A 60,972-nucleotide genomic window follows, 5' to 3' on the forward strand; every position below is an offset into this window, starting at 1 on the left:
AAGCCCATGGCACCACTGGGCTGTATCCACTATCTCCAGGCTGCTGCACCAAGAGCAGCTGTTATCAGCAACAGCAAAAACAAGGAGCTGTGATAGAGTGTGGGAAGGGGAATAGCTTGCCATTACTGATGTCAGGTTTAGAGAGTAAGAACTGCGTTTGTGTTATTACTGATTATCCTCTGGAGAGCTGTAAGCATCTCCCTGGATAGGGATGCAGTTTCTGCCCTTACCCTGGATAACCTCATCAGTTTCAAAACGAGACTTAATGTCATTAGAGCAAATTGGCATTAAGGCAAGGGATTTTGTCCAAGAAATTCAGGTTGTCTTTACTTATTTTTTCTAAGCATATGGCATCTGAAGGATCATTGAGAACTTTACCCAAACCAACCTTTCTTCCCAGCTGTCTCAGGTCCAGCTTGTGTGACCAACCTTTTTGCCTGTGCTGCTTTCCATTCTGCTAAGTGGTAAACACATGCTGAAACTTCTTAGAATCCTTCAGGATATTTTATACTCCCTTTGCTCAATCTCATCCAGGCACAAGGGACAATTGGGTGGTCTGGTTGTTAACTGGAAACTTGGTCAGCTCTCCTCATATTTTCAAGATTGGTTATAGATTAATAATTCTTTCTGGTATTACTGTGAATAAATTATAACTCAACAATGGACAAGTGTATATGGCTAGCATTTCGTTTTATGCATTTTCCTTCCTTTTCTACAACATTTTTCTTTTCTGCAGTTTAGTATGGGTACCTACTTGCATGGTAGATTGTGTCTGGAATTCCTGGAGGAGTGATTTATGCTATTCTACTCCCGTTGTCTTTGCTTGCACTTTAGCACTTGGAAATTTCTGCATTTCAAGAAAAGGAAGAAAATTCCCTCCAGTATGGAACTGCTTAGATTTCACTGGCAGTCTTTCAGTGTTTCTGTCAGTGCTTTGTCTCCTGGTAGGTACAACTCCTCTGTAAATGTCTCTCTCTAAAGTCCTTCAGGATACCCCCTAAAAGAATGTGGAGTTAATATGACTTGCAAATTGTTTTAACTGATTTGTTTATTGGGTAGCCAGGGCTTAGTTCATTCTCCTTGACAAAATGCAATCAGTTGCTTTGCATCATTCCTCATAAGCTACAGTTAGAATCTTCTTTTGTTTTTCCAGAGAAGGATCTGAACCCTGACCCCAGCAGCGCTTTGAAGTCTTCCCTGGCAGACAAAGATGAAGCTTGAGGTATCAAAATGTCCTGGGAGGGACGTGACCCTTCAGTGAACAGGGACCTGATGGGGTGGGCTTGTTGCACAGGGCTGGAGATGGGGAGGAGGGTGACTGCATGGGAGTGTGGCTGCTCTGCAGCCCCTGTAATTGCAAATTGCAGCTGAAAGCAGGGAGAAGCCAGGAGGATGTGTGGGGCAGTGTATAATTTTCTGGTGTCATTGCAGAAAATTAAGAAATGTGCTTTAATGGGGAAAAAGGTTTTATATTTGCATAAATACATGTGGATGCCCATGTGTTTCCTGAATCTAAAAGAGAAGGAGTTGAAGATTTCCACTATGGTATTTTGATTCCAAGAGAGACAGTGGCCTTGAAAAGAAGTAAAGAAACAAGGCTTACTGTGATTCTTTCTTCCTGTGAAACTTTCAGCAGAAGAAATAGAAAGTATGGAAAGGCAAATTAGAGGTTGTGATATAGGAGAAGATTAATTCAGATCACATAGCACATAAGGATGTTCCCAAAGTTCAGAACACTCTTTTAGGAACATCCCCACATAAAAAGGAAGCATCAAATGCCTTAACCAAACAAAATCAATCTTCATGACATGGCACGTCTGTGGGCATTTAACATCCTTGCTGCAGCATTGTAACTGCACTCTCCTGTTGCATGGATGTGTCCCAGATAAACATTTAATCTTTATTGAAGTGTAGGCTGTATGAAAGATGTTAAAAAAGACCCTGGGACTTTTTTTTTTTCTCAGAGAGCCAGTATACATGAGATAATGTCAGGTGTAAAGAAAAATTCTTATATTTGCAGTGAGAATATTTCAAGTGAAATGTTTCCATCTGAACCCAGGAAAAAGACAGAGGAATGATAACAGCAGATTTCTTGTCAGAGATCAGCTGTCAGAATGAACAGATAATACTTACTTAATGGCATCCAAAATAGAAATCCTCCAGATCAATCTGCACAGTCCCTATAAAAATAACAAAACCAGAAAAAATGAGTAATTAAATAGTTGAGAGGTTTACAGTAACAAAATGCAAGATGAAATAAGGCTCTGAGAGATTAACTAACACAGAACAGTCATTTTGCCTTTTCTCTCTTTATTTTCCTTCCACTCTTCTGCTTCTTCTTTTCATTTTTTTCCCTAAGGCAAATGCTAAGAATATTTCCCGTGAGTCATTTCAGACAGGTTAAGCAGATATCTAAGGAAACAGCCTTTGGTAAATCAAGTGGGATCATACAGGTAGAACTGGAATTCAGTGGCCTAGGCTGAATATCCCTTTGTAACTGAAAGGCTTTTCTTGTTCAGTCCCACAGATGCAGCATGGCAACAGGGATGTGACATATTGCTTATTTAGGGGCATGTGCCAGAAATTGTGAAGGGCAGATCAAGCCTTCTGAAAGAAAATCAAGCCAATTAGAATCTTGTCTCATGTTTAATTAACTTCAAACTCAGTCTCTTATTTCTAGGAAGGAGTGCTTGTGGGAATGGAGGTACTTGAATACCAAATCATCTTCCAAACCATTTGGAATTCAGTCTGATAAGAGTGGTTTTTGGCTGAGCTTTATTTTCAGCTAAATTCTAATGCAAGGTGCCAAGCAATACAAACCTGTACAAGCTGAAAAGAAAGAGGGAAACCCTACTGCTTTCTGATATTGAGCCAGTCAGTCCAGCTCCTATAATATCTGAACATCTCAATCTTTAATGTGTGTCACTTCCAAACTTCTATATAACTAAAATTTATTTTAAAGGTCAAAATCAACTTCTTAGAAGCCACTCAGAATGTGAGAATCCATTTCTAAGAAGAGTTTGCATGCATATAACAGGTGAAGATATATTGTAATATGCTAGGGTTTTTGTGATTTTTTTTAATTTATAAAATGTGTTTTTCCCAGGCTTACAACCAGCACAAAATCAAATATAATAAGTTGATAAAAAGCAGAACATCATCCATGACACTTCAGTCTGCCAGTTCTTATATTTTTCACCCACTTATGCTGTTCTCAAGACATCTTTTTGCCTAGGGAAAAACACAAGATTTATAACACACCAGGAAAGAAAAAAATCTAGTTCTTACCACACTAAGGTGAAAGCTCCAAGTAAAAGGATCATCTCCCAACATATCCTTATCCATGTTTATTTTAGTCTAATCTAAACTAGATTAGATTTTGTATATTTTTAGAGCATCTTCATCATAGTATTTGATCATTACCTCCTACAGACCACATATGGAAAGAAATACTCTGGTATATGGCTGGTAGATATTGAGGAACAAAATGGGAGTCCAAGAGGAATAAGCCTGGGTGGCTAATGCCATCTTTAACACTTAGAAGTAAATATTAAGTTCTGATCTTGCTTCAGGAAGATGCACACCTGAAGCCTGAGTGCTGCTGGCTAATAAATGAGGAGCAGAATGCACCCACATTTTTTAGTTGCCCTAAAGCTGTAGTGGAAACTTGTAGCTGATCTTCTGGGCTGTCGTGGGGTAGGTGGGTGGGGCAGAGCCAGAGAGGGGGATGAGTAGCTCAGGTGATACAAACCCCTCTGCTGTGTGTGTTTAATAAAGGGAGCACAAGGAGCATCTGCCTTGGCTGTGGGAGTGCCTGAGGAGCAGCTCTGAGGAGGCTCAGTCCCACTCACAGAATGAGCTGCATGGAGCACTTGTGCCCAGTTAGGATCTGGGGAGAGAGGTGCAGTGCAAATCCATAGGAATATCTTGGAATAATTTTTGGGCCTTTCACATTGTTGGCATGCAACAACTGAGTGAATGTGTCCTGCCTTTTCAATAGGCTGTGCAGGGCTGGGAAAGAAGCAGCCCTATCTAGTAATTTCCTTAATGAAACCTGAAAAAAAGATGAAGTTGGACTCTATAATGCCATGCTGACAAGTGATATAATATTCTTATTCATCTTTTAATCCTGTTCTTTCAGGTGTCTAATTTGGTGCTTCCCCTATTAACTTTCTCATTTCTTCCTGTGCAGTACATCAGAGGTCACTGTGCCTCTTGTTATAATATTTCCAGTTTATAAGAGGGCAGAGGGAGCAGAAAGTAACTACAAGGTAGTTCTGAATCTTTCATCTTCATTTCTAAATCCTGTAATTTCTTTAAAGTACATACTCTCCTTCTTTCTTACCACCAGAAACAAGAACTTATTTGAATGTCAAACAGGGCTTTAATGAATCTCATAAGATAATCATAACAGCAGCTGTCCAAATTAGTTTCTTTAAAAAATTCTGTATGATTTCACTTACATTTTTAAGTGCTAACTTGAGAGTTTGCCGTTTTCTTCCTCTCACACATCCCTTTGAAAACAGGGATGTTAATTTACTAGTTAATGCCTTTTAAGGGCTCCTGCACCCAAGATACTGAACACAGCTCCTCAAATGTGCCAGCTGAAATGGAGCACGTACCATTGAGGAGAGAGGCACTCAAGCAGCTCATATTGCAGTCATGACATTGTTGATATAAATATTTAGAAATGTCTTGAAATAATGTTAGTTACTGTTCAGCAAAGGTTGGCACCCCTAGAATGGTGATTACTAAATATTTTCATTCTTTTTTGGTTCAAGAAGGCCTAAAGGGTTTATTTACCCTCCTCTGAGGAAGCAATGAGCACATTCAGGGGCTTTTCCTGTACTATGCCCTTTAGAAGTCTCTCCTACGAAGAAGGGCAGGTGACAGTGAGTTGCAGTTTTCTTCTAACATCTGGGTGTCTTGTGCCTAGCAGATGCTTATGCCTTCCTTTGGGTATAGGAGAAGTCTGAGGGAGTTCTAAATTTGAGTCACTTAAGTCACACATACATCCCAGTCCTGAACTGAGGATGTACAGCCAACATCTGAGGCAGTTCCTTCATGTAGGAGTCCTAGCCCAACATCTCTGTCTGGTTCCCAAGTGACAACTCCTAACAGCAGAATTACTTTAGTGAGAAGCAAGGCAGACAGCCAGATTCCAGGCTGTTCACATTGCCTCCTCTTCTCCTGAGCCTGCCAAGGTACAAAGTCCTTGCATAACCCAAACACTGAACAGCAAGAGAGCAGGTCTCTCTAAGAGATGGAAACCTGCTTGCACACTGTAAAGGTAACATTAGGAGGCTTTGTAGTGATGCTACATGGGGATGCTTCCCATGACAATGTCCCTGCTTATCTGTTAACAGAAAAGGTAGCTGCAAAGCTTTAGCACTTCACTTCTGGCCAGCATTTCTGCAGTTGAGCTCTTAGCCTATTTATTTGTGTCTCCAAAACAAGTAGGAAGCAGCTTTCTCATAGTGCACTGATACTGTTACAATTTATCTTTAAAATTTTTTAAATGTATTTTGTGACAGGTTTGTCCTCACAATTTTCATTCCCAGTGTGATCATTTACACAAATGGGGACGTTTTTACTTCATGGGGACATTTTGTACTTCATTTTGTTTCCACCAGCTACTGAGGCTTCATCCTGATGTCTTGTGGGGCATCCCTCAAGTGTGCTGTGTTTCACACATGCTTTTCTCAGAAAAAAAAGAAGAATTTAGGGTTTTGTATTATCTCAAAGCTGGCTGTCTCTAGTCCTACTTCACCTTTTCCCTTCAATTGTTTCAGATTTGCAAGTAAGATGCCACTAGTAGCATAGGAAGGCTGCAGTCACTTCCAGCCTGTTCTCAGCACTGCCTACAGGCTGATGCAAATTGGCACATTTAAAGCCCAGGCAGACAGCAGCTGTGTAATCCAGTGGCATTTCCTTCTAAAATTTTCTGCACAGAAGAGGAGCTTGAAAGGAAGTAACAGTTTGGGGAGAAATCCAATTCCAGCCCCAGAGGCAATGCTACCCTGAGCAGTAAATCTTCTTGTCTGTGTCTACAGAACAAATCAGGAACTCCTGGCTTGCTGGCTCTGTCTCTGCAGCCAGGGAGGAGCCTGCAGACTTGCTGCCCCACTCCTCTGTATCAGAAACCTATTTGACCATGCTGCAATTCCTGCAATTGCCTGTCAGTGCACGCTCCAGGTTTTCTTTTCCACAGAAACCGGGACGCTGCCAATGAAGGAGGATGGGAGAGATGCTGTGTACCTTATTTCAACCTGACATGGCTTTAGGACATGAGCAGAAAACAATACCAGAGCCAGACACAGCTCTTTTTTTCTTTTTTTTTTTTCTTTCCCCGGATTGCTAGGTATCCAATAGTTTCAGGCAATCAGACAGTGTCTGATGTGAAAAACAAGCTCAAAAAAATCTGGAAGCATCTAATTCATGCAGAAAAGTACCTACTAAACTGGGGGGAAATAGAGACTTAAAGCTAGTCAGTGCTATAAAGTTACAGACACAGCTTCAAGGTAGCAATGCCTCCCATCTAATTCCAGCACAATCTGTCACTCAGCTTGGGAAAAGGCAGCATGAGCAACAGTCATTCAGAAGAAGAAAACACCAGCATCTATTGTGCCTGCACATCAGTATTGGAAGGATGATTTCTGCATGATTTCTTTCCTGAGATCCCTCTGGGGTTTTTTGCTATTCCTTTTTAGTAAGAATGGATCTGCTTCTAAATTTCCCATTAAAACCTTGTTTTTGATCAAAAATGCACTTTCTGCCACATGAGAAACTCTAAGGCACTAACAACTCTTTCACCAGGCCATGTAAAAAAAAGTCTTGTGTTTAGGGCTGCCCACCCTGAGCTTACTGTCCTTCAGCCTGTTGAGCTAGAAGGTTGAAGGCTGAATTTCTCCCCTGCCATCCTCCAGTCTCCCCATTCCCAATGACTGCTCCAACAGCAAAACAGGCTGTTCTGGCTTGGCTGAGTCAAGGAGATTGCTGTAGGTGGTGCGTGGCAGTGACATTTTGGGAGAAAGAGTCCAATGTGGGAGGCCAGACCAGAGAGGAGACACAGAAAGGCAGGCTGCAGCTCTCAGGAGATGTGGTTTCCCTGCGCAGCAAGATGTAATTTAACTTTGACTCAAAATAAAAGGCTGAAGGATTTTTCTCTCCCACCTCGCTTTTACATCACATGGGTATTTTTCTCTTTAGCAATATCTTCAGGCTTTCAGTTCCTCTACCCAGCTACAGCCTGTTCTGCTTCTGGGAAAATTTGGGGAAAGGAACTGCAAATAGAAAATACGTCTCCTTGTTTCTATCCACCTCTTCCCTCACATGCTTTGGTAAAAGAAAAAAGTGTAGCTCTTATATCTCTTTTTTTTTTTCCAAGTCCAGATTGCTTCCCTTAATGCTTTCTCTAGTGGTTTCAGCTACACTTTTTCCTTCAAGAAGAAATAAACCACTTCACATTTAAAAGTCACAAATTGTGGCTTCCATTTTGTCAAAAAGGCTGAGCTCCTTCCAGGTTTAGAAATACACTTAAATCTGCCAAGTTTTGTCAAACATTACCTTCCTTTAACAAGAAATAGTCATGCTTTTTGGATTGAAGAGAAAGAGGAGAAGCAGCCATTCAAGTGCCTTTTATAAGAGGGAACGTTCTGTATTTTCTTGGGTGCAGACATGGGGGAGGAGGAATATGGAGAGAAAAAAAATAAAAAAGAAAAGAGCAGACAGAAATACCCAGCTGAGGGCCAATCTGAGTTTATAACTGGTATCAGATTCTGCCAGTCTTACTCGTGTAGTGCAATTCCTATTGATTTCTGGAGGTTCCTCACAGGGTAAGCTAATGTTTAACATAAATAAGGGTTACTGAATCTCACCCTTGAGAAGTAGGGGTCAGGAAGCTCTTATCAATTGAACTGCTCTATTCCTGACTGGCAAGCCTGTTCAATTCAGGGTTAATTAACTGATTCCTTAAAGTGGAAGTGTTGTGGAGGAGCATGATCATTGCCATTTATATTCATTCTAATATGGTGTATTCCAACTCCCTGTCCATCAGGTCTTACTGAGAGTGATCTGGTGAAGGAGATTGAAAAGTCTTTGCAAAATGATCTTGAATTCTGCCAGATACTCTTAGTTTAAGTTGTCTGGTAGTGCCAGATCAGATGAAGTGTAAAAGGCAATAATGCACATATTTTTTATTCTAGCTTATTATTAAGCTTGTGTGATACAAACCCCCATCACTGCTGCTTGCTCACTTTTTTACGTCAACCTTTGCTACTTATCCCACTCCAATGTGCAGGAAAGAAGCTTTGATTTGAATTTCACTAAGATGCCATGCATCTTAATAATGCTCTGGAGTGATTGGCATGGAGTCTGGATGCCAGGGCTGGATGCAGCAATGCTGCCAGGAGGCAGTGCTGCAGACAGGGACCCAGCCACTCTGTCCACGTGTCCTTTCCCTGTGTCTTGCAGTGCTTGAATGTACTCATTTGTTCACATTTTCCTCTGTTCGTTAATGCATTCTGTCCTTAAAATTCAGTTTTTTAAGATAGTCATGTGTATTGTCTAGTTGAAAGATTAATCACAAGGAGGTGCTTGAGGTGGGAAGGCTTTACCGGAGTGGGGCTACATGCTGTCAGCTAGTCACTCTTAATGGCAATTTCCAGTAGGTCCCCTAGCTTTTGGAAGTGACATCCCCTGGCTTTTGGAAGTGACATTTGGAAGTGACATCCTCTAGCTTTTGAAAGTGACATCCCCTGGCTTTTGGAAGTGACATTCAGCCAGACACGTGCAAGCCTCGCAATCTACCAAACGCTGCAAAGTGCAAATATCAACATAAATGCATATTAAGTTGCTGTGTGTTAGCTCTTAACTGAAATAGAGAGTGGGGCTTCCAGCAGAGGCAGACAAATAGCATTGATTTACACTGCCTTGAGGATTTGGCCCATCACCATCTCCTTATACCCTTCTTGGAGGAACTGCAAACTGGATGGAGGCTTTTCCTGTAACATGGCAAGTTGTAACATGCTGACTAGTAGTAAATCTGGAGAATCTTTCTCAAAAAATCATTCTTCTGGATAGCTGATTCCTCAGGTGAGAGCTACTTATTTAGTTAAATCCTCCATCCTAGTCCTACCTCTCAGGTACATCTTCCTTCTCAGCTATTTTACTTTGAAATCAAAGTGGATTTGGAAGAACAGCTTTGGTGATGCAGGATATCTGTGTGTCTGATCAGTCTGTCTTTTGGAGGATTTCCTGGACCAGCTGCACCCTCACTGTGCTGAGCAGAGCAAGGCCCTCCCTGGCAGCACCTCCCTCCCAGCCTGCCCATGTGGAGAAGGGGCAAAAGCCACTCCCAGCACTTTCTGAGGAGCTCTAGTGTTACTGCACAAGTGCAAAACAAAGCAAAGCATGTGAAATAACACGAATGCTTCCAGAATATGTCAGCCTTCCTGTCAAAGGGGGAGTACCTGCTCTGTGCCCACAGTGTGCCGGGGTAAGGGCCATGTGCTGAGCACCCTGTGTGCTGTGGCCACCCCAGCAGCTCCCAAGTGCCTCCTGAAGTACTGCTGGTGGTTTTATCTGCTTGAGAAGCTGATTTTGTTTGTAGCATAATTTGATGGCAGTTTTCTTGGGCGTTTTTGCTGCTCTAATAAGTATGCTGTGAGTACATCTGCAAGCATTCATATGTTAAGATAAAATTACTGGTGGTGCTCATCTCCCCCTGTGCTACTGCTTCTACCTCCAGTAAATGCTTGTGTGCTTGCATGCCCATGTACAGCATGTGCACAGCACCTGATCCTGCTTCTTAATTATTTTTAGCCCAATTCCCAGAGTTGTTCTGCTTCCTGCTGATGAATGGGAAATTCTAGTAGTGCTGTTTCATTTCACCAGCCTCTCAAGTGTAGAAATTATGGTAAATTTGAGAACAAGTGAGATTAGATTGATAGTTACACCTCCTTCTTTAATTAGCCAACCATGGGATCTGTGGAGATAAGGGAGGGGAGTAAGAATTTACCATGGTGAGAGAGCTGGAGGTTCTTTCTTTTCTGTCCTTTCTTGTCCGTCTGTTCTCACTGACAGTAGCCCCTTTGGTGGTGTGGGGTTTATTTACAGCTGCCCTGCCTGTGCTACATCAATGGTTTCCCTGACCTTGGCTCACTGATTATGCAACAGAGCGTTGTAAATTATCTTGTCACCAGAATCTCTATTTAGGCAAGTATAATCACTTCCTTGTAAGATCCCAGGCCTGGTGTACAGAAACAAAAAAAATTCTACTGCATAATAATGAGTGCAGCGCCCTGTTAGGGATGAAAAAGCCCTTCTGCCGTATGGAAAACTACCACGTACTGGCTCTGGGAACGTCAGGAATCAGTGCAGAGAGCTTGGCAATCCTTGGCAAAAAGGTGTAAATTACAGTCTGTGGTAAATGCAGCTTGCCCATCCTTTCTTTGGTGCAGCGCTGAGCCTCTCCGTGCCTGGCTGCAGTGACACTTGGCAGCGCCGCTGCAGGCTCCACACCACGGGCTGCCTTCTTCTCTCATCAATGGCACTTGCAGCCTGGTTTTTCCACAGGCATGGCACTGAAACGTGGGGTGCTGGCTCTTGGCGATGCATCGGAGGGGCGGGGCGGAGCGCTCTGCTTGCTCCCAGCAAATGCCATTATGGAGATGAGGGATCGAGTGGCCGCAGGTGCACACATGTGCATACTGATTCCTGCAAGGATATCTGTCCTCGCCTGGCTTTGCCAGCTGGGCTGCAGGAGATGTCAGAGGGACGGACTGGGGTTTTGTGTTGCTGAAATGGCTCCCGAGGTATTAAAGAGTCTTTTTCCCAGCCCCGCGGCCGAAGAAGAAGCTGAGATGTGCTGCTTTTCAAGGTTGTTTATTTTTCCTTATCTATAACATTCTTTTACTGACCCACAGAGGTCTGCCTGGCAGGTTGGTTCATGGCACACTGACCGACCTTGGAGGTGGTGTTAATATTTTATACTAAAAACTACGTGTACTTTATTTACCATTATTTTCCAATACCTATCACCTATGTTAGACTGTCTGTCTCTACTCTAAACCAATCCAAAAGTGCCACCATCACAGCAAAAGATGGAGGCTAAGAAGAAGCAGGAGGAAGGACAGGACATGCCCAAATCCCTCCATCTTGCCTCCTGAACCCCCGTTCTAAAACCCCAAAATTCTACTTTTCACCCTGTGACAAATTAACCAGCATTCTACTTAAACTCTCGTGGCTTGTACATCTTCATACAAAGCTGGTAATTTTTTCCATGGGTTAAAATCGAAGGCACAGGTGTCTTTGACTCCATGCCAAAGTCTCTCTGAGCCCCCTGCCAGGGTCTCGAGTCCTCCAGGGCAGTCAGAGGAATGTCCTGGGTTCCGACAGGGTGGGTTCTGAGCGGGGTGGCTGTGTCTGGTGAGCTCTGGATCCATTTCAGATGCAGCACAGCTGCTCATGGCAGACCTGTTCCTGTGTTTGTTTCACTTCAGCTGAGGATTACGCCTTCCCTTCTTGTATCTCAGGATGATGGGAATTGTCCCTCCCACGAAACACCTCTTCGGTACCTCGCCAGACCAACTCATCAGCAGCTCCCTCCAAACCCTTGAATGTAAAACCTTGGGCTGCTGAATTGTTATTACTCTATTTGAGGGGACCACACTGTCTTGTTCTTACTCCAAACATTTTACAATTAGTCCTCCAGCACAATACCTTCTCCTCTCCCTCTCCATAGTAACAGGGGATTTTTTGTATATTTCTTAGGAATGTAGTTAGCATTCGCTGAATAAACCCAGAAAGCAATATTTCACATAGAATAATTATGAATATGTATTTACTTGAATAAGCTGTTGATTTTGCATGAATTCTGCACACTGTTTCTTAGGCAAATATGCTAATGATTGATGTGTGAAAATTTACTTTATTTTGGGCTTGTCAGACTAACTAACACAGTGATCCAAATCCAGAAAATTGTTTCCTTACGCCTAAGGAACCATAACAATTACAGGAATATTCCAGGGAAGTTGATTACTAATACATCAAACCCTTCTCTGTGGATATGATGATTTTGCAGCAATATTTCCAAACAAGATTTACTTTGCTGCTGTCTCTTGGCATTGGTATTCAATCAAGTCCTCATGGCTGTATCAGCTGTACCAGGAGACCAATGGCATTAGAATCCTTTCACATGGCTTCTGTGACAAAACCTGGGGACAACACCGTGGGCAGTGATGCCAGTGGGCACCGAAAGGGGCAGTGCCAGAGGGCCGTGGCCATCTCAGCAGGCACTGGGAGCAGTGGGTGTTGTTTACCTGAACTTCAGCCAGGCTTTTGACAGCCTCCTGTAGTATTCTGGGTGCTGAGCTGGAGACAAGGGGACTGAGTGTGAGGATTTGTGAAGGAATTTTGAATGAGTTAGAGATTTAGATGATCTCTGAGTTGCTTTAGACGATGTGATTTATTTTTCCTATCTTCTGCATAGGCAGGAAGGGTGAGTTTGGCTCACCTCTTCACCACGTGGCTCAGAAAGCCACAAGACCTCTAGTTACAAGACTTTTTCAAGATTTATTAACCAGTAAAACAATGCCAACAAGGATATTGATGGTTTTGACCCAATCCTTAAACATTTTGTCTTATGGACTCATGCTACAGTGTAAGCTTTCTTAGCCAATCACGTTATGACACACAAACCTACACAGTACTGTACTCTAAAACTCTAAACTCTAAACTTTCCTCCACTTAGCTTAGCACGTCTGCTTTAAACTATAAATCCACACTCTCGCTTCCAGCACCTAAGTTTGGAAGCCTTTTCCAAGGTCTCAGATCAAATCCTGTGTTTAATTCTAGGCTTTGGCTTACAGGCCCAAAGTTCTGAGAGTTCCCTGCATTTTGGATTCCAGCACTGAGCAGGAGGGTAAGATGAGTGGAAATTGACTGGGCCACAGGGCTCCAGGTGTTCCGTGCAGCAGATCAGAGCTGAGGTAGTGACTGGTTACTGGTGGTGCTCCTCAGGGTTCACTGCAGGGTCTGATGTTATCCAATGTCTTCATCAAAGCTGGACAATGGAGTGGGATGGAACCCCTCTCCAAGTTCACTGATGACCCAAAACTTGTGCAAGAGTCGGCGCACTGAAGGCCAGGACATTGAAGAGGGATGACAGCTGGCTGGAGAAATGGGTTCAGAGAAACTTCACATAGTCCAATAAAGGCAAAGTTCTGCACCCAGTAAGGAATAATGTCCTGCAACAGCATGGGCTGGCTCTGCTAGAAAGCAGCTTTCAGGGCAAGACCCAGGGGTCCTGGTAAACAGCAAGTCTGGTGGTGAGGCACTGGCACAGGTTGTCCAGAGCCTTTGTGGCTGCCCCATCCCTGGAAGTGTTCTAGGCCAGGTTGGGTGATGCTTTGAGCAGCCTGGTGTAATGGAAGATATCCCTGCCCATGGTGGGGGATTGGAATGATGTGATCTTTAAGGTCCCTTCCAACTCAAACCATTGTATGATTCTGTGCTGGGTCAAGTTCAGCAAAAACCACCAAGATGCTCAGGTTGCTGGAGTGTATGGAGTACAAGGACAGGCTGAGGAAGCTGGTTGTTCATCTGGAGAAGAGATGGCTCAGGGAGTATCTGATTGCTCCCTGTAACTACCTAATAAATGATTATAGACAAGATGGAGCCAGATTCCTCTTGGTTGTGCACTGTGAAAGGCAAGGGGCAGTGAACCCCAGCTGCAGCAAGGTGGATCCCAGTTAGATATAAGGAGAAAAACTTCATGGTAAAGAAGATCCAGTGCTAGAATAAGTGCTCAGAGAGGTTGTAAGCTCTCCATTCTTGGGTATGCTGAAAACCTATCTGGATAAGGCCCTGAGTACCCCCATCTCACTTCAAAGCTGACCCTGTTTTGAGCAGGAGTATGGACCAGACATGAAAGCTGCCTTCCAGCTTATTTTATGGGGAGTTTATAGCGAACACTTCTAGTGGATTTTGCACTTGGAAAACTACTCCTTTTATCTGTATTTTGGATATCTTTCATGTCACAGTAAAATTCACCAGAAAGGCATCCAAAGAATGGGAGTTTTGCCAAAGAAAATGAGTGCTGAGACTAATTTGTATCATGACAGTCTGGCTATGAATTTATAATTGCATTGCTCTAAGCCCTGACTGGTTCCATACCTACGGTTCTCTGTAGCCGAACATTAATCACCAGCTTCTAGGGATGAAAACCTTCCGGAGCTTTCATCCCCAGCTTGTGGGGGATGCAAGCTGTGCCCTTCAGTGGGCAGCCACAGTCTCTGGCTCTGTGTTTGCAGCCTGCCTGCCTGCACTGAGCAGCCTGTGCATCCCCACGGAGGGCTGGAGATCTGCGACCGCTCTTCAGAGCAAGCATCAGGAGCCAAACGTGCAGCCCGGGTGTCTCCCACATCAGCTGCATGTGGAGAACTGTGCAGAGAGCTCCCCAGCTGTCCTGGATGTTAGTCATCAGGGATTGTGCTGCTGACACAAATGACACCAAGATTTCACAGCTCCCTTCCCTTAAACACGTGCATTCAAATCCTAGAGGCAGTGTTTAACGCAAAAACAAGTACAACAAGCAGGTTTGCACAAAACCACTACTTTTTTTGGTGCTTTTCTCTTTGAAATGTGAATGGGTCTTTGCAAACTGAATTTAATTTTTCAGTCCTGATGATAAACCAGAAATAACTATATTAATGTGAGTTTGTATCTGGAGGAGCATGCCTTGCACTTTGCTCAGCCATTTCAGTGGCAGAGCACCTATTCTTGCAGTTCTCTGCCTGATGTGCTCAATGAAGCATACACAGAGAAGTGCCCCAAATTGTTTAAGATGCTTTCTTAAGCCCACAAAAATAATTTTAATTTGTTTGTATGGCAAACAAATATGTAAGAGGAATTAAACTAGTGGGTAGCTGTATGTTACAAGATTTTTCAGCATTGCTCTATTAATGTGACTGATTGAGTACAAGATGTGTTGCTTGCCATTTCCTGGAATAAAAAAATGAGCTGTTGAGTCTTAATGTGCTATTCCAATTATGGTTATAAAATACTGAATCAAGTCTTTCTTAAAAAAAAAAAAAAAAAGAGAACCATTTGGAATTAAACAGTTCAACAGAATTAATAATGATTCCAGATGGGCCTGTATTTGGCACTAAGAAGTGTGTGAAAGGAAACATTTTCAACCAGAAGCTTGAATGATTTATAAGAGTTCTTGAGAGATTTTTCTCTAGTAAAGATGCCCTTCCAGCCTCTGCACATTTGGAGCTAACAAAGGAAGTGACACTCAGTGAGTGAAAACCTTGGCATTGGTGAAAACCACACATATGTTCACAAGCAGAAGTGCCCGAAATAGCACAATTAGCAAAGCCAGGTTCTTGACACACTCTCAGCTCCTTGTTTCCCTATGAGTAAAAGAGGAAGAGTAGCAGTTCCTCACCTTGAAATGGTACTGAAAATAGGAAATCTTTTGTGACTGTGGGGTAAATAGAAACCATAATACTGATACCTGTAGCAGTATAGTGAGAATAAAAGTGACTTCTGCAAGTTAAACCTTTTCTTAGGTCTGAGAGAGACAAGACACTGAGCCAAAAAGAGAAAATTCTGTGTTTGACAACAATTATTTTAGTATCTTGTATTGGGCAGACTTGGGACTACTGGAAGCAGCACAAGGCAGAGTTACAAGATCTTATCCAAAAATGAACACTGTCTAATGAACTGGCTAATTGTCTCCCCGTTCCATAACATTCCTGTAATAACCACAAAGTATTTAGCAGCCATTTAACATTCTTAAATGCAAGTCAATAGTTGGAGTTAGCAAAAAAAAGTTAGCATTGAATGGTCAATCAGCCTCTTTACTGGTCACCATGATTCATGGATTACATCAAACAGAGAAACAAGGAAACAGATTACTCACACTTCATGTATTACATCAAATCAATTATTAATAGACAGCTGGGTATCTGACTGCCTTTTACTCTGTTGTGAACTTGTGGGAATGATGAGCAGCAAAGTAGAAGTTAATAGACTGCCCCAAACCACTTTTTTACCAATTACAGTATTAGCCTGGTGTTAGTTAATGGAAATTACTGAACTTTGCATCCTGCCTCTTCTGTGATTTACAGCCCATTCCTTGATCAAGACTTTAGGGAGGATGTCTTTTGCAGGGGGAGTGGAAATGACAACATATGGCTTCTATCTCATATTACATCCATTTGTAACCTGCAGATTTAACTTCTTTTCTTCCTATACAGGAGGCATCCCCTCCTCCCTCTGCCTTGTTGCAGCCAGATCCCAATGCCACAGAATCTGTCCTTGCCAAATTCCTCCCTTTTATTCCCATGTCCCTTTCCTTTATTTCACCACTTTAACACTTTCTGTCTGCTAATGCCAGTCTTTCTTTGCACATAAGACTGCCCAATTATTCATAATTTCTGGGCCCAGGTTCAACAAGTCTGTTTGAAGATGATAGTTACTCTGCACACACAACTTCAGGCTCCCGAGAGTTCATCCTTTTTAGTGAATAAATGGCATTTTTCTTTACCTGGTTTAAAATGTTCCAAAAATATTCCACACACAAGTGATTGGATTCCATCTTTTCCTGGAGCCATCATGCGCTGACAGTCCCATGGCTTTATCCTGTGAGTGTCATGATCCTCATTAAAATTCAAAGGCAGATGCATTGTGATCAGCAATTTCATTCACTAATTCCAGTTGCTGAAAATAGCCAAAAATTAACCTTTAATGTTTCATTTTTAATTGCATCTTAGTGGTTAAGCAGCGTATCTCTACTTTCTATTAATTCTAAATTAAGAAATATTGAAACTGATCCTTTCACTTCCTGAATTTTTGAGGCCTTCAGTTCTTTCCCCTTTATAGCTGCTTGGCCTTGGGGAAAAAAACCAAAATACACCCAAACCTTGCAGGCTGCATATTTCCCTGCTGTCTATGTACTCTGTGCTCTGCAGGTTGTGCTCCCTGCTCTCTTCTTCTTCAGGTGCTGTGAGCACAGGCACAGCTTCTCTTCATCCTCACCATGAATTTATCCCTTCTATAGGGGTTCACAAGGTTGCTGAGTTCCTTCTTGTTCTTGCTTGTTTTGTGCTTTTGCTAAAAAGATTGGTAGAGAATCTGATCATGTGCTTTTCCTTCTCTCTGCCTTATTCATCAGCCTCTGTGGAGTGAAATGTATCGTGTTGTCCACAGCTCTGTAGCTTTTCCATTCATGCAGTATGTTCAGATGAATCTGACTTTCTAGTGTTTAAACCAAAACTCATCCAGGCAGATGGAAAAATTTCTAATTCCCTCAGTTTCTGGGCCTCATAAACTTGGCTTGTCTCTGCAAGTCCTTGCACCTTTTGTATAATTATTTATAACTTTGCAAAGTCATTAGAAAGTTTTCTAAATGTTGCCCAAATGAAATATCAGTGTTTCACACCCCCTCTGTGGAGCTGTAAATGAGGTAGAAAACTCAGATTTTTTTTTTTTCTGCTGAATAAAATAATACTGAAGATTTTGAGTTAATGTTGGGCTTAGGCAGGCAGAGCAAAGCACCAGCAACTGCCTAGGAAATACAGGGAGAAAAGCCAAACCTCATAAACATTTCCTTTCAGGGAAAATAGGTTTTAAAACAATGTAAATAAAGACATTACCAAACCCATGTTTTTCTTCTAGGACAGCACCATGGTGAAAGGATGGTTTTTTCCATTTAGGAAATAAAGGAATCTGTGACAAACTATCAAAAACGATCCGAAGCAATCTGGACAAGAATAGGAACAGTCAAATTAAAATTAACCTTTTTTTTTTTTTCTTTTTTTAGAATTGTAGGAGCTGTCTGTGGGGTTTAGTTTTGTTGGTTTTTTTGGGGTTTTTTTGGGGTTTTTTTCTTTTTTTTTGCTTTGAAGGCCTCATTTTCTGCCAAAAGATCAACTTCAACAGAATTTTCAACCTATGCTTTTGTACATGTTTCCATAAAATAGCAGATGCTAATGCTAGCATTAGCTAGCTAACATCTTCTATTTATTCACAAAAACAGCTTCAGATTTGAATGAGCCACCAGGGAAAATACAGCCTTGCTGCTGCTCCTTGCTAAGAGCCTTCCTGCCTTTTTCCTGCCTTTTTCCTGCCCCAGCCCATGATAAAGGTACGAGTTGGGACTTGAATCCTGCAAGACCCTGTGGCAGGCTGGATTAGTCACTTATTGATGGCTGTGTTGCAGCAGTGTGACACAAGCTTCAGGTCTGCACCTGCATGGCATTACTTCATTTTTGGGATATGTCCTCCTAGCCTTAACAACCCCTTTCAAAGCGTGAGAGGCTTTTATCCATTCCCTGCTGACTGGGAAAGGAGAGGGTATTTCCCAACCCATTCCTTGGTCTCTAACATATCCTTGCTGCCCCAGTGGGAGGATCCCAGGGAGGAGAAATTAAAATGAGGGAAAAGGCTGTAATTCTAATGTAGATCCTGCGTCATTAAATAACTACCTGGGCTTGCAGGCACACAGCACCTGTGGGAAAGGAAAAGCTACAAACACAAAATGATTGGTTTTTAGGTATGATTTTTCTTCTTAAAGCACAATTTTGCAGCAGAGCCGCCCGTATTTCTGCTGTGCCGGAAAAAGGCGTTTGAATGAACTGGCAGATTCTAAAGCCCTCTAGAAGGGGAAGCTCACTTCTGCTTTCCCAGTTGCCTAGGTGATTAACATGAGACAAACACAGTTCTTCCTATGGTTAGTCTTAAATCCATAAAACAAAGGGCTTCTTGGCTTTGTGTTGCAAGATGTGAAGGTGTTTCAACAGCAGGATTTCGCAAGAGCTGTGCCCTCCTCCCGTCCCTTTGCTTGGATGGCGTTTCTGCTGTGAAGGTCACCTTCGAGTCACTGTCTGAGCACCCTCCAAGCTGTCTTGGGGCCAGGAGGGGACCCTGTCCCTGGGGGCAACCAAGTTCAGGGGTGTGTGCCTGTATGTAAAGCTCCCGGTGGTTACAAATACCAAGTCACACTCAAATTCTCTTTGATGCAATTAATTCCCTGTAAGCGCCAGAGCAGCAAAGGTGGCTGGCCGTGAGAAAGGGCTGATTGCCGGGCTGGAAATAACAACCCCAGGCTTCTGTCTCTCACCAAACTGTGCAGCTCTGGGCTCTGGTTTCAGCTGATTTCTAATCCTCCTGCTGTCCTCCCCCTGCCGTGTCTGTTTGGAGAGAGGTCCTTTGTGGCAGGGATGGCTGTCCCTATAGCGTTCTCTCAATCCGCCCCGCTCCCCAAGGATGGCTCCCAAGCACAGAGCCTCCGGAGCAGGCTGCTGGGGCAGAAAGCATCCCGTGGGCTGCTTCACAAAAGCCGGTTCACAAAATGTGGGATGGTTCAGAAAAACTGTGGGCTTCCTTCTCCTTTCTAAGGATTTCAGGCTGCTCCTAAAGCAGCGTCACCAGGAGACATGGAAATGCTGCTGCTCTTCTGTGACAGATCAGGAAAGGGAGCTCCAAAAATGTGGAATGAGCTTCTCCGCCTTACATAGCAAGCAAGCTTTTTCTGCCCCTTTCTCCTCCCCCAGTGCAGTACCACAAAGAGACAAAACCTTTTTCAAGACAAAAAATTGCCTGCATGGCTTCAAGATTTTTCCTCCTGCTTCCTCTCCCTCTTCCTGGGCTGGCAGAAGCTGCCACATCTGCAGATCTGTGCTTCCTTTAACGTCTTCACTTTCTTCCATGATTGTCTGCTGACCTCTGGAAATTCTCCAGGGATTACTGGAGCAAATTTTAGCAGGGGAAAAAATGGTCTCTTCTTTACAGAGGCAGCCACTGCATGTGTGTGTTATGCCTAATCCATGTTGAGGTTATAAACATCTGCAGCCACCTAGCCCTATTTACCCACAAATTAGGAATTTTTTTGTCGGACTTGAACATCAACACATTGATAGTAATCGGGTTTTTTTTTTAATATTGATTTTTTTTTAAATTGGGAAGCAAAAGAACATTATCAGTCTTCATTTAACCTCTCAGCTTCATGGTGGAAGAGACAAAATGTCACAGGATCTATTCTAAAGATGGGCAAGTAGAGGTGAGGGATTACAATGCGATGTGATTATCACATCACATCTGGGATTACAATTTGTCTGGCTCCTGGGTAAATCAGAGATGAGGCTGGAGGGATTAAGCTGGTGATGCTTGGGCTAAAGTAGCCCAAGCATCACCAGCTCACTATCCAGGAGGGGAAACCATTCTCCTTCAGGCCAAAAACTTTCTATTACACTGCAGAGCAAAATGGAGTGCTGCCTTTTCCATCCTGTGCGTTGTGCATGAATTTGAAGCTGCTTCAAAAAAAGAAGGTTAAAAAAAAAAAAAAAGAAAAAAAGAAAAGAAAGAAAGAAAGAAGAAAGGAGAAGTTATTTCAGACATGTTTCCTGGGTTGTTGTTTGTGTTTGATGTTTTCAGCTGACGCCAAGTGGAACGAAGCAAATACAGCCCTGGCTGCGGCGCTCTGTTTCCCTGGCTGGCAGGGACACCTAGTGGGTAGCACAACGTGTGCTGCTGAAGGCAGGGGAAAACACGCGGTCTTGACTTCCCACCAAGGGCAATATTTCATTTTCTGAGTCACGGTAGTGCCTAATTGATGCTCATGTTACCCTTTGGAATTAGCGTGGAGTTGGGAGGAGTTTAGAGCCAAACCTCCTTCAAGGAACAGAGTGTAATGTGAGAAGGTGATGTGAGCAGTGTTACCCAAACTGCTGCTCGCAGGAACCACTGCCAGCCTGGCTTTTGTGCAATTGCCTCTTTTGAAGGCTGACACAGTCACCATGACACCTACACGGGCTCTGTGAGAGAGCTGACTCGGGGCTGGCGTGATTCATCCCTGTCTGCACTCACGCCTTTCATGGGCTCTTGCATTGGGGCCACTTTTATTCTCTTGCAGACACCTACAAAATGACATTTACTGCTGCTCTCAGTGGGACAGCTTCAGCAGGGAAAACCAGCAGGAAGCTAAAAGAGAAGAGGAAGGCAGTGTGACCATCTGCCTCCCCCAAAGCAGCAGGGCTGTTCGGAGGCAGTGCCCAAATCCCTCCTGCCTCCTCAGTGCTCGCAGCACAGGTCAGGCTTTGCTGGCCCTGTCCCTCAAGCTGTTTACCAGATTGGATCCCTGACTGCATTCCCCTAACACGTGTTTTTATGGGAAGAGATTGGTGAGTAATTTCTTTGTTTCCATTGTGGGGCTGTTTTTCCTGGCATCTTCCCAAGCACCTGTCTGAGAGGGCTGGCATGTGGATGCTCCGTTCCAGATCAGTGGCATCCCTAAAATCCTCCAGCCTGTGCCAGAAACAGAGACATTACATGTGAGAGATTTCTTGCAGGGAAAAATCCAAACCCCTTTATAAACATTTATAAACCTTTACAAACATGGTAATTTTTTGTTTATTTGGTTTAGATACTTTTCCTCTGCAGAGGCTGGGAAGAAGCAGCCTCCTGGCACCACTCTGGGGACATAGGCCCCAAAAAGATTCTTACACTTAAAAATATAAGATGAACTGCAGCTTTTTATTCAGAAACAGATCATCTAAATAGCAAGAAGCAGTTATGCTCTGGACATTTTGAAATCATCTCCTTCTGAACTAATTATGTGCTAGCAGTAAAACTGACACAGTTATGGTTATTAAGCACTTTTCCTTTTTTCCTCCTTTTACCAGGAATCCTATCTTAGGATTAATAGGCACTTGCATCATTTCAGTCCTATGTGCTGTATTAAGTAGCATCTACATCACCAGCAAATATTTTTATTGTGCTGACACTGCACACAAAGTGAAATGTGAAGGTACAGAGCTTTATTTTTTTTCCTCTGGACTCTCAACATAATTTGAATAGCTTATGCCTCATAAGTTCCTTCATTAAAGAAGGAAACTTAATTATAATTTAATGAAATTAATAACTTTGAAGAAAGGGGTAAAAAATACTTCTTTTTAACTTAGCTGCACAGTTTTGTAACAGGACCTGAATATTTGTATTCTAAGTACTGATGATGGGGAGAAACAGTAGGAAATATATTTAATCAGACTTTTGGCACTAATAACCTGAATTCATACATATAAGCAAGCAAAATGCAGTTTATATGAAATCATGATTATCAGTGTGTATACAAATAGATGAAAAAACTCTCAAAGCATTATGTCAAACTGGAAGGAAATTTCAAGAGAGCATTCCAAGCAGATGTGCAGAGATCTTCAGAACTGATTTTAGTCAATATTTTTATTAGTGATTTTCAGGATAAATATAGAGTACACTTATAAAATTTGCTCAGTCTGGCAGGCAGGATCAGAATGCCAAATGCTAAATTGAAGAGATGGTCTCAGATCAACAAGATGAAGTTCACTAATGACAAGTATGAAGTGCTACACTGCAGAGGGAGATATCAAATGCATAAATATGAATTGGGAAATAATCAGCTCAGCATCAATATGAGAAAATTATACTCTGTGTATAGTGGTTCATAAATTAAATATGACTCAACAATGTGATTATGCTGCAAAAATTGCTAATACCACCTGGAGCTCTGTTATTGGAAGTGTTGTATGTGGAAGAGGAGAGATTGTGCAGGCATCCTGCAGCTCCTTAATTACAATCTGGTCACCCAAGTAGACCATGCTGCCCATCACCTCCCAGACCTTCCCTCTGCTCCCTCTCCAGGCCCTGTCCTCAGCCACAGCCATTCTTTGCTGCCTTCCTCTGAGAAGGATCCTTGACCTCTTTGGAAAACTCCCCGTACTCCTGCTGCCTCATGTTGCTTCCTCTTACGAAAATAAGTGACAGGTGATGCCAGGGTGGCCTCCATATGAATCCTATAGGCACATCCTCTATGGATCCCACATGGGGAATGTGTGCTGCTCAGAGGAAGCTTGCAGGGACCCTGGCAAGTGCTGCTGCTGCAGAGGTGCTGGCTCCTGGCAGCTCTGTCCTGGCACACGGGAGCATCACCCACAGCAGGGCAAGGCTGTCGCTTCCCGGTGCAGCTCCTCAAACGGGAAACAGAACACTTGGAGGGAACAAAGGAGACTGTCCCCTGAGAGTCACCACGGTCCAAGGCAAGAGAGGCACGTGGAGGGAATTGATTGCATTTCATCACATTGTTTTTTATTCCCAGCGTAATTTTTGGAGGCGTTTGGTTGTGGGAGTTTTTTTAAACTACTCCGGATTTAATGCTGCCCAGAACCATCCCCACTGCACCGTGTGCCGACCGAGGGAGCTGCCCCAGGGCTGTGACACTGTCACAGCCAGCAGCGACAGCGTTCCGAGCTCCTTCCAGCCCTTCTGCAGGCGGACGGGATGGCGGGCAGGCTCAGACGGCGCTGGAAATCCTGTCTGTGTCAGAAATCATAAACACATCGCCCAAAAACCTGCAGGGGGGTGCGCGGCTGCTCCCAGGAGCCCGAGGCTCGCCGCTAGATGGCAAACTTTAATTTTCAAATCCTGGAGCCGCCGGGGCTCCTGCCTGGGGGCGCGTGCGGCAAGGGATGGGATGGGATGGGATGGGATGGGATGGGATGGGATGGGATGGGATGGGATGGGATGGGATGGGATGGGATGGGATGGGATGGGATGGGATGGGATGGGATGGGATGGGATGGGATGGGATGGGATGGGATGGGATGGGATGGGATGGGGTGGGATGGGGATGGAGAAGGGGATGGGATGGGGATGGAAGCCAGGTCCCAGCCCTGCACACAGCCAGGTGGCTGCTGGCTCAAAGCTTTCCCCGAGAGCTTGTGCCCAGTAAAGAGCCGGGAGATGCTTTGCCAGGTGTCTCTCCCTCCAAAGCAGGGAACCAGGGCTCTCCTGCATGTGGAGACTCCTGGTGCTGCTCTGAGCCATGCCACGGGGGTCAGAGGTCCAGGAGGTCGCCCAGTCAGGCTGGGGTCTCTATAGGACAGGTCCCACCAGCAGCTGGACCCTCTCCAAAGAGCCACCACCCCTTCTCCTCCAGCTCCAGCTCTTCTCCCTCTCTTGGCCCCGGGCTGGCACTGGGTGTTCTGGAGAACAGAGGTGTTTTTCAAGGCTCAGGGCATTGTATAGGATGGGAAAAAGCCTTTTCTGCACTTCCCTCCCTGATGGTAATCTCGGAAAGCATGACAAAGTAAGCTAAGAAAGCAGCTCTGCTGAGCCTGGTCTTCCCCAGATCTTTATCAATCCCTGAGGAAATGGGCACAAAGTGAAAATCAGAGTGGTGCCAGCACTGCAGCAACTCAGGTCTTGACATATTGTGAGGTGTACATAGAGCACATAAAGTCTTAGGAAAGCCTAAAAATTGTCTAAATCAACCTTAATTTTCCTATGAACTTAATGAAAATATTCATCTTCCCCATTAGCCACATGAGTTGCCTTATTTTAATCACAATTAATTTACCTCAGTGTGAAGATACTGAGAAGCTCCAACCCAAGTGTGAGATGTGTGCTCTCCTGTACAGAAATAAACTGATTGTGTTTCTCATACCTCAGGTTTTAGACCAAGAGCTGACCTTATGAACAACAATGCTTCTAACATGGAAATGCCAAGATCCTTTGAGGGGATAAATCACATTTCTTCCACAAACACAGTTCACTATTCCATGTCACACTACCAGGAAAAACATTTCTTCACCACAGCAGATAGTGTTTTTGTGGCAAAGCACAGTGGTTAACATGACAACTTCTGTTATCCTGAGGGCTGTGTGGGTTCCACATGGTTTCCCTTGCATCTGCCAGTGGTGGCAGTCCTTTTACATCTTTTAAAATCTTACTTACTAAGTCATTCAATACCCATCAGTTGTTCTCTACAAGCTACAGCTCTTGCAGGATTTTGAAAAGTGTTATGAAAAATAGGGCTCACTTTTACTGTCTTTTTAAAATTGTATGGCATGAGTGCCATGTGAGCTGTATTCCTCATCATCTATATATTAATTATTTTTCAGTTGTCCGGCCCTACATCCAGTGTCATCAGCTGAAAGCAAAATCAGGGCCATTCCAGAGCCAACTGACGAGGAGCTGTCTCCTCCCCATGGTGTTCAGAGTCTCCATTTTGAAGCCCAAACTTCCCAAAGTGGGGAAGGATCTACCCTGACTCCACACAGCAGGGTTAATCACCTGATTTCAAAAGTAATGTCCAAAAAAACCATAGTTTTTTTGCCAACACAAGCAATATCTTCTGTCTAGAATTTAGATGTTGCAACCAAGTGAGGAGCTCAAAATACCCTTGAGCTGGATGAAGGATTTCTGCCTCCAGGCCTCGTGGTGAATCCTTTCCCCTGAGGCATGGACTGGTGTTCAGAAGGCAGCCCCTGCCTCCTATTTGCTTTCTCTGGGTTTGGGATATGTGATTCCTTATCTTTTTCTGCAAATGGCTGCCCAAACTCATGTTTTCCAGATCACAAATTACGAGGTCAGACTGAGCCCAGGTACCTCCTTCTCCTTTTCCTTCTCCCTCCTCCCATCTTGGGAACCATAAGCTTGGGAACTATACTGACATCTTGTCAGAGATATGTGATACCAGTGATACTTATTAATGTGGAAATTCAGTTTTAGCTTACACAGAGCTAAGACAAATAATGAAGCATTTTTCAAAGTCTGGTTCCCCTGATGGATTCTTGCATTAGTACCTTTCAGTAACAAGAATCACAGGTGAAAAGATCAGTTTAGGGTCAAATAACAAATTAGTAATATATTGTTAATTATTATTTCCTACAGATGCAGGCTGAAAACTGTAAAGATACTTTTGTTAAAATGTGTGTCCATTTTTAACAGAAAAGAGCTAGCTTTGGGAAGGCTGAGGCTGTATATCCTTCATTTTCTGAGTGGAGAAAACATCAGGTAGTTACATAAGGACAGGGATTTGGTTTGGTTTACTTTATTAAGGTAAATAGGTAAATTTACCTTAATTAGGGTAAATTGAGGTAAAGAGCATTCCATGCTCTTGCCTGTAGTCAGGATGGACACAAAGGAGTCACCACCTACCTGCAGTAGCCCAGGACCTGGAGTAAACTGTGACACAATGCCCACACACTGAAACACCAGGGGAAAAATTTTATTGGGATGCTGTTAACTCTTCTCTGGCTTCAAAAAAGTATTCCCTGATCTCACCAACATGAGGGACATGCCCCGTGGCTCTGAGCAGCCAGAAATGCCAAAGGGGGAGAAACATTTCAGACTGTCCTCTTACACACGAGGAAGGAGAGCAGATCACAAGCCAGTTTTCAAACCAACCTTCCTTTTCAGAGTTAGCTGTGCTCACCTCCTGTGAGAGGAGAAGGCAGCTGGAATGCAATCTGGCCACGGGAAAGTGCAGCCTTGAAGGGAGCAGCTCGAAGAGTGAAAAAGTGTCCTGGAAGGACTGGGCCAGGTCGTGCAAGCAGCTGAGAGCTCACTGGTGACTGCTGAGAGCTGTCACTGTGAGGGACAGGGAGCCTCAGGGGGGCTCTGATGCCTGGAGGAGTCTCCAGTAATTCCAGAGCTTTTGTGCAGGGTGCTGCTTACAAGCTGCTTCCCACTGGATAAACACGTGGGAGGCAAAACCTGCCACCAAGGGTTTTGGTAGTTGGTAGTGCTCAACTGAATGCTTGCATTCGTAGCTTGACAGCCTTTTTTGAGTTCAAAATGATATTGTTTACTCTTTTGTCTTGAGTTTCTAAAAAATAACTGTTTTCTTGTGTGCTGTGGTGCTGCCTGGTTGCCTGTTGCCCTACATATTATGCAAAGAAATACCTAGGGTAATATAAACCCAGACATATTAAAAATATATTAATGAGTACTGGATGGAGAAAAGGGGAATACTTATTTGAATTTTTCAGATTTTTTTATTGTCATTGCTCAGAATGAAATAATGTTTAAACCCTGCAAAATTTTTTTGTGAAAGGGATTTAGTTTTTCCTTGTGTTTTTCCTGACACATCTTAGACATGTTTTGATTTTCATTAACTATTTGATAGCAGATTCCTAAGGTAGTGCAGAAAAATCGAGAAAACAAAAGAGTAATATTGGTAACTGCTTTTCAAAGGGCTCTGTTGGCATTCCAGCTGTTCCCTTTATGCAGCAGGGTAGTAAATAAAATGAATGAATGAAGAACTGGCTTTATTTAAAAGCATTAACTGCTGATGCAAAAAGTGCATAGAATTTAGTCTTAGCTGGGAAGGCAATAAAAATCCTTTATTGTTAATTTTTAACTTTATATTTCTTCATCATGAGTCTGTAAAAATGCAAAATCCTAATTTTTTTTTTTCATGTCCTAAGTACAGTGGATTGCATTGAAGAAAATACAAAGGATTTCTCTTTTTTCAGTAATATTGTCTAATTCTCCGTCTTCCCCCAGGTAATAATTGAATATAGAGCATGGAACAGGGAAGGTCTGTTCATAGTCTCAGACTGGTATAAACTGGGAGCTAATCCATGGCTGTGTGACAATGTGAGAAAATGGTTGGGAGATCAGAGTAAAGGCTTCTGTTTCTAGGAAGACTCATTGAAAAGCATACAGCCCTTTTCCTGGAGAGATGCTCCAGAGCCTTTCACATGCTTATTTTAATCATTTATGAAAAATACACTGAATAGGAAAAAAAAAAAAAATTTGAAAAAAAAGAGATGTTTCTAATTCTAGTAATTCCAAGCGGTGTCTCAAGGTTGAGCACAAAACAAACCATACATAAATAGTAGAAAACAGTCTGCATCTTGTTGCCATGACAATGCCCTACTTATAGCACATTAAGCTGATTCATGTCTTTTCTCACCTCACTGTTAATAAATTATGGTGGCTGATGAGAATTAAGCCAGCTGGAAGAGCCAGTGAATGTAAGCAGCAAATTAATTTGCCACTTAAACGTGGTGTCCTTCAGGGGAATTGCCCTCTACATAGCAAATAATATCTTACTGTATATGTAAAGCAGTAGGAATAAGTTGAAGCAGCTGATCTTTGTTTTCTTTGTAAGATTGATGGATCACAGCTCATTGCTGTACCAGCAAGAGCTGGTGCAGCCCCACTCCTGCTGTAGGCAGCAGCACCAACTTTGTGTGGTGGCAGACGAGGCTCCTGCGCTCCATCAGTGAAGATTACAGGAATAAATCTTTAAGCCTCGATTCCCCAAGCCTGAGTCATGTTTTCTCCTGGAAAGTGTGGGACATTTGGCCAGCAGCTGCTGAAGGATGTCACCTGCAGTGCAGCACCTTTATGCTAAACTGGTGCAGGGTGCCTGCACGTGCAGGGTTACAATGGGGACAGTAATTTCCCAGCTGATGTGTCAGTGGGGTTTATATGCAGGTCACAGTGCAAGAATGCAGCTGAGAGCAGGCATTCATCAACTGTGAGCAGAATTTAGGCTTCTTGATTAATGTATATTCACACTGAAAAAGATTTTCTTCTTTTTCTTTAGGGAAAGGTTCAACAATGGTTATGGTAGAACGGAATAAATTCTGTATAGCTCATAATGGCAGCCTTTAAACCAGCCACACTTCATTCAAACCTTTGTCTCTACACTCACTTCAAGTCAATAAACTCTAACAGCTGGAGCTAGAGATCTGTATTGGAGGACTTTCCAAGTCACAAGTATAAATCCCCTTGAAAAATAGCAAATGCTTGCTCTTGGGGCCTCAAATCTGTGAAACGCTAACTGAATTCTAATAAATATTCTGCTAATAAATATTCTGTGATCTTCAAGCATTTGCTCAAGTGCAGGAGCACTTCCCTATATTTTTTTTCTTCACTGACTTTCTTCTTGAATGGTTTCACATCTCTCTCAGCTGTAAATCAAATGCAAATTTTCTTTGGCATTGTGCTTCAGTTCAAGTTAACCAAAGAAACCTGATCAGAATCACCTGAGGAAGCCAAATTAAACAGTTGTTCTGTATAGCTTGGCTAAGCCAAGCCCTCCTCCTTTTTATTCTTAATTTCATCTGCTCCTTTCAATGAAAATCCACTGGAGGCTGGCACCTGCTCAGTTATCAAAAATGCCACTATGGTGTATTCCACTTTTGCTGCTCCCTGTCAGCCCCTTCTGGTTCTTCAGCCCCCCTCAGCACGGCTCAGCCAAGAGGATGCCAAGCACTCCTACTCCTGTCCTCCCCACTGCATTCATCCAGACTGGGAGACAGCAGAGACCCCAACCCCAGATCTTCTCATCAGAATGATCTTTGGGACCACCTTGTTTCTTTCCCCCTCAGTGCTCAGAAGCAGAATCTCCCGTGTGTCCGTATCTCCCCGTGTGTCCCTACTCATGATTAAAGAAGAACGATTTGTTTTCCACACATTTCCGAACAGAACTCCCCGAGGGGCTTTTGGAGGAGATCCGCTGCGTTGTGCTGGGCACCTGAAGGGGCGATTCCGCTCCGAAGAAGCCGAGGTCTCATCCCGGTCTCCGAGCCGCGCTTCGCTGGCGGCGGCGGCGCTGGCGGCGCACGGAGCACATCTGGAGAGCGCAGCACAGCTGGATGGATCCTCGCCCTGTCCCCACACTCCCGCCCGTGCTCTCACAGCCGAAATGGTGACACGGGTTTTGCAATTCAAAAGCGGCTCTGCGCGCCTCATCATTGGTGCTTTATATTGCACCCAGCCCTAAACTCTCATCTTCTCCCGTTCCTGTAGTGCTCCTCAGCTCCACAGCAGTGTTAAGGTTTCTTTCTTTTTATTTCCACACCAGCAGATTTGGGTCTTGGTGAAGAAGATGGACTGTACTAAAATGCCCTCTTTTTTTTTTTTTTTTTTGTCTTTATAAGTGGGATTTTCTCAATGGATTCAGAAGTATCAGCAGCTTTAAAGCCACAAAACTAAAATTCCTTGACTTCTTGCAATTTCAAGGCACAGCACAGAATTTTATTTTAAATGAGATTAATTGATTACCAATTAATTTAGATCCCTACTTTGAATTAGGGAAAAGTTAGCACATGTTAGCTAAATTGGAAAAATTAGCTAATATGGAAAAATTAACACATATTTTGGAAAAATTAGCTGCAGGAATTGTGCACTGAAACCCACTTAATTTCTGAAAATTGCAGGAACTGATGTGAAGCTGACTTCCAGCCTCTCAAACAATAAGCCTTTGGGAAACAATGAATTAATCTGTACCTTACTTTGACTCTTCCCTCTCCTGTTTTGCCTTATGAAAAAAGTATTAGCGGTCCAAAATGGCATCACACATGAAACCAAGCACCAAATCTCATGGAAGACAAATGAACACCACCTCCTCTCCAGAGCTGCCAGAGCATCAGCTGCTGCACAGTGGCTGAAAACCTCTCCCCTCCAGTGCAGCTGAGCGGATTTATTTCATCTGACTGACCCTCTTTTGTAATTTGCTGTGTGTGGGGTCCTCTGCATGTCAGGGGCTGGAGCTACAGAAAGGTGACAAGCTGTTCCCATATTTCCTTTTGATTGTTTTCCCTACTCCAAAAAGTGACATAGAGGAGATTTGGTTACTTCTAAAGCAAGTTCTGGGCAGCCACAGAGAAAAAGGATGTGCTTAGAGGATGTGCTTTTAGAGGATGTCCATGCAGCTTCTGCTGGAGCCTTGTCATGGCTGGGTGCAAAAAGCAATGGCAGAGAGGGCTCTGTAATGAGAACAGTTGTGTCTCCTTCTGCATGTACTGAAAACATCAAAATCTCAAATCAGCCCAAGCATGTGAAGGATCACAGCCTCCAAAATCTGCCATTACCTTCCTGCCCTCACCAAGAAAGTTTTTGATTTGAATTAAGATATGTTCCACTTAATGTATCTTGGATGCCTGGGAAGTTTTTCCTATTTTTCCTGCTTGTACCTCTGAAAGAGGGAGGCATGGGGTGGAGAGCCTTTATAGATCAGCTTGCAATCTTCTCCATCTGTTTCAGTAAACAGTAGATAGAAATCATGAAAGGCAAAGCAAAAAAATCAATGCATTCCTTTGCATGGCACTTAGCACAAGGATGTCTGACTTATAGAGCCTCATTCTAAAAACCATTTATAGATGAAAGATTTTTTCTTCTCCCTGGGTTATTCTAGTTCATCTTCCTCATAATGATTCTCTCCTTCAGTTTCCATTGTGTGGCACATGATGTGATTCTTGGGGCTGCCCTGTGCAGGGCCAGGAGTTGGACTGTGATTCTATGATTTTATGTATTGCTATTTTAAATTAAAGTGAAACAATTTTGTACTGTAAGATCAGAGAAACAGATTCACAGCTGCTATATTTTGCCTTTTCCTCATTTCCTCCAGCACAGCTATGTACAGTGATAGCTTGGGGTCTGACTTCTTGTGTGGTTTTCTTAAAACATATTACATTCCAAAAAAAATCCATCAAGTCTAAGCCTAAGCACAGCAGTAAATTGTTCATTAGGGGGTGTGGAGATAGGTAGCCTTCAACAACCTATGCTATTAATGCAACTTAGAATCAGCTTTGAGTAGTTGTGTTGTCAATAAAATGCAGAAGGAAAGCCAGTTTCCAGTCAACTTTTCATATGCAGAAACACCTGAGCTCAAAACTATGAAACTGTGTGATATATATAAAAAATAATTCATAATTATATCTATAATTATATAATATGTATATAATATATATTATATAAATTTTTATATGTATTATATAAACTATGTGATTTTATATATATTAATGCTAGTGGTTTTATCTGAAAGTGCCAATATTACACGCTAATATCAGGATATAAATGATACTCTTACTTGCTAGCTTTGAAAGTATTAATGCTCCTGGTGACTTTTTGTTTCCTGAGATACAGAATTGAGGGGGTTCAGTAGCTGTTTTTCAGACATGAGCAGTCTGGTTGAAGTTGATTAGTTCAGCACTTAGAACAACTGGTCTTAACATTGTCCTAATTTTGTGTGCACCTTGTGTTGGAGGAAGATGTTGCAGATCAGCAACTGATAATACAGGCACCGTATCAACGTGTCTGATCTTGCTTCCCTTGAAAATAAGTGGACATTTTTTTCTTCAGTGGTTAGAAGCAGCCCAAATCTCCTGCCTTCCCACACTTCAGTACCTTCTTCAGTGTGGTGGGGGGAAAGCGGGGGAGAACCTCTTACCAGTGTGATTTTTATGCTGTCTTTAGAGTGTCTGAGCCTTTGGTTTCTCTTATTTACAGTCACATCTTGTATATGTGGCAATTACAGCCATGACGTTTTCTGTAGAGAGCATGCTGGGGAAGTGTGTAATTTCTGACACTATGAATATGGGGAGAACCATTACCAGATGATGATCAGCTCCTCGAGGGTCACGAGCCACCACAGGGTTTAACAATTTTGGATCCATGTTACTTTGCAATGCTTTTGCCTGGAAACTGTATGAAAGCCTTTCTTCATCTTTAAAGATGTTTTACTTTGAAGTTAGTTGCATTAAGATAGTGAATGTCAAAAGCTGTGCACAGTGACACAGTGAGCTGTGGCTTCATTTATTCCTTTTTTTTTTTTTTTTGAGGGGGTGGTGTCTTTCCCTCTTTCCCCCTGCAGAACAGGGGAGACTCAACACGAGGCAGAAGCCAGGGAGAAATGCAAAGCCAGAATAACTGTAACTAATACCAAGCTTAGCATTTGGCCTCTCTGTCTCAGGCTTCCTAAGCCAGACCTTGCCTGTTGATGAACCAGCATCAGGATTTGGACGCCTTGGACCCAAAGGAGGGTGTGAAGAGGAGTGACACAGGGGGTGACAGCAGCAGGTGACAGCCCCATGTCCCAGCAGCTTCTCACCTCTGCTCATTTCTGCTCCTCTGGCCAGCTCCCAAATGGGTCAGCCCCAGCACCGGGGTGGATTTCAATAGCACTGTTACCTAGAAACTGGGGCTGTCTCTTCCTTCCACTGCTCACTGACTGAAGGCTCAAGGGGGAAAGTTTTGCATGTGTTAAAAAAACTCAAAAAAAAAAAGAAAGAAAGGGAGAGAGAGGAGGGGATCCAGCTTGCTTAGCATTTCTAGACCTCTGATAGTGCTGTCAACTGGTCTGCAACCTGCAAGGGGCCCCAAAATCTCCACTCGAGCAAACATGGGCTCTGCAAGGCACTGATAGCTAGTGTTTGAGTCAGCACTTCCAGTGTGTCCTGCTTGTCCTCCCTTCCAATGAAACACATACTGAAATGTGAGACCTAAATGTCTCCTTTCCTGATCTGAAGCAGTGGCAGAATACTGTCATTGCTTCTGTGACAAAATCTGCACGGTGGCTGACAGCCACGACACCAAATGCTATTTGCCTTTTTGTTGTTGTCAGCAGTGTTAACTCTTAATGAGCAGAAAATAAAAAAAGTGTGTGTTCTCTTCCAGTCCACACATCCTTCTGCCTCACTGCTGTGGGGTGAGCCGTGGTACCTACTGCTGTGGGCAATCCTGGCTGTGCTTCAGCTGTTTTTCAGCAGCAAAACCTTTAATAGGATGTTTACTTTCAGATTTAAGGTGTTTGCTGCACTTCTTTCATCTTGAAGGTAGATTAGGAGCAGGGGTGCCTGTGGTTACTTTAAACAGTGCCATTTATGGGTCAGGTCTGGGGTAGCTTTGGTCACAGTCTGTCCTTTGGCAGCAATCTGATTTTGTAAAGTGGGATAGGGTCACACGAATATTTTCAAATGGCTGTTTACTAAATCCTGTGGTCCAAGGTGTGTGTGTGTGTGTAAGAACTTTATTACTAATAACCATGTCAGTTTATCTGGGCTTTCTGAACAGCTTGGTGTGCTTGGCACAGTTTAACATGACTTAAGTTTGTCTACAGCTGGCCTGTTGTTCAGTTTTTCCTCACACTAGAAAATATAAGGAAATTCTTTTCCTCTTTGTGGCAGTGCATGTCCTTAATTATCCAGAAATCATCTGAGAAATCTGAACTCAGAGAAACACAGTTCGATATCTGTGTACTTGAAACAACAGAGCTTCTGCAGAGACACTTAGCATTTATGGAAAATCCATTATGGTCAATACATATTCTTCTAATTATATCATCAGGAGCCTGTGCAAAGTGAAAGTTCCCCATCTGGTTCACTCAGAGATGCTTTTTCTATTTTTTTTTTTTTAACCTTGCTGCTATTTAATTTTCTGTTGATTCTCTCCCCACTGGACTCCTGTTTCCCTCTGCTGTTCCATGTCAGCTTGCTTCCCATCTTTTATTCCTTCCACAGTTACAAGAGGCTCTGTCCTGCAGGTCTTACACTGGGTTCTGCCATGTGCTGGCACCGTTGTCTCTGCTCCAGGAGCTCTCCCTCTCCTGACCCATTCCTATGCTCATGCCTTCAGCTGGCCTGCCTTAAAAAATTGCATATTGTTTTCCTGGGTTAATTTTTCCTTTTTGTTGTTGTTGTTGTTGTTGTTGACTCAGTGGTGATGGAGTAATGAACAAAGTTAAACGATGGAGCTCCAGAAGATGTTTCTTGATTTCTTAATTCTTGTGGGTTTTAAACTTTTTTCCCCCATGCTTTGGATTTTATACCTGACAACAGAACTGGAACAATTGAAGTGTTATAAATTTTGCTAAGCCCTCACAGCATTTTGAGAGTAGCTCAGGAATCATGAGACTGTTTTTAAGAGATTAGAGCTCTTTTTATTTTGTCTGGGTTTTCAACAAGTCCTTTGGCTATATTTGGGTCACATTTTCAAGCTTTGTTCTGCAACCATGCACCACAACACGTGAAGGCTAAAACTTTATATTTTGTAATAAAATTGGAATTTAAGGGGGCATCACTTCAAACAACCAAATACTGCAAGACACATAATTTGAGAGATGCCAGTTCTTCTGATCTTCTCCCAAAATGTGTTTATACAGTGACCACTTCACTACGTTGGAGGTTTCTGGGTTTTTATTTATTCAAGCCGCTGGTGTTTTATTTGTTTTCATCCATTGCTTTTGAACACAGCACATACGTGCAACTGTAAATTTCATGATGGATTGGGAATAAATATTTCCATAGTTAGCAAGAACTGTTTCTTGTGTTGACACTTCACCTCCCTTCCCAGGGGCCATAGGATCTTTCCCAAATCCTCTCTGTGTGCAGCTGATCCAAGTGGTATGTAATCCTTTTGATGCAGCCTGGTTCACTCTGAATCAGCAGAGCATTTTCTGTGCTCTTAACCTCCACACTGCAGCCACACCTGTAGGGGGGCTGCTAATCTAATTTGGATTCACAGTGGTGCCAACAAACAGGTCACTTACGGAGTTAATGTCAGCTGCTCCACTAATTACTGCAGGAAAGTGATCCCATCATCCCGGATGAAAATGTCTAACTCCAGCCTACAAAGCACTTTCAGTGCACTAATTCTGTTAATGCTCCATTACTGCTTCATTGGAGCTGTGTAGTCCATCTCCCAAAGTGAGGTAGTAAATCCCCAACCAATTCCAGAGCTGGGAAAATGGACAGACTAAAACATCATTGATGGCATTATTGGGCATTGTTTTGTGTTGGGCTTGCTCTGTTTCTTGAAGTTTATCTAGGCAGATCTTCCCTGCTAACTCTTAGCATCAGGGTCTCAGAAAACCTGACAGTGGCACGTTTACATATATATATATATATATATATATATATATATATATATATATATATATATATATATATATATACCAGGTTTATATATATACATATACATCAACCCCCTTAAACACAGAAGTCAAGAATGCCTTGAAACATCTGGGTAGGTATCCTTGGGCTTGATCTTGCTCCTCTTCCTGCATGAAAAGCTCCACAGCAGCCTCAGTCCATGAGAAGTAACCTGGGCACTGTACAACAGCAAATGTTATAGGAATGACAGAGACAGGATTCTGTGCTGCCCTTCACACAAAGTCCCCACTAAAGACATAGCTATACAAAGGGTGTTCTCTTCCTGAGTTTGGCAGGCTTTAATTTTATTTTCTTTTAAGTAAGTGGGGATCCTCACACTGGCATCTTTAGAGATTCCTTAGATTTCTTCCAATCATCCTCACTGTAATTTCTCCTGAAGCCCACGTGTATGTCTCCTTTGAGATGTACAAATTGCTTTGGAATTGCAAGCCAAGTGCTTTTGAAGAGCAGAAGAAAATGTGTTGTGCTGGGAGTTGCTGGCTGGCTTGGTTTTGACAGGAGCTCTCAATGAGGTGTGTTCACTGTGACAGATCAATAAATATGCCCAGATGCCTGAGCTGCCTCTAGGCATTCCCTGTTCACTTCTCAGCTGAACTGCAAAGTATTTTGAAAACTTTCTTGGAAGTTGTAAGTGGAAGGACAGTGAAAGCTGCTGAGCTCCTTGTAGCTCCTGGGACAGCAAGGGCTGGGTGATGATGGCTCCTGCAGGCACTGCTTGTCTGATACTCGCTGCATGCCCCATGCCTGGGATCTCTGTTGGTCAAAATTCCCTTGCACTGAGTCTTGTGGAGTTCATGCCTCAAAAATAACTGCAAGCTGCTTTTATATTTCTGTTCCTCTTGTTTTAAATGTGTGAGCTGCAGAAAAATGTTATAAATTGTGATATCATGACTTAACCGTACTGCACGTCCTGCAGTGAGCAGAACCTAATGCTCAGAGCTCACTAATTCTGCCTATAGAAAGAAATGTTTCTTCAGCCCCTTTCAAGTTTACAAAAACCCCTTATGGTTCTAAATAGAAGTCTAATTTAAAACATTGCTGTCTGAGAGGAACTTTTTTGTCAATGCTTAGGAACCAGTGAAGTGATTGGTTATGGATGAGGTTGGAATGTAGCCTTAATGGCAGGATGTGCTGACATTATCCTGCTGTGAAGTGGGTTTATTTGTACAGACACAGTTGAAGCCCTCACGTGAGAAGGCGAGGGAGTGTCAGAGTAAATCCTGTGATTTGCTCTGAAGGTGTGACTACATCTGGTTTGGCAGTGCCTGATAATCAATAACACAAGGTGCTCACTGTCTCCTGTGACTCGGACTGCCGTTAACGCACATTTGGAAAACTGCATCTCTGTTTCCCATGGGGAAGGACCACCCTGACAGGTACATCTGCACCAGCCCAGCAGATGACACACCTTCGAGGAGCCAAGGCTGACACGGAGAGCGTGGCACGAAGCTGTGCCCCTTCCTGCTGGACAAGGGCTCGTGCCTGTATTCCCCAGCGCTTCCCAGGGCTCCTTGGCTGTGCTCTGCTGGCCGGGCTGCTGGCTCTGCCTTGGGCAGATGGCTGATTTCCATAACGAGGGGCTGATTTCCATAAGGAGGGGCCGGGCTGTGGTGGCCCCAGTGTGACCACCCTGTACCCAGGCACGGCGCAGCTGTAGCGGAGCACGTGAGAGCCGCATTCGTCTTCCCACTGACGCCGGGTCTGACCTTTCCTGAGGAAAACTGCTGGTGTCACTTGGAGCAGATGGTGAACAGGAGCTTGGTGAAACATCTGTGGTGTCATTTTTAAAGAGTCCTGTCAGGCTGTTTGAGGGCTGGGGCTGTGGAACCAGGATATGGCTGCTTCTCCTCATTCCAGAGGTGAGCTGCCGCCAAGGGCAGCGTGCAGCTGATATGGGATGGAAAATGTGACTGTGCCTCCATGCAAGAAATTGCCAGCGTTCCTCTGTGATGTCCTGAGCTAGGTGAAATATAAACTCTCGTCTTCCACAGCGTTGGACCTGGCCAAATTATCCAGCAAAAAATGTTCAAAGCACAGTGGTCATGAGGGGTCTGCTGGACACGCTCAGGCAAGAGGCTGCAAGTGTGGATTACTTGCTGGCCATGGGACAGCTGCAGATGGAATTCTGACAAACCCACGCTTGCCAGCACTGCAGCCATTCTCAAAAAATCTTTACAATCCATTCTTTAAAATCCATTGCATTGTATTTAACTCAATATTTAGCAAATTCAGCCTGACTGAAGAATCAGTGTTTGTTCTTCTGTTTCACCTCCCAGAGGTAGGAGGTGAAGATGTCTAAAGAGAAAGTGGGCACCACTCTGTGATGGGCTAGGGGATTTGGGAAACACAGCTGGTGTGGTATGAGCCATTGCTGTGAAAACTGCTGTGTTAAACCACTGTGTCACCCACACCTGTCCAAGGACATTTCTGTGCACATCTGAGGTGGGTCCTGGCTGTATCAAGGCTCACAAAAGTAAGTGGTGGCCAGGGCTGACTTAGGCAGGTAATGGGACCTTTCTCTGCTCCAAAGGGAAGGGGATGGGAGAGATCATGGAAACAGATTGCCCAGAGGAGCTGATGATGCCGTCTCTGGATGTGTTCAAGGCAAGGTTGGATGGAGCTCTGAGCAGCCTGGGCTAGTGAAAGGAGTTCCTGCCCATCACAGGGGGGTTGAAACGAGATGTTCTTTAAGGTTCCTTCCAATCCAAACCATTCCATGAAACTTTGAGCAACAGGAGTGACTGAGGGGAGTGTTCAGAAAGGTTATGGGGAAAGGCTGAGAGCAATAGGAAGTTTTCATCAGTGCAGAGTGTCTCACGTTGCTGGGATGACTGGGCCAGGTGAGAGAAAACAACCTCTGTGCTCAACATCCCTAGACACTGTGAATTACCAGGGCCAACATGGACTTAGATTTAGGGTGTTTGTGCTTCTGCTAGTGCTTTCTGAGCCTGCACTGATTTCCCAGTTGTGATCTGGTTTGTGTACTGTTTGCACCTGGCATACAGCTTCTCGTGTCAAGCCTCTTTCAGGCAGCTCAGATGCTTTGGGTTATCACTTCTACCAATAATCCTACATCCTCCAATATCTCCTGGTAACCTGAGAGATTCCTGGAAATCTTGGCTTCCAAAATAAGAGTGCCTCTTCATTTTGTGTGTGGTGAACCTGGCATGCTGAGGGTACAGGAGATGGGTGATGCCTCATAGATGTAGGAGGTGTCTGTGCACGTGCAGTGGGTGCTGCTTTTTTGTGGGCAGATTTTAAGAGTTGTGCCACAGGTGGGTGCCTGAAAGAGACCCCATTTCAACTTCAGAGAATACTTTGGGACAGAACTATCTCCATCTGAGGGAAGTGGTGACAGACGGGCTTGTCACCAGCAAGTGTCCTGACAGGGACAGTGTTGGCAAGGGCAGGTATTCCTCCCAGCAAACCACGTGAACCATGTGAGAGGCTGAAGAGGAGCCAACAAAAAGCATGAGGTAGTTGCTATTCCTGTTAGCTGGTTTATTTCTCAGTGTAACCACCCCATGTTTACCTATGACATCTACACAGCACCTCTCTGTTTCATTGTGGCAACAAAAAAATGACACAGGGATGTGCCCCTTTTTCCCTTCCCCTGGGCATAAAGGGAAATCAAAGATGGCAAACAGGTCCCTAAGAGGTATTCCTTCCCTTCAGTGGCTCCCTGGGACAGGCCCAGGTCAAATATACACGTGGCTGTAAAAATATGAATGAAAAGAAGTGAAACATGGTGACAGCAACTCAAACCCTGGATTATCTCTGTGAAGAGTAGAATAAAGGATGTTTTGGGTGCCGTAGCAGCTGTCTGCAGCAGTGGGAATGGGATTGCAATGGAGTTAGTTCACTGAGTGAATCACACATCCCCAGAGCCCTGGGTGGATTCCCTCAATGGATAGCGTGAGCATCCAGGACAGTTTATTCTCTTTGGAATCTCTGAGCATCGCTCTCATAGCAAAAGCTCCTTTCTCACACATTGGTGGTGCTTCTGCTGCCTTCCTCAGTGGGGACTGGTTTGGGTCCCCCAAGAGACAGCAACATGTGCCAAGGACTTTGACTGTGCCCGAGCTCACACATCGCCAAGCCTGCACCCAAACTGCCGTGTTCCCTTTGCAGTGTCTGTCTGCCCCACATCTGCTTCTCTCTTCTTTGTCTGGCACCTCTGGCTCCTCCACACTCAGGGGATGTCTGCCCCTTAAAACATTGAGCCCTAAAAACCCGCTGGAACAGTTGAAATACAGCCCTGGAACACCATGCTCAGCAGACTCCTTGCTTTTACCTGTTTTGTTCTTCATTCTGCCGTGTGCCTTTAGGAGAGAGCTGTTTGTGTCTCCAGCACTAACTGTGGCTGTTAAACACCATCCCTACACTACTCACATGACAAATTCTTGTCCTTAAGATGAGCTGGCCATAGCAGGGTCTGCCAGAGCACAAACCCAGCAGCAGCAGGCACTGCTGGGAGCTGCTGCTGCTCCAGGTGCCGCAGGTACTGGACTCCACGGGCGGCACTTGGAAGCGATCACTTTTGTTATCAAACATGAGGCATCCAGGCTGACTGTTAGGTTTCATCTGATCACAAGGCAGGCTTTTATTAATCCCTTATCAATGTAGTTTTGATTGAAATCTGTCTCTCTCTTTCAGTCTCCTCCCCCCTTTTCCTTGCAGGACATAAAAGACAATGGAAGGGATAGGGCCAAACTGCTCTTCTGCAGACAAGAAGCCAATTGTCTAAAAACAACACTTCATTCAAGACCACGGGAGACTGAGGACAGTGGCAGGAGCATGAATATACAAAAGTGCCTACTGTTAAGGCCACAGCTTTAAGTGTTTAAATTCAAATCACATTTCCATTTGAGGTTTGAATTTATGGCAAGAACGTACACACAAGGGTTTCAGTGTTCTAAATAAATCTCATCTGACTTCTCAGGGTATTCCTCATGGCAACACATCAGAGCTGAGTGCAAGGGAGACTTGCTTTCCTTGCTCTATGAAGGAAAAATATTGAAGTAGGTTATTTTGGTTTGGTTTGGGTTTTTGTGCTCTGTGTTAGTAAATAACACAGCCTGTCATATCTAGGCTCTGGTTTTCTGATTATGAGCTTAGTCCTTTGCTTGAAACTCTGTTGTTCTTGGACCTTTGCCTTGAGCTGGAGGGTTTATATGTGTGGAGGAAGAGGAGGAACCAAGCTAAAAATAAAGTGGAACAAAACTCTGCTTATTGCCATGGAGTAGATAATGTTTTCCTAGATGTCTCAGCAGCCCTGTCCTTGCAGGCAGTGTGGACTGGCACAGCCTGCTTTCATCACATGCGAGGTGTGATTATCTGTGTCCCATATCACCTTCCTCATATTTTGCTCTATGCTCTATCTAATATTTTGCTCATGCTGGTCACAGCAACAACAAGAGAAACAGGCTCCACTTTCCATTACACATCGAGCAAGGAGCATTTGCAATGCAGATGTAAGAGGCAGGTCAAGTTCCTTTGCTCCTTTGCTCCTTTGTGTCCCTCGGTATGACCCTGTGGTGTCTGCTCCTGCTACAGCCCTGAAATGATGGCAGATGCTGAGAGCTGCAGGGACTGCAGCACAAAAATACCTGTGTGTTCACAGAACCTGGACCAAAAGCACTCTCTGTCTCCCTTTGTGGAGAAGCACTGAAGGCAGGGAAGGAGGGACTTCTGCACAGCATTCTCTGGGACAGGACTTGGTACACACAGGAGCTGAGAAGATGTTAGATTGCTTATGGGAGCAATGAGAACATCCCTAGTTACATCAGATCAGCTGCAAACTAGATGTGAGACAACTGCCCTTAGTCAGGATTTAGAAGAAAGCTTCTGTCAGACTGGACATTCCCTCCTTGCCCATTTTCATGCTTTGAAAACATGACCCTAAACCCTCACCTGTGAAACCCTGTTGGTGCTGGGTGTTTGGCTAAAAGCACAGGATTGACTCAGTGCACAAATGGCCCTGTTCAGTATAGATGCCAGAGAGGCAGGTAAAATATTCAGATGTTCAAATATTTTCCATTAAAATCTCCCAGCTGAGGTTATCTTTGACCAGTATATCAACATCCACCACCACACAGATAAACAGTGACCAAGGAAAGATCACAGAGGTCACATCCTCTGCCTGCCCAGCCACGTTCTTCTTGCAGTGATAAAACATTCCTGCAGCCTTACAAGTTCAAAGAAATTGAAAAAGGGCTTCTATCAGCAATGTGGTGTTAGTCAGATGGTTGTGAATAGTTTATGCACAGTATCACAAGGTGCTCAGTTTCTGAAATACTGGTACAAGCAGAATATCATTTAGAGTTTGGGTTCAGTGTCTCCGTACTGAGGCACAGTGCATTTTTAGATGCTTTAGAAACCAAACCATAATGATACTGCTCTGTGTGAGTAGCACACAGCACTGGTGATACCTCTGGTGTCCTTTCCCAGCCTGTGCTCCCTGGGCCAGCAGCTATCACCCAAGGATCAAACCAGGGCATCCTCACAGAAAATTCCCAGGTCTGGCATTTGAGTTTGGTTATATTATTAGTACACCCTGCTTCTTCTTTTAGGGCAGCTAATTGAGAAGCTGCAGCAGAGCTGTCTTTTCCTGAATCCCCAAAACCATGGAGGTCCCTTTTTCCTTTGCAGCAGTAATTGAGAACATGTAGTCAGATTGCCTCTGGGAGTGGTGAGTTATTAAAAATCAGGCACTTGAGTACTGATTTTGTGAGCTGGAATGATGGTAAAAGGCAGACAGGCAAATCCCTTGTGCAGAAACCTCAGGCAGGCCATGACCTCTTGCCAAATGCAGCTGTGTGGTACTTCAAGTGTCTTATTCTAAAGTGCTCCTCATGCCCAGGAAAGGGACTTGTGCACCCAAAGGGGTGGATAATTTTCTTCCTGTGTGGGCAGTTGCTTTACTAAAAGATATAATCTCTTCTTACAAACTTTGTGTCATTTAGTGGGGAACAGTAATTTTAGTGTCATGTGGGTCGTGAAGTGCAGTAATTGTCCATCTGCATCCAGTCCTGTGTCTATGCCTTACCTCTCCAGAGAATGGGTGGTGAAAAACAGACCCTGAAGCACCCTCTACCATCACGTTTTTCCACAATTAAGGCATTCTCTTTTTCTCTTCCTAGTACATTTAGTGCCTCACAGATTACTAACCCTTAAATCACTTCCCTCCCCTTGGCTACTGTGCATTTCATCCATGCTGGTCGCCAGGTGGAGTTCCCATGTCAGCTCCATCCCTGCCACCACTGGAAATTCAGGTTGTGTAGACAGTGCCATCAAAGAATTATGGAATGTTCTGAGCTGGAAGTGACCCACAAGGACCATTGAGTCCAACTCTGGCCCTGCCCAGAACTGCTGTGATCACTGCCCTGGGGAGCCCGTTCCAGTGTCCAGCCACCCTCTGGGGGAAGAAACTTTTCCTGATATCCAAACTAAACCTCCCCTGGCACAGCTTCAGGCCATTCCCTCAGGTCCTGCACACCAGAGAGAAGAGATCAGTGCCTTCCCCTCTGCTTCCCCTCATGAGGAAGTTGTGTTGTTTGCACATGACCTGGGACAACTCTCCAAAGACTCCTTTGGATGCAGGACAAGGATGTGGCTTGTGCCCCAGCCTTGCTGCCCACTGCAGTGAGGCTGAAATGACTCACTCTTCCAACCCACCACTACAACAGAGCTGGGTTTTGGTTAGTCCTTACCTTGTAATTTGAGGGTTTTGGGGAAAAAAAAGAAAAGAAAACAGCAGCAAGGGAGCCTGGCAGTGCCATCTGTGCTGAGCACTTGCCACCCCTCACGGGCTGGGATCTGCAGCCAGCATCTGCTGGGGAAGCTTGTGAGCTCCAGCTTCAGTATTAATGGGAGCAAATTACTACTGGAAGGAAAAAATCCTGTACCAAAGCAACCTCAAAACCAAAACAGGAAGCAGGGTGTCACCTGGAAGCACATCCTGAGCCTGAGTGGGCTGGACATGAACCATCCAAGGTGAACGGGTGGAAGATGGCAACGCTGCCTTTTTGGTGCCAGCTGAAGGGCTTGTCTTGTCTCTTGAAAATGCAAATACAGACCTCTCCAGCTCAAATTCTCCAAGATGTGACTCTTGAAAAATAAAGGCAGCAGGGTTTGCTCCTTCTGTGAAGTAGCTCAGTGTCTTCATGACACCTCTGGAGGTACAGCATGGGTGAAGTTGGCTCTTTTGTTTAAAGTCTTCACCTTGCCATTAAGATTGTTCTGAGTCTCAGTGCTAAATTAAGTGTTGTGCTGCTCTTATTCTGATTCAGTCTCCATCAATGGCTGTTTATTAAAAAAAAAAGAAAAAAAGAAATGTGTTATAATTCTCGTTGCTCACCATTCTCACATGAAATCAAATCCATCTCTTTCCTCTGGTTTATTACTGAGCACCACTACAGGAGGTGGTTAAGGGTTTTTTAACTGGCTGCTACAGAAGTATCACTTTAATTGCACAAAATGTGTGGTGGATATTGAGAACACTTTCAACCAGTTGTTTGCCTTGTTTGATTTGTGTGGCACCACTAATGTAATACCATCTTTACAAATTAGTTTAATTATGACTTCCCCTGTGTTATGGAAACAGAATGGAGAGCTTTTTCAAAATTTAACAACCACACATTCTCATGTCCCATAATTTGCAATATTCAAACCAATTATCACATCACTAAAAACATGAAAAACAGTTTCACTGTTACAGTCATTATTGAGAATACATGGCTGTAGTTGTTGAAAATGTGCTATCTACATCTACATACATCTCAGTGAGTGCCAAAAGATTTTACTTAAAAGAATCTTGTATTTTTCAAGCAACCACATTGTTACAAAGAACCACAGTGGTGATAAACAAGTGCACTTGCTTGTGTGGTCGTGGTTCAAATTGTGCTTTCAAGATGAATGTCTAATATTATCAGATTGATAGAGATTTTAAATCTCTATTGTCGTAAGTGTGAATAAGATTTACTTTAGCAGCTGGGAAAACATATTTAAAGCTGGGAATAAATGAATATGAATAAGAGGATGTGTGGGGAGCTGTTTCATACTGCTGGGAGCAGAAAAAACAGGTTTTTTCAGTTAATACAAACAGACTATTTGCATCCACATCTTAAGATGTGCAACCAGGAGTGACTGAAGGCTGCTGTATAGATATTTTTGTCTGTAGGACTTTGTCAGCAAAGACTGCAGTAGAGACAGCACTTGTAATGATAAAACTTACCTTCTTCCCAGAAGAAGGTAAGTTTTGGAGTGTTTGGGGGGAGTGTGTTCTGCTGCAATAGGACTGTAGTGGAGACCTGTAAGCGTGACTTCCAGCAATGAAAGCAAGCATTCTGTTTTCTGAGCAACAGAGAGATAAAAATCCCCCAATCAATGTGATTAATACCGTAAAAAGACTCTACTGCTGCTGTTGGTTCTGCATGTGCTGGTGACTTATTCTGCCACTGTTTCTTTGTCAGTGGGAGAGCATTTTTCTTGTCCTTGTGGTTCCACATTTGGTTTCAAAGTGACCATGGATGGAAGCCTCTACCTGAGCAGCCTGGAGGTGGCTGTGTGGAGTGCATGTATGTCACACAGCTGGAGGAAAATATCCCTTCCCTGAGTCTGAAATATTATTTCAAATGCAATAAGGCATTAAGCCTTGATTTAGTTATAAAACTTAATGACACTGCTACAGAGGTGTTTCAGGAGCCCTGCTGGCTTCCCTTGCTCTTCACAGAGTTGCTGAACAACCTTCTGCTGTGTTTTGGTTTAATTCTCATGGGAAAAGTTTACCCTTTTGTTTCTTTGTAGCTCACTGAATGCTGACAGCCAGCACAACATTGTGCAAGACACAGGAAAAGGGAAAAGAGGGCAGGGAAAACTCAGAGGAAACACAACAGAGGACGTACCCACCAAGGTAACCAGAAAGCAGCTCTAAGCAGCTTTCCGTGGGACTTGCATCAGCCTGATGTTGCGCGGATAAATAAAATGAAGCTGATTTACACTGATGACTTAATTGCATTTCTGCCGAGTCCAAGTGCAAAGTTCCCATTTGCCATTGAGTTCAGCATCCTGGATGTGTGACATCTGAAGAGAGAGACTCAGGGGTGAGGCACAGCAAGGTCAGGTCTGTGAGCTGCCAGCCTGCTGCTTCCCTCGCACTCCCAGCGCTGCTGCTGAGGCTGTGGTGGCTCAGGGAGCTGAGAGCTGACCCAACACACATCGATAGTGTCCATGCTACGCCTGGCTTGTCACACGCAAGGGACTCTGCCCTGCCCGGCCCTGCATCAAAACAGTCACTTAGAGCGACATTCCGGGCGTCTTTTTCAGACCCCTTCATCCATGGGAGGTGTAGGCAAAGGAAGCTGGGACACAGATGTGCAGCTGATGCAAACACAAATCCTCCTAATGAGCTCAGTGGAGCTGAGCCAGTTCCATCAGCAGAAGAAATTTCCCTCTTTTCCCAGGTGGAAAATGGTGGCCTGCAGCCTGGCCCACCCGTGCCCAGCCCTGTCATTCGCTCCCAGGAACATGGCTCATGTCCCTTTTCAGGAAGGGACAGGGAAGGCCCAAGGGAGGAGCTGAGGGCACAGAGCTGGAGCACCAGAGACAGTGCTGTTGGCTCACCACCTTGGTGGCTGCTGGGTTTCTTCTTGGGTGGCTCAGTTTGGCAGAGTGCGAGGCTCTGAGCTGCTGTCCTCCTGTATGGCAAGGATGCATTGTATCACCCAGCAAAAGTCTAGATGTGTGTAACCCTTTGCAGCTCATCCACCCTCTCCTTAAAGGACACTTTGCTTTTTTGTAATAGGGGGTAATAAATAAATAAATGTATATTTTTGCATAATCAGCAACCACAATGCTCTAGGGACTTCCTGAGAATCTGAAAATCCGATTGCAAAAACAAGCAAAAAGACATCTCCAGCACTTAAAACTCAGGGTTGTGCTTTGAACATTCACCACATTTTTAAAACAAAGTCATCAGCTGTGATTGCATCTAGTTTGAGGTCATTGCCATAATTAATTTTAATTAAAGTATACTGAACCTGAACCCTGTGAAGGTTTCTTTTGTGTCCTTGCGTAGCGCTGATATTCACATATGATAGGACATCACTCACATGCAATTTTACACTTTGATGTTGACTCACACAGCACCTGCCAGCTTAGCCATGCTTTGAAAATTCAAAATATGCTCCTGAAAGCAGGTTGTAGTGAATGCCAATACAATGATTACATAAACAGAGGATTCTGCTGTCATGTGTAAATGCAATTTTGTAGATACCACATCACACGTGTCCTTGCACGTGCTGATAGGTTTTTATGGCATACAGGGGATTGATTTTGCTGTGCCCTCATCAATCTATTCCATGTGATGGTCTCAGTTTGAGGTGATGATGCACCGTGGACCAGGATTTGATCCATGCTTCCAAAATCTCTGCAACTCTGGCTGTTTGACTGACAAATTAATCTCCTGCTCCCCCAAACTGGAGCCAGCCCCAGCTGCTGTGTCCCTCACTTTTGGGAAGCTGTGAAAAACAATGAGTGCAGCTACAACTGACTTGAGGGTGCGAAACATTTGGTATGAATATAAAAGTATTCCTGGCAGAGCAGGAGAGGCCATCTTAATACCTAATTGGCTTTATTCTCACTGTACATTCCTTTGGCAACTACCTGCAGGGTTGAAGCAAGTGATATTATTCCCTTCAGACCTCATATAAAGAGATTCTGACACAGAAATCAGAAAACCAGCAAGTATATAAAGGTGTGATACTATTAATTTGCTTATGAGAATATAATTTGGATTTAGTAGAAAATTAAAGAGAAGTATTTCTTTCCTATATTTGAAACAAATGTATGGAGAAAGTAAAATTATTTACCATACAAATCTCCATATAAGCAGGTCCCTGTGTTTAGGTAAGGCTGGAAAAAATATTAATTAAAAAAATGTTGGTTGAAAAATGCTTGTCTTCCTGAAATTTACTGCCACCTTGAATTAGTATTCCTCATGTTAAGTGCTTGTCAAGCACATGGCCAGTAAATAACGCGGGTGGTGTAAACAGAGCTATGTGATCAGGAAGTTTAAAAAGGTTTGCTAATGCCTTTTGGGGGGTCTTCCTGTTTCCCAGATGAAGAGTTTTCCTGCCCAGAACACTCTCAGATATCTGTATGAGCCCGTGTTGGCTCAGCCAACAGTTCACCTCTGTTCTGCAGATTTTAGCCACAGGAATTGTTTCCAGTTCCGCTTCCCTATTGCCTCCCGTTCTCAAAGGGCAGCGGGCGCGATCAGGAGCACCCAGTGCCGCTATTGTCGTTGCTAAACCAAATGAGAATAAAGTTGAAAAAGCTCTTGAATGGCCTCCTGGAAGCCAGTGTTTAACTCCTGGTGTTGGGATGAAAAACACAGGTTTTTCTCTACCCTGGGAAGCGTCCAACACTAGTCTGCATCAGAATTGCTGAACAGACTGGACTTTGAGATTGAGCCAGGAGATTAATTCCTACTTTCCTGTCACAGCCTCCTTCCTCTTGAAGGTGGAAAACAAGCCAAAAACCCCTAGAGCAGTGTGTCTGGCCTTTGCTGTTGGCTGCCAGGGCCCTGAGTGCACCCGTTGCCTGGCTCCTGGGATCCCCACTCACCCCATTCCCACCCCTGGCTGCTCCTCACGTGCCTGCTGGATGCCCCCATCTGGTCCCAGTGCTTGGTCACCTCACCCACCACCAAGCTGCTACCTGGCATGGCCACCTGCCTTCACCTCTTGGGCAATCCGTCCATCTATCCTAGCTCCCCTTTGTTAAAAGGGCCAAAAATTTGCTCTGGACCAAAATACTTTATTGTCAGTATGCTTGGGGAGCTGGCCAGCCTTTGTCACACAGAGATGGTCTTTATGAAGAGAGATGTTGGAATTTCCTACAGGGAACGGGGCGGCCTCTCCTTGACTGCTGCCGAATTACAGGGAGGCAAACAAGTAAGCCAGGGTCAGGACACAAGGAGGTGGTGCTCCTGGAAAGAGTGGTGGAGCTTAGGACCTCAGGAAGTCTTTTCCAAAGGGTGGTGTTTGGATGGTGTTTCATGAGTTCAAAGGGAAGATGGCAAAGTGCCAGGAGGAGAGGCTCTTTGATTACTGAATGACAAAGTGCAGCAGGCTCTGGGAGCCCCTGAGCTGAATATAAGGAGAGGCTGGGAGAATATTAGGGACAGAAGGATTTGTCCCACTGCTCCTGCCCTCCCCTCACCATCCACCTGGGCACAGAATGATGGGCCAGAAGGGTCCTTGTCTGGAGTGACCATGGCCAGCTTGTCACCTCATCAGTGGCTTTCAGGAACAAAACACAGCCTCTGAATGATGGCTAACAGAGATCACCTCTTGCTGAGGTCCTGCTTCTGCATAATTAATGATCCAGTCTTCAGAACAGCAGGGTTTGGGGCAACACTGCTGCCTTCTTGTGTGGATCCTTGGCAACATGAAGTGCTTTTTTTGGTGATCAATTTGGATGGATTGCCCTATTGACGTCTCAAACATAGGAACAGTGAATAACACCAAATATAAGCTTTAACATTATTTCACTGACTTTTTTTCTTAAACATTAAGTAATTTCATCATCTTAATTAAGCAGATGTGATCTTTCAAAGTTAACAGAGCAAAATTGCTTATAGCCGGCGGATTTAGTTACAGATTTGTGACCAAAGTTCTACATGAAAGCCTAGCCCTACATTAATTTTAATTGTACTTGTGCAATGTATCTCTAGGTTAGAAGTTACACAATATAAACTTGGTTTGTCTAACTTTATCTTTCATGAATTCCTACAATAATCAAATGAACGCTCAAATAAGGAGTAGCAGCTTCTATGTTTCATTCTGATCCATTGAAGCTCCAAAACCCAACTGCAGTAAAGAGCAAAAACAACAGCATGGTTTCATACCACCTCAGACATGCCAGTGGAATAATTAATTTGGTTTTCTTGATGATCTTCTTCCATGTTTCCAAGTCAAAACTGATTTGAGCAAGATAGCAGTTCAGAGAGAATTAAATGCAGTTTTTGTTCGTTGTGATAATTAAAAAAAACTTGTTTTTCTCTCAGTCCCCTGAGTTTGTCTTTTTCTCTCAGACAAAGGGGTCAGTGCCAGAACGGATGTCAAACAACGTAACATGAAACGTTAACGATGATTTGCATTTTATTTTGTTTCTCATCAGGTTCCCATCTCCCCACTGACTCTCTCAGGATGAGTGTGTGCTTTCCACGTGGGTTGGAGGCTTTCCTCCACCCCCAGGTTTTGGCCAAGGCACCTGCAATGTCTGGAGGCCTTGGGCTCTCTCAAGAAAGGCAAACAATGAAATTTTGTTAATGCAAGATCCTTTGTGTGGATTAAACAGAAATGGATGGATCCTCAGCTATGGCAGAGGCTATCCCCACGCAGATGCCAGAATGTTTGAGTCCACTGGACAGCTGTAATCAGGTCCAGGCAGTAATCCCTGCCAGCTGTTGCACAGATGTGCACGTCAGAAGCATTTATATTTCGGGAAGGCTAACAAGCACCATCTAAGTCCTCCTCTCTTTGCCCACAGCACAACCCCTCCAGTGGGATGTATTACCAAGGTCTATTGGTTTCTAAATAACTCTCCAAATAATTTGAATCTAAAGATTTCTGGTGATAAAGTGTAATGGTCTATGGAAGTGAATAGCTGCTGCACGCCTCAAATTTTGATCTAAGTTACCCTGTCCAAGCTAGGCTGCTGTAAATCAGGAGTGGCTTTCAGAAGAGAGATACAACAGAGAAATGAGGCAGGAAACAATGCTCTGAAGTAGCAGAGCTTGCAGGTTTGCCAGCAGGATTGCCAGGAAGTGCAGGTGCTCTGCAGAGTGGGGTCACAGTGGCAGCTGCTTCTCTGCAGATGAGTTACAATGGGTTTCACAGCAACTGCTCCAGTCCCAGGGGAGAAACTCCTCCAAAAGGTTCTCCAGTACCCATCCTGGGACCACAAACTTAGGCTGATTGGGAAAAAAAGGTGCTGGAGCCTGAACTCAGGTCTCTTCTGCCTCCTTGGAAGGGGTAGGGAAAGCCCCTGGCTGCATTGTCAGAGGCAGTCCCTATCAAACAGGGGAAATAGGTGTGCAGAAGGTGCTTTTGACTTTGTGCACCCAACTGGAGAGGTCCTCACAGACTCCAGAAAGGAAAGAAATTGCTCTGAGGCATATTCTGTCATCCAAAACCAAGCAAGATGCCCAGGAAAATCCCAGGAAATTTGCTCAAATGTGGATTACTGTGCTTGAGCCCAGCCAGTTGTCACCACTCTTCTTCACCTTGTTGAAACTCTAGATATTCTAACTTGAACATAGTCCATTCTTTTGCTGAACTCCCATGCACACCTATAACAAAGTGAATTTATATTGAATATTTAATATAATCTTACAGTCCAATTATACATATACAGTTACATCATGTATATATATATTCACACATATAAAGAAAATACATATATACACACACTCATATATACAATGATCTCAGCTTCAAAAGACAAAGAAAATATAGAGGTAGAATACAACCAGTAAGTCATAGTGTTTCTGAAAGCCTTTTATGAGGGTAACCCTGAATAAGTTAACCAGTCCAGTTCAGGAACACCAGCTTGGATATTTTCAGGGGCATATGGAGAAAATTCCTTGCAATGATTACAGAGCTGTAAACTGCTTCTGAGTGGTAACCAATGCTACATGCAAATGTGGAAATTGCTTGTTAAGTGTAATGTTCAGTGATAAGTGTTTTGATTACAGTGGTTTAAGGGAAATCTGATATATGGCAGCAGCGAGATTGAAGGAATATTAATTCCACCTTGGATCATCTCAAGCCTTGGGACTAACAGAAGACAGAGAAAACTTTTCTCTCCTGGACAGCTTTAAGTTATAGACAGTTCTGAATTATTTGTGTTTTTACAGGTGAGAGAAAGAGCAGGACATCAAGGCTGTTATAGCCTGTCAAAGTCAGAGTGCAGAACCACCCCACTGGCATCCGCAGGTACAGAACACACACCGCCAGCTCCCCAAAACTCAGCAGGCAGCTTCATTGGCCAAGACCTAATCTTGCACTGGAAAAAGAAAAGGTAATCCTGGTCAAAAAACCACAACTTTTTCCCAAGGATGTAGGAGCAATATTTGTCATGAAGGTATTTTTTTCTGAAGACATTGGAAATAAGATGTGGAGAAATTCCTTCTGGTGAGGGGCTCCATGGCTCAGAGACCGAGCTCACTGGGACGTGGTGTTGGGTCTTCCTCCCCAGCACCAACTCTGCAAAGTGGCCTCTTAAAACTGGCTCTGCTTACAGATTACACCCTGGAGAACAGTATATGTGTCTTCCCAGGCGGTTCCCCCTCTCATCCTGGATTTAGGCTTGGGAGCACCTCATCAGGCATATCTAAGTTATCAGATGCATTTGCATCTGAGCTCTAATTTTTTTTTATTTGCTTCTGATTTCTGATTCAATTAGAAAATTGAATCAGAAATCAGAAGCAAATAAAAAAAATTCTTTTTTTCCCTGATGGATTCATATGAGGGCAAAACACATTTTTGAAAAGTACAAATGAAAAGTAAGTAACAGAATGTGGGGAATATACGCGGCTAATTCCTGACATTTTAATGAACTCTGTGGTCTCATTTTGGCACTGAGCACGTCTGGTCAAAGCAGCCCCCTTAGGGCAATGACAGGCTCATAAATGAATCTCAGACAGCATTTTTGTGGATTTTCTCCATTGCATATTCAACATAGACTTGTGCTTGGTGAATAAAACAAAGGGTTTAAAGACTATCTTTACGCTGGACCAAAATTTTCTGTCCCAAAAGAGAGCCAACAACAATAATTTGGGGAAGGAAAAGGAGGATGACTACCTTTTGGTTCCTGACTAAAACCAGGCTCAGATGGGGATCAGGACATTTTCTAGACATACATGTGCAGACACATGGTTTTGCACAGAATTGCTTTTTGTCCTTCCAGCATTCAGCCTATTTTATCTGCTTTTTATCAGTTTGTAAATTCCCATTCACAAACGGAAACGTCCCTGGGGAGCTTCCATCGTCCGCTTGCAGCTGGATGCCATGGTGATGTGAGTCTGAGAGGGCCGTGCTGCACGTTCCTGTGCTGAGAGCGACCTGCCAGCCCTGCTTGGGCTGTGGCAGCTGCCAAAGCCACCCAGCTGAAGGGCTGGAGATGCCACTTGAGCCTCTCAAGGGCCGTTCCCCAGCAGGATGTGTCAGCTTGTGTAGAGGTCTACACCCCCAGTCATAATTGGCACGGCTACCTCAGATACCTGGCAGATCCATGATTCCACAGGCTTAGCGTTGGCAAGCCAGCTGTCGGCACTTTGATAGTGAAGTGGATTAAAACCTTGATAATCCATGAGTGATGGGTATTGTGAAGGTGCTTGAAAGGACTGGCTTGCAGAGAAAAGGCTTCCTACACTCAGCCAGGACCATTAGTGGCACACGGTTTGCTGGCTGCAGTAAATACATGAATATGTCAACCAAAAAAAATGCTGCATGATCATTATGCTACCCTTAATCAACTGGAAGGCACCTTCCTGAATGCCACAGAGAAATGCACCAGCTGCTGTTGAATAGGCTTTCTTCCCTCCAAATATGACCATAACCAACAGGACATCTGAGTCCAGATTTTTTCCAACACCTCATCTATCTCCTGCTCTGACTCATGAGATTACACCCAGCATCAGTGCACTGAAGAGGACAAATCTTATCCCATAGCCAGTAGTTTCAACACAGTTGATCCTTCTGCCCAGCACATTGTGCCCAGGCAATGAGAGAATGAAATAGTATATTTTGTCTCCAGAATAAAGAAGCTATTTCAATCACCCTTCTCTCCCGTGCCTTTTATACTCTGAGTGATGGCAATGTCACAGGTCAATATCTTTATCTACTTGGTATGCCTTAATTCCATTTCTCCAAGTCAGCCCCTCAGAAACAGCCAGCAGGAGCATACCAGCCCCCAGCATGTGGGGATAAGGGTTTCAGTGATCATCCCCTGAAAAAAAATCTTTAACAAAAGTGTAGTTTTAACTGTCAGAGACCGTGCAGCAGCCAGACTCAAGGTCCTTGACCATTATCTTTCTAACATTTCCAGACAAGGAGCCTGTCTGAAATCATTGACTGGAACAGGCTGTGACTTTTCACTTCATGATGGAATATCATCCATGTGAGAGTGAATTTCTTAGCTTGCTTGAAAAATTCATTGGGAATTGCTTTGTACCAAAGCAGCCATTCCTATTTGCCTCACACGAGGACCACATTTCCTGAATTTCTCTTTTATGGAGATATTATCAAGCAACTTCGGGAATGGGGAGACATTCAGACAAAGGGTAAATTCCCTGCTGAACCAGGCTGCAAACCCACAGTTTTCAATGTACCTGGAGTCTGTCACCATGTTGGCCATAGACAGGACCAGAACTCCACACTACTCTTCTTAGGAGCTCATATCATATCCTGAAGTCACTGGAACTGGTAGCTTGTATTGCCTGAGTCAACACTTTGATACCAGTGATGGCATAACTCTACAGCAATCTCTTGACATAAAAGCTTTGGCTGTGGATTAAGCCCAGCTGGATGTTAAGCCACTCTCACACAGCTGCTCTCTCAACCCCCTTCTGTCCCCACTCCCCACCCTGCCGGAATGGGAAGGAGAATCAAATCCCATAGGTTAGAGAGATAGAGAACAGTTTAATAGAGACATAGAAACAGTTTAATAATGGAAAATAAAGTAAAATTCAGTAATTATGGCAAATAATAATGATAATTAAAAGGGAAAAAAACAAGTGATGTGCAACACAATTGCTCCCCACCTGCTGACAGCTGCCACACCCTCCTCTTCCTGAACCAAGATTGTCCCCTCTTCCAGGTAACTCCCCCCAGTTTATATACTGGGAATAATGTTCCATGGTGTGGAATATCCCTTTGGTCAGTTCAGGTCACCTGTCCCAGCTATGCTCCTTCTCAAGTTTTTTGGGTACCTCCTCACTGACAGAATGTGAGACAAGGAAAAAGTCCTTGCCTTAGGAAGAAGACGATTTAGCAAAACCCAAAACATCAGTGTGCTATCAACACCATTCTTATTCCAAATCCAAAACACAGCACTGCAACAGCTACTGAGAATAAATTAACTTTGCCCTAGCTGAAACCATTGCACGAAGTGGCCAGGAAGACACAAGGAGTTGGTAGGCTGATCATTGCCTTGCCTTGTCCCGTGCCAGGTGCTCCTCTGTTTGTAAGCGCCATGTGCAAAGGGGACATTCAGAGAGCATGTCCCAGACCTGTCCTCCCAGCCCTGGAAAGCTTGTGCATTCCTCTTGCTGAACATGAGGATGGCATCACCTGTAACACGAGCCCAAAAACATCAGACAGCACAGTTCTGTGCTGTTCCTAATTCTGCCAAAACACATCCTGATGGCAGGATGAAAGCAAATCTCTCTGGGGATTATTTCAGAGATGCTGAACCCCAGCCCACCACTGTAGAATGATGAGATGCTGCTCCCCTCCCAGGCTCCCCCTGTATGAACTCATCTGTATTAGAGGAGATTATAATAACCAGCTGCCTCAGTTGGTGTTTTGAAGCTAAGCGCTTGTAAATGCTTGGAGATATTTGTATTAAAGACAGGCTAAGCAAAAGCTGGTATGAGAAGTAAAGCTCATAATGTGCAGAAAGATTGGGGATAGCTTTCAGGTTTTTCATTGGGCTTTAAAATCATACCTTTTCTTTTGGATAATAATGTAAAACCATAAAACTTCGTCACTGAGCAGCACCATAATGAGTATTTTGCTTTGAAATCAAAATAGTTTCTTTTAAAAGTACTCAAACTCTCTTCAAGCTACCAAGTCCATAGTCAGATGTTTAACCTCAAATCAGAATTTGAACTACTGCCATTTGTCTTAAAATTTAAAGCATCAGCATAATAATGAACCACAAGTAAATTCATTTCAAGTACTGCCAATACAAGTTGAAAGCCAATTGTTAAACAAGCAACTACTCTCCTAATCACAACAAAAAGAGAGTGCCATAACACAAGGTGAAAATAAGCAGAAAGCAAACAGAACACACCATTGATTGAGTCCTTCATTATCTAGGATAGCTTTTAATGGAGGAACCTGCCTGTGTGTCACTGCTCTTATCTCTCCAAAGGCAGTATGCACACACTGTAAAAATCAGTCTCTTCATTTTCTGCTTGAAAAGATCATTGTGAAAAAAAGGTGTCAGGGACTGTAGGTCATGCTGATTTATTGGCAATTAAACCTGCAGGATTTCTGCACTCTTTTCAAAACAAAGTATCTCTGGGTAATTCAGCCTGGCACATTACATAGTAGGCTAGATACTAAAAGGCATGAATCTTTTTGTTTGTGCACAACAAAAACAATTGACTTGGTCTTATTTAGGAAATTGCTACTATTTTCTGTCAGGTATTTGTGTTACCCATAAAGAGAGGGAGGTAAGTTACCTCTCAACAATGCATGATCCTTTCCAATAATGAAGATGTTGATTTTATTCCTCATCTTTTGTTGAGGATAGCAAGTCTACAGACAAACTTCTCCTGCTTAAGAGTAAATAGATGACAGTGCTAAATATATGACATCTTGCTAAGGTAGACCACATTTGCTTTGCTCCATGATTGATTTGTCCATTCTTCAATAAATTCTTCTTCACAAGCTTTCAAATGAGACTGCATCTTGTCTGGTCTCCTTGTGGGTATTTTCCAGCTGCATTATTTAGAAGATTAAAACAAACAAAAACAAAAACAAAAAAACCACCAAAAAACAAACAAACAAATAAACAAAAAAGCCATTCGCAAGTTACTCAGCTAAACTGGAAAACAAATTCACTATTCTGATTTCACAAAACCATCTCATGCAGGTTTAGGCTTACATCATTTGCTGAGCTAGCATAAGCTATACTACACAAACAAGTGCAATTAGGATTGATATTCCCAAAGTGTTTCCCAGAGTAGAAATATTCTCAGATTCTTTCTGATAAACGTAACTTCTTAGCTCTGGAAACATTTTTGGAGATTTGATATTAAGAAGTCCTAATATTTTGATGGTAATTCAATACACTTAATTCAGTTCTTGTACATATAACATACTGCAACCAACACTGCACATTTTTCCAGTCAGTGGTTGTATGGTTAAGAAACCATCTAAATATTAGTTTTTACAGGTAACATTACCCCTACGACTTCCTTTATAGTTTGTCTGCTTGTCTGAGATCCGGATTTACACTGCTGAGAGGTTCATAGAAAGGTGGGTCTTGGCAGATGTTAACAGACCCTCAGTCCTAGGAGGAGCTTCTAAGGGGAAAAGGAAAAAGCTGAGGGCATATTCAGTCCCTAAAATGAGTGACTGTGGACCTGTGTGTATATAGGTACAACAAGAACAAGAACTTCAGCACTGACTCCCATTCAGGACATAGAGTTGAGAGAGAGCAAACATAGCAGGCAGCAGGGTGGTGGAAGAAGAAATGCTGTGAACCACAAACTGCACAATGTCCCTTGTGGCTTTGCCTAGGGCCAAGGAAGAGATCAAATGCTAAACTAAGCTGGTGGTAGGAGACAGCAAAGCAGCAGACATTGCCAAATAGAAACCACAAGCAGAAGGTTACGGTGTGGGAGCTGAATAGGCAGGCACGCCAACCTGGAGTCACAGGAAGTCCCTTTGAAGTTATTTCTTCAAACAGGGCTGTCAATGCAAATCAGAGATGCCACTTGCAACAAGAATTCCTAGAAGAAGCAGGTGTCCAAACAGTGCTGGGCCAGCATTTCTCTCACAGCATCCCTGGGCAGAAAGAAAAGTTAGCCAGAGCCGTGAACAGCAGCCGTGGTTTGCTCCCGTGGAAGAGACAGTGCTGCTCCCAGATGGATTCACCTGTTAACTCTAATGCCAGCTTTTTACAGGGTGAGACACCAGGTGTAGGTCACCAGGATCAAAGGGCTTGTGGTTTCATGAGGAGAAGTGCTGAGACACTGTGAAGCCTGGCTGGCTGTTCACACGTGTGGCAGAAATCCCAGCACAGCAACAGGGGCTCGCTGGCTCTCGGAACACGCACCCATGGATGGCATTGCACATCCAGCACCCGCCCCTCTGCTTTGCATTCTTGCCCTTCCCTGCTCTCCACACTCTTGGGTGCAGCCTGGGAGCACTGAACATGCACTGAGCTTTAGATGACAGCTCAGGTGAGGAGGTGCTTTCATGGTGCTGGGTGGCACAGGTCAGCTAATGCATCCCTTGGAGGATCCCTGCTGTGCCCTCTCCTCTCAGGAGAAGGAAATCGAAGCTGCCAGAAGGCAGGTGTTATCTTCCCAGTGGGCTTGTCCTCCACATGACAGGTTTGGATGGCTGTGCTCCATGAAGGCTCAGAGAACCTTCTCCCAGGATGCCCTTCTCCATCCATCTTGCATTGAAATATGAGTGGAAATCTGAGGATATTAACCCTGACATGGGAGAGGTGGAAGGCCCGATTTTCTGCCCACAGCAGAAAACAAACCAAGCAACCAAAACACTTCATGTTTTTCTAAGTTTTTTCCTGCATTCAACCACCTGTGGTGATGGCAAATCACCCAGAACCATGGCTGTGCCCTGAAGGGGAGAGGACAGCCAGCCTCTGGTAGGAACCATGCGGGAGGCAGGAAGGAGGGCTGCAGTGATGACAGCTGCCTTGGCAAAGCAGGCACGGCTGTCCTTCAGCGGGCAGGACATTCAAGGACAGCCTGGAGCTGGGCCAGGAGGCACCAGCAGCCTCTGTGAGTCTGTCTTGGCTCAAAGCAGGAGGTGACAAGGGCAGGGTGGAGGGCACCTCCTGCCACCTCCTCAGCACCTGCCTCGGCCTCTGCAGCCCATCTTCCCCACACCTCCTCCTTCAGGGGGCTGCAGGAGGTGCTGGGGAACCATGCAGAGAGCCACACGGAGCACCATGACTCATGTCTGTCCCACCTATTTTAAAGGTCTGTGCTGGAAAATAGCACCACGTCCTTGTCATATTTATTGGATGAGTTCTGCTTTGCGTGGTTGCTGTTCTGCTGTGGGTTTCGCTCTGTAGCTCCGAGTGGAAAACTAAGATGGCGCAAGAGGGAGACCAAGGCAGTGTGTGGGCTCAGACTGCCAGCAGCCACAGGCCTCCATCCTGGGACAGGGGACATTGCAGGAAAAAATGAGTTAGTGCCTTCAGGCTGAAATGTGGGAGCAAGCAGCTTTCAGCTTCTTGGAGGCGATCTAATGCACGGCAGGACAATACCGATGGCCTTGGCTCTGCCCGATGCCCTCCATCCCCTGCTCCCTCCTGCTCTCACTAATCACATGCAGAATTCAGCAAGGAAAATGGATCGTGGTGAGGAAGCAGGGATCAAATGTGGTACAGACACTGAGCAGAGACAAACACAGTTCCCTTGGTCATCTGGCTGCTGCCTGGGCACTAACTGGGGCATCCTGATGCTGACTGAGATTGCCAGTCAGGAAATCAGTACAGGCAGGGACAAACATCAGGAGAGGTGTGAGTGTAGCCCTGATGGCCCAAAAATTCTCTGCACCCCACTAGGCCAGGCCAGCTACAGTTCCTCTAACCCTGCACAGACAAGCTGTTGCAGCACTGCAACTGTACATGCATGGCTGGGAGGCTGAGCTCTGCCTGCTGAGCCTTATGGGGATGAGCAGGACATGAGCAGAGAGTTTAAGCTTCTCTAACAGGCTGGACTTTCTTTTGTCCCCCGTCCCAGATGTGCTGCTGCAGCCACCAGTGAGTCCACAGGCTGCCAAAGAGTGAAGGTGACTGTGGCTGGACCTGGAGATGAGGGGGAGATGCAGAAGGTGCTCCAGAAAATCTCAAATCTTGGTTACTGTTTTCACTGCTGAAAAATTGGTAGATTTGGAAAAATGTAGTACAGCTTAAAGCCAAAAAAGACCTAGCATGGTTATGTTGAGGAATAGAGAGGACTGAGGAAGATAAAGGTGACAATGTTTTTCAGGAGGTGTAGAAACACTTTATTTTATTGGAAGTGTTGTGCTCCAAGTTGGTTCAAATAAAATGCTGGTTAAAAGGCCAAGTTGTATTTTTGTTTCTTTGAGGGGGTATAGACTTCAGGGCACTTACAGCTTTTATCTTTTTAATTCTTGTTTGGTTTTGTGGTGTTTTGCCCACTAAACTCCAAGGGGGGAGAGAGCACGTGTTCCTACTGAACTCAGATTGCATTTTTAAGGGGTAAGTGGAAAGAACCTGTGAGCAGACCCACTTTAAAGGCCAGGGTGTAAATGCAATCAAAGGCTGGGAAAGACACCACCATTGGTGGCCCAAACTCGACCTTCCACACAATAAATTGAAGCTGGAGGGATCCTGGATTCAAACGTCTCTCTTTCAGGTTGCCGCCTAGCAGGGCAAAAGTCAGAGCAACACACCCTGATCCCAACGGGCAAACAACGCTGGGCCCTGCTCCTCCCTCTGCCAAGGCAGCGGAGGTGTGGAAGGCTGATGTGCATTCAGAGGGACAGGAATTCAGGCAAAAGAGCCTCTTACGGGCAAAGCGTTGCTGGTACCAGCAGTGCTAGGTCTATTTTTAATGATTTGGGAATGGAGGATGCTTTCAGCAATACATAATTAATACAAGTGCACTTCTGTTGTCTGCTGAGAGGGTAGGAAGGCCCTGGCTAACTTCTGAGGCTGTGAAATGAAAAAGAAAAGGTTGAAATGAAAAAGAACACGTTGAATGGATCATAATGCAATCAATCAGTGGAAATTAGGTAGGAGCTAAATGAAAGTTGCTGAGAATAATTTATTTTGATCAGAACTCTGTGGCTGGGCTCTGTTTCTGAAGATGGCCATGCTTCATGGTGCAGTGGAAGGAGCCTCCCTGCCACTCTGCCCTTGGGAGAATATTCCGCCTGCTATGACCCTGAGCCTGATATATCCTCACTCTTAAAAAACCCAAGAGGTTGTTGTCTGAAACTGTTTCAAATTAAAAAATGAAACAACCCAACCAGTGGTTCCTCCTAAGGTGGAGTGGAGGAATTTCCTTGAAAAGCATTCCCATCTTTCCTTGGAAATAAAATTACCACAAGTCATCACAAGGCAAGCTTCAGCTGTACCCTTCAGAAGGTGAGGAAACCTTGGGAAAGTGATTAAAGTTTTGTGTTTTTTGCAGTGGAAGATCAGCTCTGAAACAAGTCAAGCGATTTCCCGGGGTCCTTCCCCTTTATGATGTTGTAAAACTGCAAGTGCGTGCAGGGCTGTCCTAGCCCAGGGAGCAAACAGCAGAGTTCTTACCCTGGAAAGCTGAAAGCACCAGCGGACGGCAATGTGCTACAAGGCTGGGCTTCATTTTTGTCAAGAGGATTTAAAAAAAAAAAAATTAAAAAAAAAGAAAGGAAAAAAAGTATCTATATGTTTAAGTAAAGAAGGTGAGGAAAGGGAAGTGAAACTAAAAGGCTGGCTTATGCACTTC

At 44.0% G+C, this 60,972-nt stretch overlaps 1 long non-coding RNA gene across 1 annotated transcript; it reads left to right on the forward strand.

Moving 5' to 3' along the window:
• Nucleotides 1-834: 834 nt before the first annotated feature.
• Nucleotides 835-51,579, forward strand: LOC135298241 (uncharacterized). The gene is made up of 3 exons (XR_010360258.1): nt 835-944; nt 1,154-1,222; nt 51,436-51,579. It is a non-coding gene; the product is annotated as an uncharacterized LOC135298241 (long non-coding RNA).
• The last annotated feature ends 9,393 nt before the right edge of the window (nt 51,580-60,972 follow it).

This window comes from Passer domesticus, chromosome 3, assembly GCF_036417665.1.
Source record: "Passer domesticus isolate bPasDom1 chromosome 3, bPasDom1.hap1, whole genome shotgun sequence".
Classification (NCBI taxonomy): Eukaryota; Metazoa; Chordata; class Aves; order Passeriformes; family Passeridae; genus Passer; species Passer domesticus.